The sequence below is a fragment of the Phyllobates terribilis genome, unplaced genomic scaffold (genome assembly GCF_046119375.1).
Source record: "Phyllobates terribilis strain yellow unplaced genomic scaffold, ASM4611937v1 Scaffold_3__8_contigs__length_932513732, whole genome shotgun sequence".
NCBI lineage: Eukaryota > Metazoa > Chordata > Amphibia > Anura > Dendrobatidae > Phyllobates > Phyllobates terribilis.
This window is the reverse complement of record NW_027362763.1, coordinates 432,639,217-432,705,985: the sequence shown is the minus strand read 5'-3', so window position 1 is coordinate 432,705,985 and position 66,769 is coordinate 432,639,217. Positions and strand designations below refer to the sequence as shown.

General features: G+C 42.7%; 1 protein-coding gene across 1 annotated transcript; it reads left to right on the top strand.

Annotated features, from left to right (window-relative positions):
* Positions 1-19,186: 19,186 nt before the first annotated feature.
* On the top strand, positions 19,187-65,679 carry UBE2J1 (ubiquitin conjugating enzyme E2 J1). The gene is made up of 8 exons (XM_073675698.1): positions 19,187-19,330; positions 28,746-28,819; positions 31,898-32,029; positions 32,134-32,218; positions 42,168-42,273; positions 44,437-44,560; positions 49,929-50,024; positions 64,076-65,679. Exons 1-8 carry the CDS (start codon positions 19,300-19,302, stop codon positions 64,343-64,345), a joined length of 918 nt encoding a protein of 305 aa, XP_073531799.1. The 5' UTR covers positions 19,187-19,299; the 3' UTR covers positions 64,346-65,679.
* The last annotated feature ends 1,090 nt before the right edge of the window (positions 65,680-66,769 follow it).

Below are 66,769 nucleotides of genomic sequence, written 5' to 3'. Positions count from 1 at the left end.
AACGTCTTACCGGGAGGGAGACGATTTAGACTCACGGGGGCCACCTGCATTACTCTGGCGGGATCGATGATGTGTTTAGGTTCCTCCTCAAGATCAGACACCAGGAAGGATCGGGACAAGGCGTCAGCTTTGATGTTTTTGTCAGCCGGGCGAAAATGAAGAACAAAATCAAAGCGAGCAAAAAACAAGGACCACCGGGCTTGGCGCGGGTTAAGTCTCTGGGCACTCTGGAGGTAAGCCAAGTTCTTGTGGTCCGTGTAAATTATTACCAGGTGAAGAGCCCCCTCGAGCAGGTAACGCCACTCCTCCAATGCCAGCTTAATGGCCAATAACTCTCGATCTCCTATAGAATAGTTGCGCTCGGAAGAGGAGAAGAGTTTGGAGAAGCCGCAAGTTACCATTCTCCCGGAAGACGATTTTTGGGTAAGTACCGCTCCGGTGTCACGGGTGTGTTGCCACGAAGATCGTCACGAGTACACAGCCTGACTTCTCGCAGCTGACTTGGTGCTTTGTGTTTCTCGGCAGTGAGGGAGTTAATTCTCTCTCTCTCTGGGCTAGATGAGGTCCAGCCTCGCCCAGCTGCAATCAATACTTCTGTAGTGAGACTCCTTCATATACCTGCTGGTCTGTTTGGGAGGTGTCGGTGAAAGCATTTCATTCAGACTGACAGAGCGGATCGTGGTGTTTGGAGTTGCTGAGATAAGTGTATTTGGAAGTGTTTTTTCCCTTTCCTCGCTTTATCATTTATCTCCTTTCCCGTTGGTTTTCCCTCTGTTGTAGTTGAGAAGTTGTTTGTATGCAAGGTGGTTTTGGTTTTTCCCTTGTACTGTCTCGTTCGTCTAAATACTGTGTTTGGGCATATTATTTCTTGTTCCCTTTGGTTGTGATCGGGGTCCTTCTCAGGACTAGATTACTGAGGTGCAGGGATCTTCAGGAGGTAGGGGTTACGCTGGCGGCCTGGACCTCTGTACCTTTAACAGTACCTCCAGGTTGAGGGATTAGTCAGGGCCCCAGCTTAGGGTCAGCTTAGGCCCCCTACCTCCAGTATTCAGAGACAGCGTGACATTTTCACCGACCCACTTAGTTTTTCTCCAGCTACTATGGATCCAGTAGCCGGTCTAGCTCGGCAATTGCAGAGTTTGTCCATGGAGCTGGCGGACGTTAGGTCCAAGGTTTGGCATCCTCAGGAGCAAGCCGGACCAGAACCTAAAGTAGCTCTCCCTGATAGGTTCACTGGGGGGCGGGACAAGTTTTTTGTTTTCCGGGAGGCATGTAAATTGTACTTTCGGCTGCGGCCTCGGTCATCGGGGAGTGAAGAACAAAGGGTGGGAATTGTCATCTCGCTCCTACAAGGGGACCCACAATCTTGGGCGTTCTCTCTTCCCCCGGGTTCCCCGGCTCTCCAGTCAGTGGATAGGTTTTTCGCTGCCCTGGGACTCGTATATGATGACCCAGATCGGATCTCCCTTGCTGAGTCTAAGTTACGTAGGATCCAGCAGGGAGATCGTCCGGCGGAGGAATTCTGTTCGGAGTTCCGTAGGTGGGCCACGGACACCCAGTGGAATGACCCGGCTCTTAGGAGCCAGTTTTGTCATGGTTTATCCGACAAATTACAGGATGTGTTGGCACAGTATGACTCTCCCGTGTCTCTGGAAGCCGCTATGGCCCTCGCTATTCGCGTGGACAGACGGCTTCGGGAGAGGTGCGGGATAACTCTACCCCCTGTGATGACTCCACCTCCTACAAGGTCCCCTCATATGGTGGTTCCCCTGGTCAGTCCAGAGGAGCCTATGCAATTAGGAGGGACATCATTTCGGGGGAGGGGACCGGTGGTGCGCCATAAGGCAGGAAGGTGTTTCTTCTGCGGCAGAAAGGGACATTTTATTGGGGGGTGTCCATCCCGTCCCTTGCAGAGTGAAGAGTCGTCGGAAAACTGTTGATCCCAGGTTGTGTGGTGGACGGCAATCTGGGAGTAGGTATTTCGTCCCTAGGTTCGTCTCAGTTTCTCGTACCGGCGGAGGTGGTGGTGGGTACAAGAACTGAGAGGATATCTGTTCTTCTGGATAGTGGGGCCGGGGCTAATCTGGTTGATGCTCGGTTTGCCCGGGTTCAAGGTATGCGGTTGAGTGAGTTGGCTAAACCCATCCCCATATTCTCGATCGATGCCAGGCCTCTCGGGCAGGGAAGTTTTTTGCAAGTTGTGCATGACGTAAAACTTCAAGTGGGGGCAATACATAAAGAACTGTTGTCTTGCTACGTGTTGGAGGGTCTTCCCACTCCTATTGTGTTGGGCCTTCCTTGGTTAGCTAAGCATAACCCGGTTATTAATTGGCAAACCAGGGAGATAAGCCAATGGAGTAAATTCTGTAATAAAAACTGCATGAACACGGTCATTGGTGCGGTTACTCCTTGGGTCTTACCTCCATTTCTGGCGGACTTTGAGGATGTATTCTCGGAGAAAGGGTGTCAGGAACTACCTCCTCATCGCGTGTATGACTGTTCTGTAAAACTGCTCCCTGAGGCCAAGTTACCTAAAGCTAGGTTGTATAACCTTTCTGGTCCTGAGAGGCAGGCCATGAAGGATTATATCTCAGAAAGTCTGGCTAAGGGGCATATTAGACCTTCATCTTCACCGGTGGCTGCGGGGTTCTTCTTTGTTAAGAAGAAAGATGGAGGCCTACGCCCTTGCCTGGATTTCCGTGAACTTAATCGGATTACGGTCCGAGATCCGTATCCGCTCCCACTTATTCCCGATCTCTTTAATCAGATCGTGGGCGCCAAATGGTTTTCTAAGTTGGATCTCAGGGGGGCGTACAATCTGATTAGGATGAAGGAGGGGGATGAGTGGAAGACGGCGTTTAACACTCCGGAGGGGCATTATGAGAACCTTGTCATGCCATTCGGTCTGACTAATGCCCCGGCGGTGTTCCAACACTTTGTTAATGACATTTTTCGCCGCTTGGTGGGACAGTTTGTTGTCATATATCTGGATGATATCCTAATTTACTCGCCGGATCTGGTGTCTCATCAGGAGCACGTTAGGCAGGTGTTACAGATCTTGCGGGATAATAAACTGTATGCCAAGTGGGAAAAGTGTGTGTTCGCCGTACAGGAACTCCAGTTTTTAGGCTTCCTGGTTTCAGCGTCCGGTTTTCGTATGGACCCTGGGAAAGTGCGGGCAGTTCTTGAGTGGGATCGGCCAGAGAATCTTAAGGCACTACAACGTTTCCTGGGGTTTGCTAATTATTACCGAAAGTTCATTCGTAATTTCTCGTCCATGGTTAAGCCTCTCACTGACATGACTAAAAAGGGGACGGATTTTTCTAGGTGGTCTGACAAGGCTTGTCAAGCATTCTCCTCTTTGAAAAAATGTTTTGCCTCGGCGCCCATACTCATTCAACCTGATGCGTCTCAGCCATTCATTGTAGAGGTAGACGCTTCCGAGGTAGGGGTGGGAGCAGTATTGTCACAGGGTTCGTCCCCTGGTAAGTGGCATCCGTGCGCCTTTTTCTCTAAAAAATTGTCGTCCGCTGAGAGGAATTACGATGTCGGCAATAGGGAACTCTTGGCCATTAAGTTAGCTTTTGAGGAGTGGCGCCATTTTCTGGAGGGGGCAGTTCATCCGGTCACCGTCATCACCGATCACAAGAACCTGCTATATCTGGAGTCCGCGAAACGTCTGAATCCCAGACAAGCTAGGTGGTCATTGTTTTTTACCAGGTTTAATTTTGTCGTTACATATCGTCCTGGGTCAAAAAATGTAAAGGCGGATGCCTTATCTCGTAGTTTCCCGGGGGCCGGGAATACGGACGACCCGATTCCTATCCTTCAGGAGGGGGTGGTGGTTTCGGCAGTATGCTCTGAGCTGGAGGAGGAGGTATTGGAGGCTCAGGGGGACGCCCCTGTTGGACCTCCAGGGAGATTGTTTGTTCCAGATCAGTTGCGACAAAAGGTGATCGAGGCACACCATAACTCAGTTTTTGCAGGACACCCGGGGAGTAAAGCAACTGTGGATCTCCTCTCGCGTCGGTTTTGGTGGCCTAATTTACATAAGGAGGTGGTAACTTTTGTCGCGTCCTGTGGGGTTTGTGCGCGCTCTAAGACCTCACATACCCGTCCGTCTGGGGCCCTCTTACCTTTGAAGATCCCGGAGCGTCCTTGGACTCATCTGTCTATGGACTTTATTACGGACCTCCCTCCGTCTTCGGGTAAAACGGTCATACTCGTTGTAGTGGACAGGTTCAGCAAGATGGCACATTTTATCGCTCTTCCGGCTCTCCCTAATGCTAAAACTCTTGCGCAGGTGTTCATTGGGGAGATTGTGAGGCTTCATGGGGTACCCTCCGAGGTGGTGTCTGATCGGGGGTCTCAGTTTGTGTCTAAGTTCTGGAAGGCGTTTTGTGCACGGCGGGGGATGCAGTTGTCATTCTCATCGGCTTTTCATCCTCAGACCAATGGTCAGACGGAACGTATGAACCAGAGCTTGGAGACATATCTCCGGTGTTTTGTGTCAGAGAACCAGGAGGACTGGGCTTCTTTCTTACCTCTGGCAGAGTTTGCTCTTAATAATAGGCGGAGCGAGTCCACTGGTAAGTCCCCGTTTTTTGGGGCATATGGTTTTCACCCCCAGTTTTGTACTTTCAGTGGGGGGGGCTCTTCGGGGGTTCCTGAGGAGGAACGATTTTCCTCATCACTCGCTTCAGTATGGAGAGGGGTGCTGAAGAATCTGAATACTATGGGGAACCGATACAAACGTATGGCTGATAGGAGGAGAGTGTCTGGTCCGGACCTAAGTGTGAACGATCGGGTATGGTTGTCTACCAGGAATATAAAACTTAAAGTTCCCTCCTGGAAACTGGGTCCCAGGTTCATCGGGCCGTACAGAATCAGTTCTATTATTAATCCGGTGGCATTCCGTCTTGACCTCCCCCCTACGTTTAAAATTGACAACGTGTTTCACAGATCATTGCTTAAGAGGTATGTGGCGCCGGTGGTACCGTCACCTTTACCTCCCCCTCCAGTGGTTGTCAGTGGTAACTTGGAGTTCCAGGTATCGAGGGTCATTGATTCACGCTTTAATCGCCGGTCCCTTCAGTACCTGGTTCATTGGAAGGGGTATGGTCCTGAGGAGAGGATGTGGGTTCCTGCGTCGGATATTAACGCAGACCGATTAGTTCGGGCCTTCCACACGACTCACCCGGATAAACCTGGCCCTGAGGGTCCGGAGGCCCCTCGTAGAAGGGGGGGTACTGTCACGGATGTGTTGCCACGAAGATCGTCACGAGTACACAGCCTGACTTCTCGCAGCTGACTTGTTGGTGCTTTGTGTTTCTCGGCAGTGAGGGAGTTAATTCTCTCTCTCTCTCTGGGCTAGATGAGGTCCAGCCTCGCCCAGCTGCAATCAATACTTCTGTAGTGAGACTCCTTCATATACCTGCTGGTCTGTTTGGGAGGTGTCGGTGAAAGCATTTCATTCAGACTGACAGAGCGGATCGTGGTGTTTGGAGTTGCTGAGATAAGTGTATTTGGAAGTGTTTTTTCCCTTTCCTCGCTTTATCATTTATCTCCTTTCCCGTTGGTTTTCCCTCTGTTGTAGTTGAGAAGTTGTTTGTATGCAAGGTGGTTTTGGTTTTTCCCTTGTACTGTCTCGTTCGTCTAAATACTGTGTTTGGGCATATTATTTCTTGTTCCCTTTGGTTGTGATCGGGGTCCTTCTCAGGACTAGATTACTGAGGTGCAGGGATCTTCAGGAGGTAGGGGTTACGCTGGCGGCCTGGACCTCTGTACCTTTAACAGTACCTCCAGGTTGAGGGATTAGTCAGGGCCCCAGCTTAGGGTCAGCTTAGGCCCCCTACCTCCAGTATTCAGAGACAGCGTGACATCCGGCTCCAGAGGAGGAGGCGTCAACTTCCAGGAAGAATTGCTTGTTGCCGCTCGGGCGATGCAGCACCGGGGCGGAAGAGAAAGCCTGTTTTAAGGAAAGAAAAGGCTTCCTCTGCTTCGGGCGGCCATTCTCTGGGATTAGTGCCCTTACGGGTGAGCGCAGAGATTGGGGCAGTCCGGGAAGAGAAGTGCGGTATGAAGAGGCGGTAGTAGTTGGCGAAGCCCAGAAACCGCTGAATAGCCTTCAACCCCTCTGGTCGAGGCCACTTCTCGATGGCAGACAGTTTCTCAGGATCCATTCGTAGGCCGGTCTGAGAAATTATGTAGCCCAAAAACGGAAGTGAGGTCTGCTCAAAGAGGCACTTCTCATATTTAGCGTAGAGGTGGTTCTGCCTGAGCCTGAGCAGAACCTGACGAACATCCCTCCGGTGTGTGGGGAGATCCGGAGAGAAGACCAAGATGTCGTCCAGGTACACCACTACGCAGGAGTAGAGAAGGTCCCGGAAGATGTCGTTGACCAACTCTTGAAAGACGTTACAGAGACCGAAGGGCATTACCAGGTATTCATAGTGGCCGTCCCGGGTGTTGAATGCCGTCTTCCATTCATCCCCCTGACGGATACGGACCAGGTTATACGCCCCACGGAGGTCCAGCTTGGTGAAGATTCTAGCCCCCCTCAGACGGTCAAATAATTCCGGAATGAGCGGAAGGGGGTATTTATTCTTCACCGTGATCTGGTTAAGGCCTCTATAGTCTATACAGGGACGTCCTTCTTTTTGACGAAGAAGAAGCCTGCTCCCGCCGGGGAAGTAGATTTCCGGATGAATCCCCGGACCAGATTCTCCTCAATATATTCTGACATGGATCGGGTCTCAGCAGCGGACAAAGGGTAAATGCGCCCACGGGGAGGAGTAGCGCCGGGCATCAGGTCGATTGGGCAGTCGTATGGTCTATGAGGGGGTAATGTCTCTGCCTCCTTTTTATTAAAGACGTCCGCATACGACCAATAAGGAGCCAGGAGACCAGGTAGATTGGCTGGAGTAGGAGAAGGACGGACGGGAACTAAACAAGTCTTATGGCAGTCCTGTCCCCAGCGAAGGACTTCTCCGGTCTGCCAATCAAGCACGGGTGCATGTCTCTGAAGCCAAGGTAGGCCTAGTAAGAGGGCGTGAGAGAGTCCAGGCAGAACATGAAAGAAGATGCTCTCAGAGTGCCGCATTCCCACCTGCAGGGTTATGGATTCGGTGATGAGTTGGATGGGATGTGGTAAGAGGCCCCCATCCACGGCAGCGACAGATAAGGGTACAGCTAGAGGTTTGGTGGGAATGCAGTATTTCTCTACCAGAGACTGAGAAATGAGATTTCCGGCAGCTCCAGAGTCAAGTTGGGCTAGTTCAAAATAACGGTTCTCCCCGCAGATGATAGAGACCGACAGCAACAGAGATGGAGAGGGTTTACTCTTGTCTAGGACGACCTCTCTGAGCGATCCTAGACACAGGCGTTTCCCAACCTCTCCGGACAGGAACGGATCCGGTGCTCCTTACTGCCACAGTAGAAGCAGCTCCCCTCGGCACGGCGTAACTCTTGACGGGTTTTGACCATCTTGGTCTGGTCGACCTGCATAGGCTCAGGTGAGTGCGCCTGGGTAGTAATGGGAGAAGTGACAGGTTTCTGGAAGGTAGGGGCTAGACGTGGAAACCTCCTCTCACGGGTGACCTCTTTGGCGTGCTCCTGGAACCGGATGTCAATCCGGGTGGCAAGTGTTATTAAGTCGTCGAGAGTGGTAGGAATGTCCCGACCGGCGAGTTCATCTTTAATACGGCCGGACAGACCCTCCCAAAAGACAGACACCAGGGCGTCGTTATCCCAGACCAGCTCCGAAGCAAGGGTACGGAACCGTATGGCATATTGGCCCACGGTAAGATTTCCTTGATGGAGGCGTAGCAGAGATGATGCGGATGAGGTCTTCCGTCCGGGTTCGTCGAAGACTTTCCGGAAAGCCGTGAGAAAGGCTGGCAGGTCGGACACTAGGGGGTCTCCTCTCTCCCATAGAGGATTTAGCCAAGCCAGTGCCTCCCCCGTGAGATGGGACATAATGAAGGCTATTTTGGCTCGGTCGGAGATAAACTGGTGGGACAGGAGTTCAAAGTGCAGGGTGCACTGGTTTATAAAGCCCCGGGCTTGAGCGGGATCGCCTCCGAAGAGAGGAGGTGCAGAAAGCCGGGGTCCGGGGCAGGATACCATGGTATTGGTGGGCAGCGGCGCTGCCGGGTTGCGAGTCATGACACTAGCGGTGGTTACTGGTGGAGCAGTCAGGGTGTCCAGGCGAGAGTTGACATTCCGCAGGTGACTCAGGATGGACTCCTGTTGGGACCTCTGCCGGGACAGTTTATGACATAGGTCCGAGAGCGGGGGAGCTTGGGTGCCACCGGGTTCCATGGCCCGAGCAAACTGTAACGGGTCTGGGAGGCGGAACCTCTGAGCAACTATACAAGGGGGCGGTCCTTGTAAGGAAGCGGGTGGCTCCCAAGGAAGATGGGCAGGTAGTCACGGCAAGTGACAGGGACAGTCTCTGGGTAGAAGGGCAGGTAGTCACGGCAAGTAACAGGGACAGTCTCTGGGTAGAAGGGCAGGTAGTCACGGCAAGTGACAGGGACAGTCTCTGGGTAGAAGGGCAGGTAGTCACGGCAAGTAACAGGGACAGTCTCTGGGTAGACTAGCAGACAGGTAGCAGGTGGACGCTCCCAGGTGAGCGGGCAAGAGTCTCTGGACGGGCAGGTGGTCACGGCAAGTGACGGCAGAGCCTCCAGGTAGGCTAGCAGGCAGGTAGCAGGTGAGCGCTCCCAGGTGAGCGGGCAAGAGTCTCTGGACGGGCAGGTGGTCACGGCAAGTGACGGCTAGCAGGCAGGTAGCAGGTGAGCGCTCCCAGGTGAGCGGGCAAGAGTCTCTGGACAGGCAGGTGGTCACGGCAAGTGACAGCAGAGCCTCCAGGTAGGCAAGCAGGCAGGTAGCAGGTGAGCGCTCCCAGGTGAGCGGGTAAGAGTCTCTGGACAGGCAGGTGGTCACGGAAGTGACGGCAGAGCCTCCAGGTAGGCTAGCAGGCAGGTAGCAGGTGAGCGCTCCCAGGTGAGCGGGCAGGCTGGTCCACAGACAGACTGACAGGTGTCGGAAGGCAGACCGTCGGACCGCAGGCTTGCAAGCAGGTAAGCGGATATCAGGCAGGTTTCAAGCAGGAATCTGGCTGGTGACTGGCAGGTAACAAGCAGGAATCTGGCAGGTAACTGGTAACGGGACCTGAGGGCTGAAGCAGAGTGAAGGCTTTGCAACAACATTGCTCGGGCACCTTCATTTTGGAGGAGGTGCCTTATATATGGTGAGGTCCTCCGGCCATTGGCCGGGGACTCCTTAGGACGGCGCGCGCGGCCCCTTTAAGAGAGGGGGAGCGCGCGCGCGCCCTAAGCACAGTGGCCGGGAAGCAGCGCGCGCTGCCAGCAGAGCGGGAGGAGGACGCCGGGCACGGAGCGGAGAGGTGAGGGGAACAGCGTCCCTGCCTAGCAGGAGGCAGGGACGCCGACGCTACATTTAAGTTCTGTGTTCATCCATCCTGGTTTCCTTAAATGCTTCCCATTCTTCCTACTTCTCGGGATTGTTAACGATTGTGCTTTGAGAATCTCATTTTTAAAAATTTCCCATCCTTCCTGGACATTTTTGTCCTTAAGGACATCCAGCCATTGGATCCCTCCTATTCTCTTTCTGAGTCGCTTAAAATCTGCCTTTCTGAAATCTAACCTTGAAGTTTGAGTCTTCACGTGTCTTCCTCCTCTAGTTATCCAAAATTCTATAATAGCATGATCGCTGCCTCCTACGGTTCCAGCCACTTTTACCTCCTCAACCATTTCCTCCCTGTTTATAAGGATTACATCCAAAGTAGCAGATCAACTTGTTTTCTCCCCTAACTTTTGGAAGATAAAGTTGTCAGCAAGAGAGGATAAGAATTTGCTTGAGCTGTTAGTTTTACTTGAGAGAGATTCCCAACAAATGTCTGGATAGTTGAAATCTCCCGTGACCACTACGTCATATTATTTGGAGAACTTGGTCATTTGATACATAAAGAGTTCATCCATATCTTCAGTTTGCCCAAGTGGCCTGTAGTAAATGCCTACAATGGTGTCCTTTCCGTTGTTCTCTCCTTGTGTTCTTACCCAAACAGTTTCCACAGAACTCCCAGTCTCTGAAGCTTCAATCTCTGTGCAGATATACGCTTTTCTAACATACAAAGCGACACCTCCTCCTCGTTTATCAAGTCTGTTTCTTGCAAATAAGTTGTATCCCTTTAGCCTTTTATTCCAATCATGTGTATCGTCCCACCAAGTTTCAGTGATTCCAATGACATCATATTTCTTTTCCTGCGTTAGTAGTTCCAATTCTCCTTGTTTGTTGCCCATGCTTTGTGCATTTGCATAAAAACATTTTAGTTTGTGATTGGTTTCTCTTCCTCCCATATTTTTATTATTTAGATTTTTTTGACTTTGTTCTTTCTTTCCACTTCCAATAGCAGAGATCTCAATAGTATTTGTCAACTGTATAGCTTTTTCTTGCCTTTTGCTTCCCTTCCCACATTGTTCTGGTGTAAAGCTCTCCTGATGAGTGTAGCAAGGCGACTTCCAAATGCACATTTTCTAGTCTTCGTAAGGTGCACCCCATCTGTAGCAAGTAGTCCATCATATAGGTAATTCATTCCGTGATCCAGAAATCCAAATCCTTGTTGACGGCACCATCGACGTATTCCACCTCATTGTTCCATGGCCATCCACTGGGAGGATGGATGAGAAGACCACCTGTGCTCCCAATTCTTTCACTTTCTTGCCTAAGTTTTCAAAGTCACTGCATATGGTTTCCAGGTCCTTTCATGTGGTGTCATTTGTCCCCACATGTATTAGCAGGAATGGGTAGTGATCTGTAGATCTGTAAATTATTACGCAAATGCAATTATTTCTCTGATTTTCCCAAATGGTTGATGCAAATGAGTCAGTAAAATGTTCAAATCCTCAACCGTTAGAGTATAAATCAAATTTTATTGGACAAACCCTCCCACTTTTCCAAACATTTTATAGGTTGTAAAGAACTGAAGATGGTCATTTGCTGAACTTGCAGCATTAAGAGGTCACATTTACTGAAATCAAAAGCATCTTAACAGGCTAAGTTATAGGTTAAAGGGAATCTTTCACCCCCCTGGGACCTATCAGACCTCTAATATGGGCATACAGGTGATAGCAATGTGAATCTATACTTATTGTATGGCCCATATTGGAGATCTACTTGCTTTGTAATAGCTTTTTATTAAATCAGTTTTGGCAAGCTTCGTGTCCGGGGGACACGAAGAAATCCGCGCCTATTAGCTTCATTTCCATACCCCCCCCCCTGCACGTCACAGGGCCCTGTGATGTGCAGTTCCCTGCTGGATCCCGTGCCTGCTCAGTTTCCCCGTACGGACGGCGCTGTTCTTCCTGCTGTCTGTGTAGCCTTGTGGAGCAGGAAACTTGTGCGCAGGCACCAGGAAGGCAGAGTGTCTCACTGGCGCCTGCGCACAAGTTTCCTGCTCCACAAGGCTACACAGACAGCAGGAAGAAGAACGCCTTCTGTACAAGGTAAGTTGCGCAGGCACGAGATCCGGCCGGGAACTGCACGTCACAGGGCCCTGTGACATGCAGGGGAGGGGGATATGGAAATTAAGCTAATAGGCAGGGAAAACTCTATATACACTGTCAGGGACCCTAAAGGTGCCTACCAGCTATCCACCAACCATCCATCTGGACCATCCAAGTTTGCATGGCACTCAGCAGTAAACAAAACTGTTTTAAAATTAGTCTTCATGTATGTCTGGGCCCACTGCAACTGTTTCTGGTTGTGAGCATTGTTTAGTCGTGGCTGAATAGTAGGTTCATGCACAACTGAAAGCCTCTGGAGGATCCCACACCTTGAGGTTCACAGGACTCCAGAGGCACCAGCAGCTTCAATCCCTGTTTGGTATTTTAGCCACTGCTCTCTTAATCAGATGAGTTTGTCCGGGAGAAACCTTCCTCATTATGCCTTTATCTGCACTAACCCATCTGTGCTCTGTATCAGCCACAAATCTCTTCAAAGTATGATTATTACATTTAAGTTTCCGTGAAATATCAAATGATTTCATATCTTGTCCAAGATATTGCACTGACGCTTTTCGGCAGCAGAGATCCATTTTCTTTCCCATATTGCTTGAAACCAGTGGCTTGCTTAATAATGTGGATCATCCTTCTTAGGCTATGTGTGCATGATCAGGATTTGAAGCAGAAATTTTCTGAGTGTTTCTGCATCTCCTTGGCAGGAAAAACGCTGCGGAAATTCAGTGCGTTTTTTTAAACGTTTTTGTACATCAATGAATGCTTTTTGGAGCTAAATAAAATTATTTGGTGGTACATTGCTTAAACCTTGGATTACCATCAGAACTGGGATGAGTATATTGGGTAATTTAAATGATTAAAGAATGTGTCTGTTGTATTTCAAATAAAGTGTTTACCCTGTGTCTGTGTTTATTTAACTCTTTACTTTAATTAGGTTTGGTCATGAAAAGGTCTGATTGACGCTTGTCATGACCAAACAAAAGAGCTAGATGTCAACTAATCCCATTCACCCAATCTTCATTAGCATTTCCATTTATGCAATTTATGCGACAGCTGTAAGCTGCTAATTTTAGCCTAGGAAGGTGCCATTTGCAAACATGGTCCCTGGCCATAATGAACAGCTCACAGCTGGTTCGTTAGCCACTATGTCCCCCCGATCAGCACTTTGGACGCAGCGTATTTTTGTTGCGTCCAAAACGTGGTGTTCTAAAGCCGCACTTTTGTTGTCTGTAAATGTGAATCCACCGCATATAATGACACTTCAATTGGTCAAAATCTGCAGCGGAGACTAGCGTGTCCACTACAAAAATTGACATGCTGCAGGTGAGTTTGGGTATGTGGCCACGGTCAGGAGCTGCTGCAGATTTGACGCTGCGTGTTTATACAGCGTCAAACCTGAAGCGTCCAGATGTTACAACATAGTGGATGGGATCTCTAGAAATCCCATATCCACTATGTGTGCATGAGAGGCTCCGAATCACCCGTTGACACTGACATGCAGTGCATCTTTCAGGATCGCAGCATGTCAAATTCTCTTGCAGTCGCTAGTCTCCGCAACAGAAATTTGACCACTAAAAAGTATAGAATGCGGTAAATACGCATGGTTCAGTGAACACATGCGGATTTACCTGCGTTCAATAGAATGCAATGTTCTGGACGCAGCAAAAAATATGCATCCAAAGCGCTGCTACGTCCGGATCGTGGGTACAGAGCCTAAAATTAAGAAAAAAAATGGCGTGGGCTCCCCCGTCATTTTTATAACCAGCAGAGGGAAAGCCGACCGATGGGGGCTGATATTAGTAGCCGGGGAAGGGGCCATTAGCCAACAATGTTCCCTGACTAATAATATGAACCCACAGCTGTTTGTTTAGTCTTTACTGGCTAGATTACAGGGGGGCCCCAGAAAAAAATTAATGTGGGGTCCCCCTATAAAATCTAACCAGCAAAGGCTAAACAGACAGCTGCGGGCTGATATTAATAGCCAGGGAAGGGGCCATGAATACTAGCCCCCTCCGCGGCTATTAATATCACCCCTCAGCAGTCCCAGAAGTGGCGCATCCATAAGATTTGGCGCTTAGCCTCCACTCTTCCCACTGCCCTGTAGCGGTGACGAGTGGGGTTGGGGTTCACGTCAGTCTTGTATTGGCGGTTGACGTGAAGCCCAGAATAGTAATGGAGGTCCCATTACTAACCGCGTAGTAAAATGGTCGCCGATTTTTTCAATAAAAGACACGGTCAGAATAAATTATTTTAATGAAATAAAAAGCACACGGTTCTACAATTTTTTTATTACCCTCTCAGTCCCCGAATCCCTCGATCTCCTGAAAAAATGTAAAATAAGAAACAACCATATTCCTCACCTGTCCGCCATCAACGACGTAGTCCACGGTCACCGTCAACGAGTGTCCCACGACGATTCGTGTCACTTCTACAGCAGTGACATCAGCAATCAGTGATGTCACTGCTGTAGAAGACAGTACTGTATACTGACAGGGGTGTAAAATCACTCCTGTCAGTATACATGCTGCAGGAGGTCACTGGGGTTCATCAGCTGAAGATCAGCTTATCAGCCCCGGTGAACTTACCACCATGTGAACGTTCTTGAGAATGTTCCCATGGTGAGGTCACGTGAGCAATCAGCTGATTTCTGACGTCACTGGGGGTCTTGGCAGCTCAGTACACTGCCGGGAGCAGTGCATCGCCGCCGGGGACCAGGAGGACACCGGGGGGCGCCGGCCAGGTGAATATGAGGTTTTTTTTTTGTATTACTTTTTATTTTTTTCACGGTGGGCATGCGGGCTGGGCAGAGCAGACTACTACTTCTCCCAGCCACGCCGCTCTCACTGTTATCAGCGGGAGCTGCGGTCGGATGAGAGGAGTTGTAGTCCTCCTCTCTTGAACAGGGTACCACCCGCACCGCGTTTCCGGAGCGTTTCCCGCTCATTGGCTTTAATTGAAATGCAGCAAATCTGCATATACCTGGGGATTTGCTATGTTTCAATTAAAGTCAATGGGCGGGAAACGCTGGGCATAATGGTCATGCTGTGGGTTTTTTCACAATGCTAATCCTGAGCGGAAATTTCCGCATCATGTGCACAGCACATCACGATTAGCATTGCTATAGCTGGCAGACCTATTAACAAGCGTTTTTGCAGTGTTTCCGCGGCAGAAAAACGCTGCGAAAACGCATCAAAAACGCATCGTATGCACTTAACCTTAAGTAGTTTTCTTTTAATTGGGCTCATCTGGCAAACTAATTATCACAGGTGTTTGAGACTGATTTCCGTGATTAAAAGATCCCTGAGACACAACATCATCCATAAGTTTACTTGAGAAACAAAAAATAACATCTTCATGACAAAAATGCAATTTGCATAATAATTTGGAACACGGTGTAGTTTTATATATATATATATATATATATATATATATATATATATATATATATATATATATATATTAGTAGCGGACACAGACAGAAGAGGGCCCCTGTGCAAGAACACCACATGGACAGTTTTCAAGGTAATAACTCGCCAAACTGCACAATTCAACAACCTAAGAGTGGCACCCTTATTGTCTGGGCCCCTGTGTATGTATGGTGTATATATATATATATATATATATATATATATATATATATATATATATATATATATAAATATATATTTTTTTATATATATATATATACAGTACAGGCCAAAAGTTTGGACACACCTTCTCATTTAAAGATTTTTCTGTATTTTCATGACTATGAAAATTGTACATTCACACTGAAGGCATCAAAACTATGCATTAACACATGTGGAGTTATATACTTAACTAAAAAGTGTGAAACAACTGAAAATATGTCTTATATTCTAGGTTCTTCACAGTAGCCACCTTTTGCTTTGATGACTGCTTTGCACACTCTTGGCATTCTCTTGATGAGCTTCAAGAAGTAGTCACCGGAAATGGTCTTCCAACAATCTTGAAGGATTTCCCAGAGATGCTTAGCACTTGTTGGCCCTTTGGCCTTCACTCTGCGGTCCAGCTCACCCCAAATCATCTCGATTGGGTTCAGGTCTGGTGACTGTGGAGGCCAGGTCACCTGGTGTAGCACCTCATTACTCTCCATCTTGGTCAAATAGTCCTTACACAGCCTGGAGGTGTGTTTGGGGTCATTGTCCTGTTGAAAAATAAATGATGGTCCAACTAAACGCAAACCGGATGGAATAGCATGCCGCTGCAAGATGCTGTGGTAGCCATGCTGGTTCAGTATGCCTTCAATTTTGAATAAGTCCTCAACAGTGTCACCAGCAAAGCACCCCCACACCATCACACCTCCTCCTCCATGCTTCACGGTGGGAACCAGGCATGTAGAGTCCATCCGTTCACCTTTTCTGCGTTGCATAGAGATACGGTGGTTGGAACCAAAGATCTCAAATTTGGACTCATCAGACCAAAGCACAGATTTCCACTAGTCTAATGTCCATTCCTTGTGTTCTTTAGCCCAAACAAGTCTCTTCTGCTTGTTGCCTGTCCTTAGCAGTGGTTTCCTAGCAGCTATTTTACCATGAAGGCCTGCTGCACAAAGTCTCCTCTTAACAGTTGTTGAAGAGATGTGTCTGCTGCTAGAACTCTGTGTGGCATTGACCTGGTCTCTAATCTGAGCTGCTGTTAACCTGCGATTTCTGAGGCTGGTGACTCGGATAAACTTTTCCTCAGAAGCAGAGGTGACTCTTGGTCTTCCTTTCCTGGGGAGGTCCTCATATGAGCCAGTTTCTTTGTAGCGCTTGATGGTTTTTGCAATTGCACTTGGGGACAAATTTAAAGTTTGCCCAATTTTTTTGGACTGACTGACCTTCATTTATTAAAGTAATGATGGGCACTCGTTTTTCTTTACTTAGCTGCTTTTTTCTTGCCATAATACAAATTCTAACAGTCTATTCAGTAGGACTATCAGCTGTGTATCCACCTGACTTCTGCACAACACAACTGATGGTCCAAACTCCATTGATAAGGCAAGAAATCCCACTTATTAAACCTGACAGGGCACACCTGTGAAGTGAAAACCATTTCCGGTGACTACCTCTTGAAGCTCATCAAGAGAATGCCAAGAGTGTGCAAAGCAGTCATCAAAGCAAAAGGTGGCTACTTTGAAGAACCTAGAATATAAGACATATTTTCAGTTGTTTCACACTTTTTTGTTAAGTATATAATTCCACATGTGTTAATTCATAGTTTTGATGCCTTCAGTGTGAATGTACAAGTTTCAAAGTCATGAAAATACAGAAAAATCTTTAAATGAGGTGTGTCCAAACTTTTGGTATGTACTGTATATATATATATATATATATATATATATATATATATATATATATATATATATATGTATGTATATAAATAAAGGGAACACTTAAACAACAGAATATAACTCCAAGTAAATCAAACTTCTGTGAAATCATACTGTCCACTTAGGAAGCAACACTGATTGACAATCAATTTCACATGCTGTTGTGCAAATGGAATAGACAATAGATGGAAATTATTGGCAATTATCAAGACACACTCAATAAAGGAGTGTTTCTGCAGGTGGGGACCACAGACCACATCTCAGTACCAATGCTTTCTGGCTGATGTTTTGGTCACTTTTAAATGTTGGTTGTGCTTTCACACTTGTGATAGCATGAGACGGACTCTACAACCCACAGAAGTTGCTCAGGTAGTGTAGCTCATCCAGGATGGCACATCAATGCGAGCTGTGGCTAGAAGGTTTGCCGTGTCTGTCAGCGTAGTATCCAGAGGCTGGAGGCGCTACCAGGAGACAGGCCAGTACACCAGGAGATGTGAAGGGGGCCGCAGGAGGGCAACAACAGCAGGACCACTACCTCCGCCTTTGTGCAAGGAGGAACAGGAGCACTGCCAGAGCCCTGCAAAATGACCTCCAGCAGGCCACAAATGTGCATGTGTCTGCACAAACGGTTAGAAACCGACTCCATGAGGGTGGTATGAGGACCCGATGTCCACAGATGGGGGTTGTGCTCACAGCCCAACACCGTGCAGGACGCTTGGCATTTGCCACAGAACACCAGGATTGGCAAAGTCGCCACTGGTGCCCTGTGCTCTTCACAGATGAAAGCAGGTTCACACTGAGCACATGTGACAGACGTGACAGAGTCTGGAGACAGACGTGACAGAGTCTGGAGACATCGTGGAGAGCGATCTGCTGCCTGCAACATCCTTTAGCATGACCAGTTTGGCAGTGGGTCAGTAATGGTCTGGGGTGGAATTTCTTTCGAGGGACGCACAGCCCTCCATGTGCTCGCCAGAGGTAGCCTGACTGCCATTAGGTACCGAGATGAGATCCTCAGAATCTTTGTGAGACCATATGCTGATGCGGTTGGCCCTGGGGGACAATGCCAGACCTCATGTGGCTGGAGTGAGTCAGCAGTTCCTTCAAGATGAAGGCACTGAAGCTATGGACTGGCCCATTCGTTCCCCAGACCTGAATCCGATTGAACACATCTGGGACGTCTTGTCTCGCTCCATCCACCGTCACGTTGCACCACAGACTGTCCAGGAGTTGGCGGATGCTTTAGTCCAGGTCTGAGAGGAGATCCCACAGGAGACCATCCGCAACCTCATCAGGAGCATGCCCAGGCGTTGTAGGGAGGTCATACAGGCACGTGGACGCCACACACAATACTGAGCCTCATTTTGACTTGTTTTAAGGACATTACATCAAAGTTGGATCAGCCTGTAGTGTGTTTTTCCACTTTAATTTTGGGGGTGACTCCAAATCCAGGCCTCCATTGGTTAATAAATTTGATTTCCATTGATGATTTTTGTGTGATTTTGTTGTCAGCACATTCAACTTTGTACAGAACAAAGTATTCAATGAGAATATTTCATTCATTCAGATCTAGGATGTGTTATTTGAGTGTTCCCTTTATTTTTTTTGAGCAGTGTATATACATAAAAATAGAAAAAGGTTCACTTGACCCGAAACGTTGCCACACCCCATGGGCTAAATAAAGTCCACTTGCTTTTGGTATATCTAGGAGTGCTGCCTACTTTTTCTATTTTTATAGTCATCACCTAGCCAAATCAGATCTCATACTTTGCACTGACGAGGGCCAACAGCCTGAAACACTGTGTCTGCAAACTGAGATTCTGATTTGGCTTTTATCCTAAGTCATATTGCACGACTTGTTAAAGGGTTGATTGTGACTTGTAGGATTGCTGCTACCAATAGGTGGCGCTATAGAGTTTGGGTCCTCTTTTTCTCTTGAGAGGCAATTTGCATTTCTATTTTTAAATACATTTTTGCGAAAGTCAGATGTTTTGCATAGGAGGCCCTGCACCCACTTACTCTTGGATAATGCGCTGTTCCAATTTCTCATATATAGCACACAGCACCACCTTTTGGTGCAACTATAATTAATAAAAAGAAACATGAGCATTTCCATTCTCGGACAGAAGTCTCTCCGGCCTCGGCCACATGATGCATGGCTGCAGTCCTCCTCCTTGTCACTGATAACAATACAGACAGGCGACTACAAGACCGCACTGCACGTCAGCCCCGCCTCCTGCTCCTGGCACAAGACGTAAATATTGCGCCATGACGTCATCCCACAGGACGCCGCCTGCTCTACTGAGGGCTTACGTGTAACTCCGCCCTCATCCCCAGCACGTGACGTGGTTCTAGTGATGTGCAGTCACATGAGTGGGCGTGTCCTATGGGTGTAGGCGGAGAGCAGGCCGCTGTCAGGCAGAAATGGAGACGCGCTACAACCTGAAGAGCCCAGGTAATGCGGGAGCGGGTGTTGTCACTGTCCTCTGTGCGGACTGAGGGCTGCCTTGTGCTCCGCTGCTCCTCCATTTACCGCTGTGCAGTCGGGGAGCTGCTTACTTTCGGTTTGGGCTGTGCGGGGTTTATGTGGAGCGGTCACCGGTGGAGCCTGGCGTTATATGAGGCTACATAGTGTCTGCCATTGTAACGTGAATCTAAGCGTTTACCTGCCGGTGACACAGGGGTGCCAGAACTGACCAATTATAGGAGCCCAGGAGGCAGCTAGTGTCTACAATGGAAAATTCTACTCCTTTGGTGCCAGGCGGTGAGGCCAAGCCTTCCTCCAGGGGGCGCCCGAGACATAAGCCTCCCAGTACATCATCGCCCCACTAATTGAAAGAATACAACCTCCCCTGCTGTCTACTGTAACTTTAATTTGGCGTCTCTTGATTGGCTGCTGTGGGCAGGTGATGTCAGCATGGATGACATCATGCTCAAATTAAAAATAACTTGTTAAAGGTTCCTGATAGTTAGGAGCAGATAAAGTCGTATGAAAAGTTTATAGCTTTTACACTTTTCATCATATATGGAAAACCTCCAACAGCTCAACGTTTAAAGTGGAATTTTAGTTTTAATTTCTGGCTTGTTGAATGCAGTAGCTGTATTAAAGGTGTTGTCCAGGGCTTCTCCCACTGATCTGACTTGGGGAATGGTTATGCTATTGCTTGCTGGGCTGTAAAATTGCTTACGGAATCACCCAACTGGTAATGTGTGGGGCTTGCAGTATTTATATTAAAGGGATCCGTGCAGCATGTACTGACTAGCATCTTCACACCAAATGTCAGATTGGACCTTAACAACCCCCTTTAAACTTCTGATTACAGTGCCCTTTAAAGGTATTTATATCCCGTTTACTTTTCCACTTTTTTTTCACGTTAACCCAACAAACTTAATGCGCAACTGTCAGCAGGATTGTGATTAGTAAACCACATACACTGTCAGGTTGGCGCCGTTATACTGAGTAAAATATTATACGTTTGATGAAATGCATCCTGTGGGTCTTTTATAATCTTTAGTTTCAGTTCTGCCATAATGATATGCATGTGCTCTGCTTCTGTATTCATGTATGCCTACTATTTTTAATATTGCCTGTGTAATTTCTCTGCCAATGTGAAACTTACATTTCTTAAAATAGACGCCCACGCAGTAGCATTTTTCGGTTGCTGAGAGATGCTACTGCACATGCGCGGGTGCCATTTTGCTTTTGCAAAAAGAATGGGGGTGCAGTAATATTGCGCCGCGCAGTAGCATCTCTGCAATCGAGAAATGCTACTGCGCAAGCACCGGCGGCAGGAGCCATGTTGCTGCAGGCAAGTTTTGTTTTCCTGTAGCAAAATGGCGCCCGCATGTGTGCGGTGGCATCTTTCAGCAACCGAAAGATGCTACTGCGTGGGTGTTTGGCGGCCATTTTAAGATATGTAAATTTCACATGGGTAGAGAAATTACACAGGCAATATTTAAAATAATAGGCCGGTCACTGAAAGAACAGTGACCGGTCAGAAGGCACAGATATGAATACATAATGAGAGCACGAGCATATCATTATGGCAGAACTGAAACTCAGGCTATGTGCCCATGATGCAGAAATGAAGCGGAAATTTGCCAGTGAAAACGCGTGCGGAATTGCCTTGCGTTTTTCTAATGCGTAAACGCACAAATAATGGACATGCTGCGGATTTTTCCGCACATAAAATCCGCTTTGGAAAATTCCACAGCATGGGCACAGAACATGCAGATTATGATTGGGGACCATGGGGCACGTATTGCCAAGTGTTTTTCAAGCGTTTCCGCAGCAGAAATTTCGCAACAAAAACGCTTGAAAAACGCATCGTGGGCACGCAGCCTTAAGATTATAAAATAACCACTGGATGGATTTCATCATCAAAGGCATCATTTTACTCAGTGTAACAGTGCCCATCTGACAGTGTATGTAGTTTACTGAGCACAATCCTGCTGACAGGTGTGCTTTAAATGTATTTTATGTTATTTACCAACACAAAGTAGCAAGTATATGTGGATTGTAAAGGAAATGATAAATGGCTTTTGAATTATTTTAAAAATATATAAATCTGAAAATTGTAACGTGCATTTGTATTCAGCCTCCTGTAGTGTGGTACCCCTAAATAAATTCCTGAGTACCAATTGTCTCGAAAAGTCACATAATTAGTAAATGGAGTCCACCTGTTTGAAATTTATTCTCAGTATAACTACAGCTATTCTGTGAAGGCCTCAGAGGTTTGTTTGAGAACATTAGGGATCAGGCAGCATCATGAAGACCAAAGAACATACCAGACAGGCAGGGCTGTGGAGATGGTAAGCCAAATCTCCGACTCCCCTCATACATTGCTCATGTTTAAGTGATACATTTACTATAGTAAAATGGCAATATCGGCTATTTCCTGTCCACTCTTGCAGTTTTGAGATGAGTGCAGGCATTCCTTCCCAGTGCCTTTTTCCTCTGATCTGTAGAGGGGGAGCTTCACTACTGAGCATGTGCATAAAGTGCTGCACAGATTCATCTCAGCTAAAAGCCGAGATCCTTAGATCAGGAATAGGACATTTCATAACTTTCCCAAATTCTTATGAAAACATTTACAGCACATCCTGCATTGTTCTACTGTACCCAATATATTATATAGTTTATTCAGACTCCACAAAAATAGATACTGATTCCACCGCACTGCAGACAGGTCAGGGATAAAGTTATAGAGAGGAGTAAAGTAGGGTTAGGTTATTAAAATAAATAAATAAATAGCCCAAGCTCTGAACATCTCATGGGGCATCATCCAAAAATGAAAGGAATATGGCTAGCTGCAAACCTACTAAGACATGGCCATCGACCTAAACTGACATCCCAAACAAGGAAAGCGCTAATAAGAGAAGCAGCCAAGAGTCCCATGGATACTCTGGAGGAGCAGCGAGATCCACAGCTCAGTTGGAGAATTTGTCCACAGGACACTATTAGTCATGTACTACACATCTGGCCTTTATAGAAGTGTCCAGAAGAAAGCAATTTTTGAAAGCATCTTCTGGTCAGATGAGACCAAAGTAGAACTTTTTCAGCTAAATGCAAAACGCTGTGCTTGGCAGAAAGCTAACCCTGCACATCACCCTGAAACACACCATCTTCACTGTCAAGCACAGTGGGAATGCTTTGTTTTGCAGGGGCAGGGAAGATGGATGGATCTAAATACAGGACAAACCTGTAGGAAAACCTGTTAGAGCCTGTAAAATGTTTGAGACTCTGGCATAGGTTCACCTTCCAGCAGGGGAATGACTCTAACATACTGCCAGAGGTAAAATGGAATGGCTTAGATCAAAGCATATTCATATCCAGTCACAGTCCAGATCTAAATCCCATTGAGAATCTGTGGTAAGACTTGAAAATTGCAGTTCACAGGCGCTCTCCATCCAATCTCACAAAGCTGGAGCTAGTTTGCAAAGAAGAATGGGTAAAAATTTCAGCCTTTAGATGTGCAAAACTGGTAAAGATATATACCACAAAAGCATTGCCGCAGTAATTACAGTGAAATGTGGTCCTACAAAAGTATTGACTCAGGATGGGGCTGATTACAAATGCGCGTTAAAATTTTCAGATTTTATATTTTTAAAATATTTACAAAACCATGTATCATTTCCTTTACGCTTCACAAATCTTTGCTACTTTGTGTTGGTATGTCACAAAATCACAATAAAACACATTTAAGTTTGTGGGTGTAATGTAAAAAAAAATTTTGGAAAAGTTCACGGGGTAGGAATGCTTTTTCAAGGCACTGTATATCCAGTCTTGAATAACTTATACGACAACACATAGGCTCTCTGCGGAGCTGGAGGCAGTCTGGGTGCTGCTATAAGACCTCATTATAGAGCTACCATTCCCAAGAAGGAAAGCTTCTAGGGTAGAATTACTCCATTATGCCACTTATGATGGAACACGACATTTTTTTCTTTTTCAGACTGAATGTGACTAAAAAAAAAATCTCATTCTTCCTCTGTATGAGAGGAGAGGCATAGTAAGGTGTTCACGCTTTAGAAGTGAACTTTATTATGGTGCTGTAGAGATTGCAGGGAGTTAAGCTTATACTCACCTCCCGTGCTGGTGCCGTTCCAGCGGTGTCAGCACACACAGTCCCAGGGCTCGCGTATGATTGTTGTGACGCTGGCGCCCACTCAGGAGGTGGGGACAGTGACACTAGTGCTGATTGGGCGCCGGCGTCATGTACCACAACAACAGCATGGGAGCCCTGGGGAGAGCGAGTGCCAACGCCGCTGGAACGGCGCCAGCACGGGAGGGGAGTATAAGCTTTTTTATTTTATCGGGACCAAGTGTGGGGGATGACAAGGAGTTGTCCAAGTAGTGCACAACGTCTTTAATTTATGCCCCCTTTTGGATGTAAATTTTGATGAATTTGTCATAATGTGGTTGAACATGTCCCCTCCCACTAAGGTTTGCCAATTTTCCAAAAAGTCGACGCAGCTGGTGTGAAAACGCTAAAAGTTGCACATTTTTCCTCACTTTTAAGTTGCGCAAAAGTGTTGTTGTGACATTTCAAACATTGCAAGATTTCTAGTGCAAACTGTTTATTGAATCAGGCCCAAAATATGGTGACAGGCATGGAAAGCGGTCCCTCCCCCCTTCACAGTATATGGTCTCGTTCAGACGTCAGCTTTTCATGTACGAGTTCTGTCCATGTTTTTCACGGATGGACCTTGTACACATTATAGTCTATAGGGCTGTTCACATGTCCATGTATTTTTGCAGACTGCGTGGTTGGCACAGAATCACAGAGACATGTCTCTTTTATCCTAGTGTCAGATCAAACTCGCCAATGCTAGTCTATGGATCCATGCAAAAAACTGAACAGCGGACGCCGCCTGTGCGCTTTCTGTGTTTCAGACTGATGGGAGAAGCTTGACAAACTTCCATCAGTTTTTTTTCATTTTAGAAAAACTGATGAAATTCTGACCAAACTAATAAAAAACACTCAGACCAAAAAAAATTAATGACGCCTGAATGAGGCCGAAGGCTACTGCTCCACTATCTGTATTTGGTCAGTATTCGGTCAGTATTTTTTCTCAGGAGTGGGAGACAAAACCAGGAGTGGGTGATAAATGCAGAATTGGTGACTTTTTTCTATTATACCTTTTCTCTGATTGTTCCTCACCTGGTTTTGGCTCCCACTCCGGAGAAAAAATACTGACCAAATACTGACTAAATACTGATAGTGGGTCCGTGGTGTAAGCCAGATTTCTGGTGCGTGTAGCTTGGTAAATCAGCCCCATTATTTGAGCATATTGTAATCGTCTGAGTCTTTCTCTGCTTCATAGAATGCTTGTTTTTAGGGAGAGTTTTTTTTTCTGATTTGACTGTTCATATTGAATAGGAAAATGGCAATAAAACAACTGCAGTGAGTAATGGAAGCGTTTGTGAAGGTCGTGTCCGGCACTGATGTGTGGGAAATAACAGCAGCTTTTCTAGATAAGTAACGTTTGCCGTTGATTACGTGCCTGGTGATCTCCTTTACACTAATTGTGCATATATAAGATTCCCTGGCTCACTTCTGGCATCTTTGGCATGTCCGTTAGAATAAGAATTGTCTGTCTGATTTTTCAGCTTTCTATGAGAAATATTTCTGACTTGTGTATCCTCATTAGAGATGAGCGGACCCGAACTGTAAAATTCAAGATTCGTACCGGACTAGGTGTCCGGTGCTGAACTTCGGCCACAGACTTCTACTGGAAGTCCATTTTACAGTTCGGGAGTCCGGGGAGGAGAGAGAGAGATTTTCCAGCTCTTAAATTCGGGTCCCCATTGATTTCAGGTGCAGTTTTCTCTCTTGTAGCATTGGGGCGCAGGTTTTGCCATTGCTTGGACATGAGGGCCGTTGGGTGACAACTGTTTCACTTTCAAACCTGAGCACCTCATTGTTATGACCACACTGATTCACAGGAGAAGCTGATGAAAATCCCGCACTCCGCCGCTGCTGCTTTTAACCACATCATGGCCACAGGGGGAACACCACATCTGGCCTTGCCATTATTCATGCTGGCTAATTAAAATCTCTTTGGGAATAAGCAAGTCATACGAATATTAGGTCCTCTTACACTGGTCAATCGCCTCTCCTGTCATGGGCACTTTAGTAAATACCTGTAATGCCCAGAAGATCTCAGTTCTGGAGTCTCTTTACTTCGATCTCTGCTTTGTGCTGTTCTTCTTATTCCTCTTAATAACAGGTGTTACTTGTGATAATTGCCCTTCATTCTGCTACTGTCCAGTCTGTGCTATGTCATATCGCGCTCTCTACTGATGTGGAAATGGGTAACACCCAGTTGTCAGTTTATTCATACATGTTAGAGAAATGTCACAATCAGACTTTGAGGAAAAGAGAGTATAGAAAAAGTGATATTTGCAATGATTCCAAAAGGGTGGAAATACTTGTATCCATCTTAGATTGTTCATGACTTTTTGCCAGCAGAGCACTGACTTTCAAGAAGCGGGGCACTGGTTGATTTTAGGTCAGTAACATATAGCAATGATTACTGTCTGCGGGGCTTGGAGTCATTCTTGAATCCAAATTCTTTACTAAGCATTTATACTCCCACCGTTACCGATTAGTACCAACCAACCCAGCATTTATCTTGGCGTTGCCAGTAGAATGGTGCCGTACAGCACATAGGTATTTACATATACTCATATTCAGCTTTTGTAAGACACTGCTGTGATAAAATGATTGGACGTGTTTCCCAGCTGCTAGTTTCAGTTTATACATTGTGAAACTGTACTTTTGGATTTTTCTTAGTAGCTCTGCCAAATGACCGGCTTATTATTTTTGCCTGCCTTTCCTGCCAGGGACTTTCCAAAGACTTTTGTGTTCTTCAGCAAATATGTAGAAAATTAACGAGCATAAATCTACTGTAAAAGGAACCTGACATTCGATTCATGCTACCCAAACAACAGGCAGTATTAATCAGAGCCAGGTATGTGTTACTGTGAAATGCTGCCTCGTTTCAGAGAAAAGGGAACCTGTCACCAGAAATAACACTGTTAACCTGCAGAAACAAGGGTTAATCTGCAGGTTAATAACGTTATTATGCTGCCTGGCTCTGAGAATACAGAGCTGCCGCTGTAACTGCGGCCCCCGGCCCTGACTGACAGCTGAATCCCAATGCAGAGGGAGTGTCAGTCGGGGGAGCAGTTACAGCGGCTGCTCTGTATTCTCGGAGCTATTACTGGACTGCCCCCATGACTGAAACTGAATGCTGGTGGGGAGAATAAAGTTCATTTTCTCCCCTCTGCATTCGGCTGTGTGCAGGCGCCGGGCAGCATAATAACGCTATTAACCTGCAGGTTAACAGTGTTATTTCTGGTGACAGGATCCCTTTAAAAGCCATCTGGGGACCAAATATTTCAGCTGGCTAATCCAATGTGGTCCCCTTCCAGCTTCTCTGCCCTCTCCAGTTAATTCACAGGCTCTCCCTATGTACTCACATAGAAGAGACTTTACAATCAACTGGAGCAGGGATGGGAGAAGCCAAACGGGGACCTCAAAGGGCTAGCCACAGTGTTTCAGAGAAAACATATCTGACTGTAGTCGTGCAGCCATGCTTTGATTTATGCTGTCTGTGGTTGTGTAGCATGAATCTAATGACATGTTTCCTTTAGCATTAAAGGGAATCTGTCAGCAGTTTTTTGTTACGTAATCTGAAGGCTGCATGAGGTAGGGGCTGAGACACTGATTTCAGCGATGTGTCACTTATTAGGTTGTGTGCTGTTGTTTCAATACAATGAGTGTTGTATCACGAGGAGAGCGGTGTTCGCTTTCTCAGCTCTGCTACTTCTAAAAACTGCTGCACCCAGTGAATTAAGTGATACATCGCTGGAATCAGGGTCTCTTTTCCTACATTATGTTGCTCTCAGATGAGGTAACAAAAACCTGGTGACAGATTCCCTTTAATCGATCTGACATGTTCTACTTCTAATGAAATCATTTTCTCCTATGAAGAGCATGATTATGGTAATACAAAATGTATATAGTTTTATCGATTTTGCATAACAAATTTTGTTTGAAAAACAAAAATGATTTGTTTTTGTGTCGCCATACTCTGAGATTAAGTGAAACATTTTTTTGCCAATGGAGAGATGCATGAGGGCTTTTTTTTTTTTTAATGGAACAAGCTGTTTCTCCGGTACCATTTTTGGATACGTACAACTTTTTGATCCCTTTTTTTTAAATCATATTTTTTTGTAGGAGGGATGAACAAAAAACAATAATTCTTGAAATGTTTTTTGTATTTTTTTTTCACGATGCAAGATAAATAATGATAGTGTTATTAGTACAGGTCGATATGATTAAAGTAATACCCAATTTATAACTTTTTATGTTTTACTTCTTTTGCACAAGAAAATCACTTTAAAATTTTAAACCCTATTATTAATCAAACACACAAAAAAACATTTCTCATACCACATACCAAGGAAAAAATGGGCCTAAATGAGTGCTAGCAACAATACCAGAGAATGGGCATTCAAGTGTCCATAAAGATGTTCACATATACGGACCGTACTTGGTTGAAGCCTATGGTCACATGCATTATCAATCCAAAAATACTATAAACAGCCTCCCTTTTTATCAAGAGGGTGTCTCAAGAAAAAAACATCCTCTGAGACAAATACTATAGACAGATATAGGAAAAACTCTGTTTCCCCTTTGTTGTTCATCAAAGGGAGTTGTGTATATGTATGTGACTGACAGCTGAGCCCCAATGCAGAGGGAGTGTCAGACGGGGGCGCAGTTACAGCGGCTGCTCTGTATTCTGTGAGCTATGACTGACACTATGACGCCCCCGTGACTGAAACCAAATGCTGGCAGGAAGAATAAAGTTCATTTTCTTCCCACAGCATGCAGGCGCCGGGCAGCGTAATAACGTTGTTAACCTGCAGATTAACTGCATATCTGCAGGTTAATAGCGTTATTTCTGGTGACCGGTTCCCTTTAAGACTCTGTGATTCTTTTTTGTTTTTTAAATTTAATTTTATATGAGGAGGGATAAACAAAAATGTTAATTCTGGTTCAGTTTTTCGTATTTAATTTTTTTGCAGCAGGTAGGGAGTGTCATCACAATGAGGGAGCCCTGGGATCACAGTCCCAGGGTGAATATGCTCTGCCTTTTACATACATGGAAGCTAGCACATTTTATTAGGATATGGAAAGCCAGGGCAGTGATGGGAGGTGGTTAAGCTGCCAGATGCTCATTATTCATTAATTCCTAACATTCTTTGTAACTTCTGCATGAAATGTGTGGGTAGTTTCCTTATTGTTTCTGCCGATTGTGAATTGTACTAAGTTCTGTTCACTTTGCTTGTGTTTTAGCTGTGAAGCGACTTATGAAAGAAGCGGCGGAACTGAAAGACGCAACAGATCATTATCATGCCCAGCCACTAGAGGTAAAAGATACCGTATTCCTGAAGTAACAGTGGTAAAATAAACTCCCATATGTTCTGGGGGACTGTGAGAAACACTTTTTAGCAAGAAAACAATACTGCTAAAATGCATGTGCGTCTTATGATCCTGAAGGAGCTTCCAGTACTCGAGAAGAACAGTGACACAGCACCCTTCCTGATCCTCTATCTCCTCCTGCCTGACACTGATCAGCCTGATTTATGCAGGGCAAGAGAGAAAGCTACCAGGACCTGCTCATCCTGAGTAGTTCACATAGTAGTTCCAGGTAATCACATGCCTGGAAGGAAAAATTGTCTGTGTATATTTTAATATTGTAGCTGAGCTGTGTTTTGATGCAGCCGAGCTGAGTGTGCATGTATGTGCATGCTGCAGTGTTGTGTGTACATAATCTGTGTGCTGTAAAAGTAGTAGTTGTCTTCGTAGTCTACATCAGTGTATTACAATTAGTGATAATGACCCTTCAACTTCTTTAGACTTACAGGGAAGTTTTAAGCAGTAAGAAATATTTGTTTCCTATTTTCTGCTGTCTAAACCTGGGTTGTGTCTTATAGCAAGGTGCGTCATATTGTGCAAAAAATACGGTAATACTTTAAGGGACTCTGTCAGCCCACGATGACTGTTGAAACCAAGTACAGATTCTCCGTGTATCAGGATGTGGCCAATAATTTAAATATATCTTCCCACCTGCTTATTTTTGAATTTCTCCACCCTTCTATGAAGCCTGAGCTATCAATCATAAAAGAGGGAGGAGGAAGGCAGATGGAGATTGAGGGAATCAAGCAGGTATGAAGATGTGAATAAATGATTGGCCCCGTCATGATGCACCGAGCGGTGGGACTTAGTCTGAACAGTCATTCTGGGCTGACAGTCTCTTTTAGTATGTCTAGAACTAAATGTCATAGTATTGCAGGCTGACTAATCAAATCACAATACAGCTTATAAAAGCCCTAGTATTGAATTAGTTTGTTTATGCACGGTGACTAATGGCTCAAAGCGACTGTTCAGTTATGACCACATAAATGATATGCAAGTCAGGATTTATAGGCGACGCTTGCTATTTAGGTTCCTCAGTGCTTACTCTTGTTTCCTCCTAGTACAGGCTCTTGCTGTATATGGACCAGGCTCAGCTCCTGAGCCCACTCCATGTGCTTGCTCTTGAAATATGATGTACCTGCATCACCTGTTATAGAGTGAGAACGGTTTAAAGGGAACTTGTCAGGTGATTCATGCCGCCAAAAACTACGGGCTGCATGAATCGCAACCTGGCTGCACAATTACAGCTGGGTCTCTTATTCTTTTAAACACTTTGGCGTTTCAGAGAAATTATATTTTGAAGATGCTGCTGAGAACTAGACTAGCCCAGCTCCGCCCCAGGCCATCTCTTACCATTGTCACTGCAGGTGATTGACAGGTCTCTCCCCTGCTTTCTATACTTAGAGACCTGTTAATCACCTTGAGCAGCACTACAAGGAGCCAGCGGGGGGCGGAATTGGACTAGTCTTCAAAGTATATTAGCAGACTAGTCTGACATTTCAGGGAATTACTGTATTTTTTCGGAGTATAAGACGCACCTTACTTTAAGACGCACCCCAGATTTAGACAGCAGGGAATGGGAAACAAAATGTGCCCTGTTAATTAAAACTTCTCTGGCAGTGAAAGTAGAGGGGTCATTATCATCATTTTAATGTACTAGGGTAGAATAGGGTGGTAGTAAATCTATTATTAGTCTCTCTGTAGTGTTAGACACACAACCCAGCTCTGCTACATGCATACACTCACACACACTATACAAAACCACCTCCTGCAGTTCTACATAGCACAGTACAGAGCAGGATGAGACAGCAGCTCTCTCTGTGATCAGGAGGGACAAAGTGTCCGTGTTCTCCTCCATCGCAGGAAGCTGTCTCCAGACTATAAGACGCACACACTTTTTAACAAAGAGTTTTTCTTGTTAAAAATTGTGTCTTATAGTCCGAAAAATACAGTATATACCTGGCAGCAAGAATGGTCTGACAGGTTGCCTTTGAAGGGTATTGCAGACTTAAACGTTTATGGCATATCTACTGAATAATGCAAAAAAAGCTGAGGAGAAAAAATAGCGCAAGGATAAGGTCTTATGTGGTTGATAAATATCAGAAATTATATTGATATATGCTGACCTGAGCCAGGGAAAGCTGCTGTGGATCCACGGGTGATTTCACCAGAAGAGCCAATATAACATGTAAAGTTTGTGGTCCATTATCCGCACTGCCAGCTTGTGAAGAAACGTCGGACGTCAGAAATATTATAAAATAATGGTTGCTTTTATTTTTCCATGCGTTTCAAAGTGTAACCCACTTCTTCAGGAAATAAAAAAACTTATGATGTGTTTTTTTATTTCCTGAAGAAGTAGTGGGATACACTTGGAAACATGTAGAAAAATAAAAGAAACCATTATTTTACAATACTTCTGACGTCCAACGTTTACTACTACTGGATGTCTGATTTATGCAGCGGTCGCATCTGGCACCCACCTCTTTATACAGGAAGGGGTGTCCCCTTGGATCCTGTTAAAATAGAGCAAGGCTGCCTTTTCCAATCGATCTTTGTGTAAGGTTGTCCATTATTTGTCCTGAAGCTAACTTATCCCATTCTTAGTGACCTGCAATCTACCACAGAGGAGCCCTATAACAGCTGTGAAAGTAGCTTTAGGCCCCAGTCAGATGGCAGTATTGTTCCTGCTTTTTTAGGAGCGTATTATTACCCCAACCCCCAGATAAGATCATCATTGCTTTGGTGATCTGGATTTGATTTAGTTGTACTGCAGGATCTCCTAGAATTACTGCTCCAATGTGGACACTAAGATGGGATGAATCCTGATCTGTAGTCAGCCGTAGATTGAGCACCATCAGTGAGTTTTGCACTTTTATATGAACACCAGAAGAAGAAATATATATATATAGTGCTAAAAAAAGGAGTTTTACCACATGTTTTTCCTGTGAAAATGAAGCCTTTAATATACAGAGATTTCCTGTATCTATCTATTACTCATTTTAACTTTTTTTTTTCTTTTTACTTTAAAGGATAATCTGTTTGAATGGCACTTTACAGTCAGAGGTCCACCAGATTCAGATTTTGATGGTGGCGTTTACCATGGCAGAATTGTTCTTCCACCAGAATATCCCATGAAACCTCCAAGTATCATTTTATTAACAGTAAGTCAATTCCTTTTCTGGATTATTGCACACGTTTTTTGAATGGTTTTGATCATATTTATGTATCATCCTTATAATATTATTTTTATGGTTCCATTTGCCAGGCTAATGGTCGATTTGAAGTTGGGAAGAAAATTTGCTTAAGTATTTCTGGGCATCATCCTGAAACATGGCAGCCATCTTGGAGTAGTAAGTGCCCGTTTGCCTACACACAATGCTAATAACTATTTAGTTTAGAATCAGAATTGAAATCTATTTTCTTGTGAAACTTCTGCCAAAAATTGCTGTGCCAGAAAACATTTTCACATTGATCTTTGATTTTCAGTGTCCATCCACTGGCTTATTTCATGAAGTTGCATTTTAATGTTATAAAGTAGTTGCTCATAAATACATTTAAAAAAAAAAACAGGTCCAGTTTTCATTTTTTTATAATATATATATTAATGTCAAGAAAAAAGTAATAGTTTGCAAGCACTCCAACTTCTTTCACGGTGTTTCATTCACCAGGCATGCAACATTTCAACCTCAATGGTATTTCATTTTTTTTTTTAATGTCCTTATTTTAGTGAATGATTGAAGTAATATCAATGATCATACAGTACGTACTTATATAAAATGTCATCACATGAGATGATAACACTTTAAAGTATTAACAGAAAATTACCTAATGTGTAAATCAGGCTTTTGTGTTAAATGTATTTTTTAACATTTTTGGCAATATATTTTCCATATAATTTAAAAAGCAAAAAACAAAATTAGAAATGTTACAATTTTCAATAGTGTTTTTTTTATTTAGACTTGTTCTTATTTCCTGTTCTGTACAGATCACTTTTTAGCACTTTTATTGTCATCATTGTCAGGATTGCAATGATGGGTCATACCTCTATACACCACTGATTAGAGAAGATCCAACATTCACAATGAGTGATAACTCCGCTCTCCCTTCACTACACAATGATTTTTTGCTAAGATACATGTGCATTTTCTGAAACAGGAAGGTAGAGACCAAAGAGGCATCAGTGTAAATGTGTACATTTTTTTTTCTTTATTTTTAATGAAGATTATGACCAGGAAAAAAATTCCCAGCATTTTTTTAATAATATGTTTAACAGGTCAAATGTGGCCAGTTATTTCTGTTATTTTATTCATGCTGCTCCCCTGAGTATTGTTTTTTTTTTTTAATTTACCATACGGTTCCAGAGATGAGATCCTTTCTATATGTTTGATGCCAATTTTTATTGTATGTAGAGCAGCCTGAAGACATACCCCAAGAGAATCCTGTAAACACCACCTCTTTATTAACCCCTTAAGGACCCTGGGATCTTCCGTTTTTGCATTTTCGTTTTTTGCTCCCCTTTTTCCCAGAGCCACAGCGTTTATTTTTTGGTCAATATAGCAGTGTGAGGGCTTATTTTTTGCGGGACGAGTTGTACTTTTGAACTACAGTACAACCCAAAAGTTTGGACACACCTTCTCATTTAAAGATTTTTCTGTATTTTCATGACTTTGAAAATTGTACATTCACACTGAAGGCATCAAAACTATGAATTAACACATGTGGAATTATATACTTAACAAAAAAGTGTGAAACAACTGAAAATATGTCTTATATTCTAGGTTCTTCAAAGTAGCCACCTTTTGCTTTGATGACTGCTTTGCATACTCTTGGCATTCTCTTGATGAAATTCAAGTGGCAGTCACCGGAAATGGTTTTCACTTCACAGGTGTGTCCTGTCACGTTTAATAAGTGGGATTTCTTGCCTTATAAATGGGGTTGGGACCATCAGTTGTGTTGTGCAGAAGTCAGGTGGATACACAGCTGATAGTCCTACTGAATAGACTGTTAGAATTTGCATTATGGCAAGAAAAAAGCAGCTAAGTAAAGAAAAACGAGTGGCCATCATTACTTTAAGAAATGAAGGTCAGTCAGTCCGAAAAATTGGGCAAACTTTGAAAGTGTCCCTAAGTGCAGTTGCAAAAACCATCAAGCGCTACAAAGAACCTGGCTCACATGAGGAACGCCCCAAGAAAGGAAGACCAAGAGTCACCTCTGCTTCTGATGATAAGTTTATCCGAGTCACCAGCCTCAGAAATCGCAGGTTAACAGCAGCTCATATTAGAGACCAGGTCAATGCCACACAGAGTTCTAGCAGCAGACACATCTCTTCAACAACTGTTAAGAGGAGACTTTGTTCAGCAGGCCTTCATGGTAAAATAGCTGCTAGGAAACCACTGCTAAGGACAGGCAACAAGCAGAAGAGACTTGTTTAGGCTAAAAAACACAAGGAATGGACATTAGACCAGTGGAAATCTGTGCTTTGGTCTGATGAGTCCAAATTTGAGATCTTTGGTTCCAACCACCGTGTCTTTGTGCGATGCAGAAAAGGTGAACGGATGGACTCTACATGCCTGGTTCCCACCGTGAAGCATGGAGGAGGAGGTGTGATGGTGTGGGGGTGCTTTGCTGGTGACACTGTTGGGGATTTATTCAAAATTGAAGGCATACTGAACCAGCATGGCTTCCACAGCATCTTGCAGCGGCATGCTATTCTATCCGGTTTGCGTTTAGTTGGACCATCATTTATTTTTCAACAGGACAATGACCTTAAACACACCTCCAGGCTGTGTAAGGGCTATTTGACCAAGAAGGAGAGTGATGGGGTGCTGCGCCAGATGACATGGCCTCCACAGTCACCAGACCTGATCCTAATCAAGATGGTTTGGGGTGAGCTGGACCGCAGAGTGAAGGCAAAGGGCCAACAAGTGCTAAGCATCTCTGGGAACTCCTTCAAGATTGTTGGAAGACCTTTTCCGGTGACTACCTCTTGAAGCTCATCAAGAGAATTCCAAGAGTGTGCAAAGCAGTCATCAAAGCAAAAGGTGGCTACTTTGAAGAACCTAGAATATAAGACATATTTTCAGTTGTTTCACACTTTTTTGTTAAGTATATAATTCCACATGTGTTAATTCATAGTTTTGATGCCTTCAGTGTGAATGTACAATTTTCATAGTCCTGAAAATGCAGAAAAATCTCTAAATTAGAATGTGTGTCCAAACTTTTGGTCTGTACTGTACATCACTGGTTTTACCATACTGTGTACGGGAAAACGGGAAAGAAATTACAAGCGCGGTGAAATTTAAAAAAAAGTGCAATACCACAGATGTTGTTTTTCTTTTTTTTTTTACCACTTTCACTGAATACTAAAACTGACCTGCCATTATTATTATTACAAGTTCGTAGACACCAAACATGTATAGGTTCTTTTTTATTTAAGTGGTGAAAAAAAAATCCAAAGTTTGCTTTAAAAGAAAAAAAAAAGTGGCCATTTTCCGAGACCCGTAGCGTCTCCATTTTTCGTGATCTGGGGCCGGGTGATGGCCTATTTTTTGCGCGCCGAGCTGACGTTTTAATTGATACCATTTTGGGGTAGATCCGATGTTTTGATCGCCCTTTATTGCATTTTATTGCAATGTTGCGGCGACCAAAAAACTTAATTTTGACGTTTACAATTTTTTTCTCGTTACGCCGTTTACAGATCGGACATTCTTTTTTTTATATTGGTAGATCAGGCGATTCTGAACGCGGCGATACCAAATATGTGTATGTGTTGTTTCTTTAAAATTTTATTCTGAATGGGGCGAAAGGGGGGTGATTTAAACTTTTATATTTTTTAATTTTTTTAAAAACTTTTTTTTTTCTTTTACACTTTTTGCCTGCCTCTATAGTCTCCATAGGAGACTAGAAGCAGCAACTGTCCAATCGCCTCTGCTACATAGAGGTGATGAGCAGATCACCTCTATGTAGCAGAAATGCGCCTGTGCTATGAGCGCCGACCACTTGGTGGCGCTCATAGTGATCATTACATGACAACCACTGGGGTCTGCTGCAGACCCAGGGTTGTCATACCCACCCATCAGTGACCCGGGGTCACCGATGGACGGGGTAAGTGACGCGCTTACGGTGCGGCACTGTTAAATGTCGCTGTCAGAGATTGACAGCGGCATTTAACAGCCGCGGGGGGATCGCAATTACACCTGCGGCTGTTGCGGGCACATGTCAGCTGTAAGAATCAGCTGACATGTGCTCGGTTCAGAGTGGGTTCACTGCCGGAGCTGTCACTGAACTGGGGGTGATGGCCTGGGGCGTACTAATACACCCCAGGCTTTAAAGGGATTAAAGACCATAAGAAATAAACAAATTAATAAATTACATTTTAATCAATAGATCTTGGAATAAAAATAAGTTTCATAATTGGATGTAAAAAAAAATGTTCCTGTGCTGAGATAACCTATGAATGTGCCCCTGCTGTGTGCTTTGTAATGTCTGTGTCTTATCGTACAGGAACATGGTCTGATCATACCACAGCTCCTGGCCAGGGGAGGAAGCAAAATCGAGTATACAGACAGAACAGTAGGGAATCACAGCTGATTCTTTGAATTAAAAACAGACACATAATTTTTTTCATCACAGAAAAGAATAAGCTATGACCCCCTGCTATAATGTCCGTTTACTCTTTTGCTTCCTCCCCTACCCAAGAAATGTGGTATTATCAGATCATGTTCCTGCGCGGTCAGACACAGGAACATTTTATTTAAACACATCCAATTGTGGAACTGATTATTATTCCAAGATCTATTGATTAAAATGTACTTGGTTTGTGGGAAAACCCCTTTAAGTGCTTAAATCTCTGGAATTACATGGCGGAAAAACAAAACAAAAACCTGAATACTCAGGGGCAGTGGTAATAAAATGAGAGCGAAAACTGTTCATTTTTGCTTTTAAAACAATTTTGTGACGACATATTACCTTTTTAAATACAGGTATCTGTGTAATGCCTTTGAACATTGTGAATACGTGGCTGCATCTGGGTGTGCCCAGCACCTTTCACAATGTCAGTGTAATTAAGAACAGTCAGCCTGTAGACCAGGATGCTTGGCTCAGAGGATTTTCTAGACTGGATACATTGACAAATCAAAACAATTGGTTTATTTTAAAATAAATAACTTTAATTAAAGTATTAAGTTTTCATATAGAAGAAAAATGAAAGTGCTTTAAGTGCCGTGCAAAGTGCTACATAATAGGGATCAAACAGTGAGGTTACTGGTACCATATGCACGAGAACTAGGACAATTCCTTATACAATATTAGACAGGGAAACCGAATAGCCTAATAAAGGATTACAGGAAATCCAGTTAGAGTTTGTGCAGATAGGAATAGTATATCCTCAATCCATTCAGAAATAGATATGACCTCTATAGAAAAGTCAGATATCCCTCATTGATATAATGATGTATGACCTGGATAATTCCAGCCCTGATTAACATCAGTTGTTGGTGACTATTCAATCTGAAGGCAAATTACACACATGCAAGTGATTTAAGATTTGTCTGACTAATACTTAATCAACAGTACAGGACATACCAGCAAAGAATGAGCACAGCATCCAAAGCATATGGGATAAAACCCAGTACATCACCTTAGCATATGCTTGAAGCTGTAAATACAGATTCCATCTTTAAACAAAATCCTTATAATAAGGTATGATCATGTTGGGGAAATTAAGACCCAATACACATGCAGCATAGAGATATACAGACATAGAACTGCTCTGGACAGTGGTGGTCATTCTAAGACACCAAACTCACTCTATAAATATCGAAAACCAAGTAGATACCATGAACTTAAAATAAATGGCTATCAATGTAGTTATTAAAAAAAGAACAATCTCACCCAATGGTCCAGAGACTTTATACCCATGAAAAGGTAATTTAGTTAGATTAATTTTTTTTTATTTTATAATTTTTATTTCTTTCATTCTTTGCGGTTAGGGTTTTTTCAAAAGTAATAAAAAAAGAAAAAAGATGACAATATGACAACTAGTGTTGAGTGCAAGTGCTCGCTACTCTGCGCCAAGTATCGTGGGAGCTCGAGTGACATGCTCAAGTGACATGCTCAAGTCCCCTTCCTGCATGTTTTGCGGCTGTTAGAAAGCCAAAAAAACATGTGAGGATTGCACATAATGTGGCAGGCAATCTTCTAACAGCCGCAAGACATGCATCTCATTCGAGCACCCGCGATACTCAGGCACATTTGAGCACCCGATGCTCTCAACACTAATGAAGACATATTCAATATGACGATTTAATGTTATCAAATTCTGTGTGGTACCTTTTGGGTTCAAAATCCTCACTATACCCCTGGACAAAATCCTTGAGGTGTGTAGTTTGCAAAATGAGGTCCGTTGTAATGTTTTTTTTGCAGTTTGGGCGCCTAAAAGGCCCTGTAAATGTGACATGTCGCCCGTAATCTATTTCTGCCAATTTGTGTTCCAAAATTCAAATATTGCTCCTGACGTTTGTCCAAACAGAACTTTTTGACTACATGTGTGGTATCGCTGCGCTCACAACAAAGTGAATAACAAACTGTCTGCTTTTTGGTGTTACCTCTTGCTAAGAAGAGAAATTTGGGGCTAAAGCAAGATTTTTGTGAAAAAAAAGATCTTTTTCAATATGAAAACCTAATGTTATCAAATTCTGCGTCGTACCTGTGGGCAGGGCTGTGGAGTTGGTAAGCCAAACCTCCGACTCCTCAATTTCCATGACACCGACTCCAACTCCGACTCCCTCATACATGGCTCATGTTTAAGTGATAAATTTACTGTAGCACAGATTAATCTCAGCTAAAAGTCTAGACCCTTAGATCAAGAGTAGGACAGACATTTATTGGACTTTTCATAACTTTCCCAAATTCTTATGTAAAAAATATTCCCCACAAACTGCACTGAACTACTGTACCCAATTTATTATATATTTTAGGAGTTGGAGTCGGTCCATTTTATACCGACTCTGATTCCGACTCCACCAAAATGGACTCCGACTCCACAGCCCTGCCTGTGGGCTCAAAATGCTCACTATACCCCTAGATAAAATCCTTGTGTAGTTTCCAAAATGGTGTCACTTGGGGGTTTCCACAGTTTAGGCACATCAGGGGCTTTCCAAACACGACATGGCATCTGCTCTTGATTCCAGCTATTTTTGCATTCAAAAATTCAAACAATGCTGCTACCCTTCCGAGCCCTGCTGTGTGGCCAAATAGTAGTTTTCCTCCACATATGGGGTATCGACTTACTCACGAGAAATTGCACAAGGTTTGGGGTTAATTTTCTCCTGTTACTCTTGTGAAAGTAAAAACTTGGAGACTAAAGTGAAAAAAAAAGTAATGTTCGTTTTTTCCATCCACATTCCAGTAATTTCTGTGAAGTACCTGAAGGGTTAATAAATTTCTTGAACGTGGTTTTGAGGACTTTGAGGGGTTCAGTTTTAAAAATAGTGTCACTTTTTGGTATTTTCTGTCATATAGCCTACCCTACTGCCAAAGTCACTTCAAATGTGATGTGGTTTCTAAAAAAAAAAAATGATTTTGTAAATTTTGTTGGAAAAATGAGAAATTCCTGGTCAACTTTGAACCTTCTAACTTCCTAACAAAAAAAAATTGTTTACAAAATGATGCAGATGTAAAGTAGACATGTGGGAAATGTTATTTATTTATTTTGTGCGGTATAACTATCTGATTTAAGTGCATAAAAAGTTTGTTTGAAAATTGCGAAATTTTTGATATTTTCATAAATATTCACAAATAATATCAACCAAATTTTACCACTAACATGAAGTACAATATGTCATGAGAAAACATTCTCAGAATCACTGGGATCCGTTGAAGTGTTCCAGAGTTATCTCCTAAAGTAACACTGGTCAGAATTGTAAAATTTGGCCTGGTCATTAAGGTCAAAATTAGCTCTGTCACTAAGAGTTTAATACCACAGTACACAAACTCCCATAATACTGCACCTCAAACACAGAGAGTAATTGAAATAAACACAAGAGCATCCATTAGGAGGACTTGTATAAAAATCAAAAGTGCTTAAAGGGGTTGTTACAAACAACAAACCATGCAATACTCACCTTCCCCGGGTCTTCTGGTGACTCTCTGCCGCTACTCCCTGTGTTTGGCGTTTGCTTTGGTGCTGGTGTCAATGCATTTTAAATGGGCTATAGTTGTAGGAGACTTAGTCCCCTATAGCAACCATTTTAGTACTGTACCTGTTACTGGTACAGTGCCTGAGAAAATACCTTGTAATTAATATGCAAATGAGGCATCTTCAATGCACCCTTGGTGTGGCCAAGAGCTTGGTGCACTGTTATGCTCCTCATTTGCATATTGGAGCCCTTTCCCAACTTGTGAATGACAGTGTTCCCTTCCCAGAGCAAGCATTGTCTGAATACTGCCAGTGTCTGTTCTTCTCCTTGCCTCTTTTCTTCTGATGCAGCTCTCTAAACCTCCAGGCGTATTACTGTAGCAAACGGCGGCAGAAGAAAGACAGGGAAGAGAATGCGCAGTCATACACGCCAGCAGCATTCAGACAGTGCTCGCTCTGGGAAGCGAGCATTGTCAATCAAAACCGGAGGAATATGCAAATGAGACAAAACAATGCACCAAATCTTGGCCACGCTAAGGGTGCACCAAAGCCTCTTAATTTGCATATAAATTATTTACTTAGGCATTGTAACAGCTAAAGTGCTAGTCCCATTTAAAATGCATTTTGAGGGTGACGGACTCCCTTAAAACCAGATAGTCATACCACACAACATGGCTACTAAGTAACATTTCCCATATGTCTATTTTACATCAGCATCATTTTTTTCAAACATGCTTTTATTTTGTTAGGAAGTTAGAAGGCTTAAAATTTAGCAGCAATTTTTCATTTTTTTTTTCACAGAAATCTACAAATCCTATTTTTTATGGACCTATTCAGTTTTGAAGTGATGGAGGGGCCTATATTTTGAAAATCTGCCCAGATGTGACAGCATCTTAAAAACTGTACCCCTGAAATTATTTTAATTGACTGTCAGGAAATTTAATGAGCCTTCCGGTGCTACACAGGAGTGAAGCTAAAGTGGAATGAAAAAAAAATAAATAAAAAAATTACTTTAAAATATTGCACAAGAATTACACTAAAATATTTTTTTAGCCACACATTTTTCATTTTCGCAAAGGGTGAAAGGATAAAGTGGACCCCAAAAATTATTACGCACTTTCTCCCAAACGTGATAAAATCTCATATGTGGTCAAAATGAGCTCTGAAGGGAAGAAGCTCTATTTGGAGCGTAAATTTGTCTGGAATAGATTGCTGGACACCACTTTGCATTTACAGAGTCCTTCAGTTACTAAAACAGCAGAAATCCCCCACAAGCTACCACTGTTTTGAAAATTAGACCCCTCAAGGAATTCCTTTATTGGTTTGTTGACTATTTTATACCCATAGGTGCTTCACAGAGCTTTATAACATTTGGACGTGAAATTGAAAAATTACATTTTTTTTCAAGTGAATTGTTGTTTTAGCCCCAAAATTTGTAATTTTTACAAGAAGTAATAAGAGATGGACCCCTGACTGCTCTGACTGTAAAGAACCCTTTCCTATTTAGCTGCCGGAATCGCCTTTCTTCCACCCTCAGAGTGCCCACTGGTCCTTTAGTATGGGCTTTGGAAGGAATAAGTCGCGTGCCAGTACTTTGTATTGACCGCACATGTATTTTATACATAGAAATTATATCTCCACTGAGATGTCTTTTTTTCTAAGCTAAACCTGAAAATGAAAAATTATTTTTTTTTTCATTAATATGTTGATTTAGCACCAAATTTGTAATTTTCATGAGGGGTAATAGGAGAAAAAAAGTGCAGTAATAATGGTCAAAAACTAATGTTTGGGCACATTCAGGGCTCGGTAAGAAAACGGAGCTATTTGATTTTTGGAGCACAAATTTGGACACAGTGTTGCATTTGCAGAGCTTTGGTCGTGTTAAAAATGTAGAAACACCCACAAGTGACCCCATTTGGAAACTAAAACCTAAAAGGAATGGCTCTAAGGGTGTGATGAGTATTTTTAACCCACAAACTACATCATTGAATGTTATAAAATTGGACCATGAAAACGAAAAAATTGAAGGTTTTTTCTTTCCGCTAAAATGTTACGCTAGATTAGTTGCACCATTTAGATTTAACAAACATTGCATGCATTGATGATGATCTGTATTATAGAGCATGTTGGCTATAAACTGACATTTATCTTGTTGTCTTAAGTACGAACTGCATTGCTGGCCATCATTGGATTCATGCCTACAAAAGGAGAAGGTGCCATAGGTTCCCTGGATTACACACCTGAAGAAAGAAAAGCACTTGCCAAAAAGTATGTACGCAGTATCTTCAGTTTCCATTATTTCAGGCTGGCCACACTTGCTGCACGATTGACAGTAGGCACGTAAGAGTATGTGCACGTGTTTTTGCTGCGTTTTTTCCCTGTGCATTTTGCGGAAAAATGCAGCTTTTTACTGTACCAGCAAACTTAATGAGATTTCTGAAATCTCATGCACATATTGAATATTTTTTCCTGGCAGATTTCAAGCAGTTTCACAGCTGCAAAATGTCAATTCTTTCAGCGTTTCTGCAGCGTTTTGCACCAATTCTAATGAATGGGGGAAAAATGCATAAAAAAAACCTCATGCAAAAACACGTATCATGCGCAGCGGTTTTCCTGCCAACATAACAATATTGAATGTGTGCACATACCCTAAAGGGGTATTTCTTCCCATTAAAAAATGGCATATTGCTAATATATGCTGTCTTGATAATAAAGGAGTCTCCGCAATGATTTAGTGCTCCAGCCTCTTTTTTTTTTTTTTTGTCTTTCCTTGCACAGCGACGCCTCAGCCACCTTCTGTGCTGGGGAACTGCATCTCGGCTCCAATAAGATAATTAGACCCGGCAGCAGTTTTCCTGTCCATCTTGCTCTTCAGCGAAATATAATGATGGAGATGTCACGTTACAACAGCCATTCACTGAAAAGTGCAGCAAATTGACAATATTACTCAAAACAGGCCAAGATTACTGATACAAAATTCCACACCAGTTAACTGGGAGATGCAATAAGGCCCCAATGTGATTTGATAGAGGCACAATAAGTACAAACTAATGACAAACACACACTCACATTCGTGAAGGGGAGGGGGTGGATGTTTAGTATCGTGGATGCACCCTAATAAGATGCCAGTTACAGGATTACATGTAGTGAGATCTAATAATATGGGAGTGATCAATAGGCTGTGAGCCGGCCTGGCGCACTACATGTAACCGTGTGCTTGGCACCTTATAGAGGTCTTATTAGTGGGCATTCAGAATACTAAATGTCCACCTTCCTCACGGATGATGGGTGTGTGAGTGCATGCTCATCAGTATTTTGCATTTGTGCAGCTTTCATCATGTACAAAATAGTGTTTTTTGTTCATTCCAACACCCAAACAATGAAATAAAAGCTAAAAATAAATGTATATGTACACCAATATGGTAATATTGAAAATTACAAGTTGTCCAGCAAAAGAAAAAAAAATAACCCTATAATACAGCTCTGTTGACAGGAAATTAAAAATTATAAGGGATTTTGAATGTGGTAACTTTCCGGGAATGGAATTTGTTGGATTTTTTGCCCATTCCTCCCAAAAAAATAGCTTCAACTCCAGTATGTCGGTGGGTTTTCTCCCATAAACTGTTCACTAGAGGTCTTTCTATAACATTTCTACAGGATTAAAGGGCATGTCCAGACTTGTGGATAAAGTTTGCAGTCACTCATGTGCATTGCGCACTGTCGGAATTCTCCAGAAGGGAAGGTCATGTGACAGCATGTGATCTCCATACTTCTGGCCACATTCCGACTAGAGTTGTCCAGCCTCGCTCAATTGTTGTGTATTGAGCAAGGCTATGCACATCTAGTTGGCATGTAACAGCATGTATGCAAATCACCTACTTGCTGTCATGCGACTACCCACTGCCAGCGCCGGTACTGCAAAATCCTGACAGCACGATGTTTTGGAGGACTCTACAAGGTTTTAAATGACTACTACATTTGAAAACGTCTGTAACGTTTATGTTCAGTTAGCTTAGTATGTCTATATTATGTGTACTTACATATGGCTATGTATGTGTGTGCAGTTAGACAGTTGTGCTAATGAATGCTTGAAGGTATATATATATATTTCTTAACAAATGTTTAACCCCACAGTTAACTTTCCATCCATGATCTGAATTGCATTTGTAGTTCTTAGTACTGAGGCAACATAAGGGACTTATACTCTCCTATTACCAACTCTTCTGTGTCTTGAAGTGATTGTCACTGTGTTCTTTCCACTCTGCAGACATATTGCATATAGCCACTCCACCCATGAAGTAATAACCTGTTGCTGACAAAATCATATTTTTTCACTTTTTTGTGCAAGACTTTGTGTTATACGCATCTAATACAGGGAACACATATTCCTGGACTTTTGCTGATCTTCTTCATTCTTGTCTCTGTATGCAGGTCTCAGGAATACTTCTGTGAAGCATGTGGGATAAGTATGAAATCTGCCTTGCTGCCACTTAACTCAGAGTCTAGCAGAGACGACAAAGAAGACCGAGAGCTGGCTAGACAAATCAGTTTTACGGTATTAAGCGGATATGTATTTTGTATAGTATATTTTACCTTTGGTTGGGTCATAGGGTAATAGATGCCGCATCCATATTTGAGGAATCCATCTAACATTGTGATACTTTACCACTAAAGGTAAAGGACCAGTAAAACCTTTTCATAGTGGACTTCCACTAAGATTTTCTGGAGCACGTCTATGGGGCATAGAGAAACATTTATACATGCATTGGATTCTGTTTGGATTTAGGCCTGGAATCCACTCGTAAATCTGGACAGAATACACAGCCTATCAAGAACTCTGAAGGTATCATGACACGTCCCTTGAACATACCAGAAAATGTCACAAAAGAATGCCACAGTCCAAAATTCACTGTTTAAAAGTTACTTGCTTGTGGCTCCAACATTACCAATTCCAGAAATTCACAGACTTATGCTATTAGGGTATGTGCACACGATGCAGAAATGAAGCAGAAAATTTCTGCATCATTTCTGCATCTCCCTGGCAGAAAAAACGCATGCAGATTGTGCATGCGTTTTTCCTGCAGAATACATGCGGATCCACATGCAGATTGACATGCGTTTCCGCATGCAGATTGACAAGAGCTTTCCAGGCGATTTTAGCATCACCTGGAAAGTGCTTGACAACTAGGTCACACTATATAAATCCATGCAACCGGCATGGATTTATATAGTGTGACCCGAGAGAGTGTATATACTTACCTCCGATGGCCCGCGCTGTCCTGCTTTACAAAGTTCCCGGCTGCCGGCAACTTTGAATTGAAAGACCTGCCGACGTCAGCGTCACGTGACCCGTCACATGACTCTGACGTCACCGCAGGTCCTACAACTCACTGCAAGTGCCGGGAACCAAGCGGGAGCGCTGCGCGGGCCGACAGAAGGTAAGAATACATTTATTTTTTATTTTATTCTTTTTTTACAGCTTTTTTAATGGTACCTGGGTGTGGATGAGACTCTCCTCTCCTCCACACCCGGGTACCATCCGCATATTAGAACGCGCCAATAACGCAAGTACAAATGCTGTCTTGCGGAATTGGCGCGTTCTAATGCAAGTCAATGGCGGCGAAATCGCCGCGTTTCCGCAAAATTAATTGACATGCTGCGGATTTTTGACCGCAGCGTTAACGCTGCGGAAAAATCCGCATCATGGGCACAGCACATGCGGATTTCCATTGGGGAACATTGCTTCCCTTCTACCATGCGTTTTTCATACGTTTCCGCGGCGTTTACGCAACTGCAAAAACGCCGCGGAAACGCATGAAATACGCATCGTGTGAACTCAGCCTTAGAGTAGAAAAAACTAAAATGTAACTTTTATTAAATAAATTACATTTTTTTGCAATACATTAGTTATGATAAATAGAATAATAAACAGACTAAAGACCCTTATATCCCTGGACTAGAGTCTTCGTGTAATTAGGCACAAATACAGTATGAAGTTATATCAATACTCTTAAACACCATGCATAGATTTGATAATTCCACACTGGTTACACATGGTATCTGATTTAGGTATTCTGTGTAGTAGATACTTCACAAGAGTACAGCACCCAGATTGAGCGGGATAAACTACAAATATACTGAGCAGCTACAGATGTTTATTTTAGCTGCTGCGGTCTGTTATCACAGCCTAGGTACTGACCCTATGTGCCCTAAACTACACCATTAATCAGCCCTCAGAGGTCTGAGGATAACCCAAAATGCCGGGTGAGGCACACTTTAGCTCCTCTAATAGATTGCAGCTGCGCTGAGACACTATGATTGTGTGTCTCCGCTGCTGCGGTGTACCTTATCCAGCCTGAATAAATCACCTTACATGTATAACACTTGTAATTTACAGCCCTACGCGTTTCATCATCTAGCTTTTTAACTGCTATGATCATCAGGGGCTAGCAGTCTTTCTAAGGTATTCAATAGTCAGGTAACATGTTTTAACTGATAAACGTATTGGCAGGGTTGCCGGCCGTGTTTGGCAGCCAAACTAGCACATCTTTGTAGAAGGAAAGATCCCCCCTCATTCACTCCCTCAATTCTTTCTTAACCAATCAGTATGCCGGGGAGTGTGCTCTAATTTGCGTTATACCAAACAACATAAGACACGTAACCTGGAGGCTCGTTTGTTACCTCCAATAGGAATGTGTCCGTGGAGCAGGAACCTTCCATTAGGAAGCACCTCCTCTCGATCATCCTTTGTATAGAGGAGGTTAATAATACACCCATATCTATCCTTGCTGCATTGCTTCATATAATAGACACTTCCTTTCACCGATGTATGTTGAAGGTTTATTCATTCTAAATCAGTTTCTAAAACTGTCATTGGCACTAATAACATCTCATATCCATACAAAGATATTCTCAACGTATATTTTTCTCCATATTCTTTACCATATGTTGAATTAATATCATATGTTAATATTGCCAGCATAGTCATGTTCATGATGGAACATCTTATAAAGAATGAATCATGAAAGTGATGACAACTATCTCCTCAATTAATGAAGCAATATCTATTATCTGATCTTTCATCAATATACAAACTTAATCATATCATGTCAACTGACCATAATAGGAACGTTATTTAGATAAAAATTAATATAGATATTATTTGATATAATTATCACCATATCCAAATACAATTTTTAGTGTCTGCTGGAGAGTTATTACAGATGAATAAATACATATGGAGAAAAAAATACCAAAAAATGGTAATCAACGGTGAACGGGAAATGAAAAAATCCAATTTTTCTCAAACTGATGTGCCTGTGTAATACTAATCTGAAGTAATGTTCATTATGGAGGACATGGCTAGGCTCTAAAAAATAATAGTAATGACTTGCGTAGACTACGGATTTTCTTCAAAATCAACACGATTTCTATTGGGTATATTAAGAGTCAATGAAACAGGAGAAGGACAAAGTTTCATTTAATCATTGTGGACTACAAGATCTCATTTTGTAGATCCACCGACACTCTTTTTGAAACCATAACTGATCCCAGTTGCCTCCTCTCAATGGGGTACGTACTACGTCTATTGTTTGAAAACGTAAATCATAAGGGTTTCCAGTGTGTTTCCCAAGGATATGTCTGGATAACGCGGTGTCTTCCTTGCGCCTGATGTATCCAATATGCTCCAGAATCCTCCTCCTTAGCTCTCTTTTGGTCTTGCCAATATAGTTTTTCGGACATTGGCAAGTTGCCATATAGATCACTCCTTGCGTTTTGCAATTTGCAAATTCGCGACTGTGAAAGACTTGGTTCATAGAGGCGCTTGAGAAGGTCTTTTGTTGATACACTTACATGCCTTGCAACTTCCACACTGATAGGTACATACAATTTCTCTATTCAGCCCGGTATTAGCTCTAGCATTCCACAGTCCACTACAATCTTTATTGTGCACATCAATTTAAACCACAGAAATAAGTGGTTTTTCAAATACATTCTTTTTTTATATTTGCTTGTCAGCAGCGCTATCTCTGCTCGCTCAGTGCCAATCACATGACCCCGGCTGCAGCTGCTGCTGATATCCTCGGATGTCACTTCAACTTCCGGACTCTGGCAGTTGAGGTTGCGTCACGGAGACGTCACCCAGTCTCGCGCAGACTGCGGCCACTCACCCTAATTGACCGGGCTGTGTTGGCGGATTCACCGCACATCACAGGCCATGATCGAGCTCGCGCTGTAGAAGATTTTCCTCTCTCTTTCTGCTTTCATTGGTACATACTTGCAGGGCACATGTACTAGACCAACTCTGTTATGTTCACCTAGGGCTCAATCCGTTTAAGCTTTTTCACGAGTATTCTGGCTTTGAAAAGTCACATAATTTTGGCGCAACAGGTGGCTGCACTAAAATGATTTGACTTTTGTCATTCTCATCAGTTTTGCCCAGCTCCTACAAAGTGGGGGAAGCTGGGACAAGATTGGCGTGGGGACTGTGACTCGTCAAATTCATGATGAGCTATAGCATTCGCTAAGCCACAAATCTTACTTCAGCACACAGAGGTGTACACTTCATGAAGAGGCCTACACCTCTTCATGAATCAGGCGTGTCTGACTCCAGTCTTGATTTATTGATCCAATAGTATCTACCGTATTTTTCGGACTATAAGATGCAACGGACCATAAGACGCACCTAGGTTTTAAAGGAGGAAAATAGGAAAAAAAAATTAAGCAAAAAATGTGGTCATGATGCCCTGTTATGGGGGAGGGGGTCTGCTGCTGACACTGGTATTGGGGTAATGTCCCCCAATTCTGTTAATATCCTCCATCTTGGTATGTATGGCCCCTCCTTCCTGGTATAAGTGGCCCCCATCCCATCCTGGTATGCATAACACCCCTTGATCCCCCATCCCGGTATGCATGGCACCCCTTGATCCCCCATCCCGGTGTGCATGGCACCCCTTGATCCCCCATCCCGGTGTGCATGGCACCCCTTGATCCCCCATCCCGGTGTGCATGGCACCCCTTGATCCCCCATCCCGGCGTGCACGGCACCCCTTGATCCCCCATCCCGGCGTGCACGGCACCCCTTGAGCCCCCATCCCGGCGTGCACGGCACCCCTTGAGCCCCCATCCCGGCGTGCACGGCACCCCTTGAGCCCCCATCCCGGCGTGCACGGCACCCCTTGAGCCCCCATCCCGGCGTGCACGGCACCCCTTGAGCCCCCATGCCGGCGTGCACGGCACCCCTTGAGCCCCCATCACGCTGCCTACAAAAAAAATAAACAATCATACTTACCTCCTCTCTCCTCCAGCGCTGTCCCCCTCTGCTGCCGACACTCACTGTGTGAGCCGCGCATGGCAGGGCGCGCATGGTGTCCTTGCCATGCGCCCTCACACAGTGTGAGACGCTGTGCTGGAATAATCACTGCTCCCCACGCCGGGACTCTGTGCGTGGGGAGCAGTGACCATTCAGTCTGTTCAATAGCCGCCACACTGTACTGCAGCGCTGCTCCGGCTGGGAGTGGGTTGTAGGGAATATTCATGAGCTTTAATAGCGGGCACACGGACCGCAGAGCAGCAGCAGGAGCTGCTGCGGCTCCAGTGTGACGGCTATTAAGAAAAATGAATATTCATTGCTCTCCACGCCCATGGGCGTGGGGAGCAGGGAATATTCATTTTCTTTAGTAGCGGGCACAGCATAAGCTGCAGCAGGCAGCTGCTGCCTCCTGTGCCCGCTGATCCCCTGCTGCCGCTCCCCCACACCCACCACCACTCACAGCCATGTATATAGTATTCGGACTATAAGACACACCCCACACTTTCCTCCAAATTTTGGAGGAAAAAAGTGCGTCTTGTAGTCCGAAAAATACAATATTTACTCTTGTACGTGGAAGTTTGAAAGTTTGACATGTTGGTTTTACTATCAGGCTCAAGTAAATCCTCCTGGAAGTTCTCAAAAAGTAGAAGACAAGCATCTGCAGAAGTCACCAGAACCCGACCAAACTACTTCCACAACTCCTCAGGTAAGTTTAGTTTTCTTCTTATGTACAGATTTTAAGATATTCAAGGTTAACGTGTGGATTCTTTTTTTTTTTTACGCTGTGTAAGGCTCTGTTCTCGTCTGCATTTTTCAAACCTGTTTCTCAGTACCGCTGTATGATAGGGAAAGAGACTTCATGCAGAGAATGACACTATAACGGAAATAAAAAGGACCCCAAGATGGTCACTATGGTCGTTCTTGTGTCATTTTCATCTGTTACCTCACAGATCTGTCCTCTCTATGGTTTCTGTTTATATTTTCCTAGAGAGTAACAGAGAAACAAATTTGCAGACGTACGTGTGGATAGTCTGAGTAAAAAAAATAAATTGCACTATGATATTTATGAATCTGTATGAAACCAGAATATTTTATACTCTTAGGCTATGTACCCACGATGCAGAAATCCTCTGGATTTTTCCTGAGTGTTTCTGCATCTCCCTGGCAGAAAAAACGCATGCGGATTGTACATGCGGATTGTACATGCGGATTGTACATGCGCTTTTCCTGCCAGGGACAAGCTGATGTGAAGCGTTCTTCACATGCATTTCCGCATGCCTGTTGTCAAGCGCTTTCCAAGAGATTTTAGCATCACTTGGAAAGTGCTTGACAACTTGGTCACACTATATAAATCCATGCAAACGGCATGGATTTATATAGTGTGACCGTAAAGAATTAAAAAAAATAAATATTATACTTACCTTCAGATGGGCCCCGGTGTCCTTCTTCCATCCGTCCTGGCTTGCCGGCAGCTCGCGGTGGACTAAAGGGACCTGCCATTACGTCATTTAGTCATGTAATGGGTCACACGACCGCCGACGTCAGCGGTCGCGTGACCTGTCACATGACTAAATGACGTCGCCGCAGGTCCCTTTAGTCCACCGCGAGCTGCCGGCAAGCCAGGACGGATCAGAGAAGGACACCGGGGCCCATCTGAAGGTAAGTATAATATTTATTTTTTATTTTATTCTTTTTTTTACAGGTACTATGGTATCCGCACATTGAACCACATGATATCCGCATGTGCAGATGCAGTGATGCGGATGTCATGCGGTCCAATGCAAGTCAATGGCAGCGAAAACGCAGCGCTTCTGCAAAATAATTGGTAGTGCTGCGGATTTTTCCGTAATGATAATCCGCAGCGGAAATTTCCGCAGCATGTGCACAGCACATGCGGATTATCATTGGGGAACATAGCAGACCTTCTACCAAGCGTTTTTTAAGCGTTTCTGCAGCGGAATTGCCACTGCGGAAACACTTAAATAACGCATAGTGGGCGCACAGCCTCAGTTTCACTTAAGTTTTTTTTTTTTTTTAAATTACTGTAAATCTGGTTATATACAATTAAAGCGGAGAAGCCAGCTTTCACAACATGTTTTTTTTAGTATACTCTTGTATTGTCCAGCAGATGGTCCAAACCTCTGTTGTTCTCTCAGGAAATGTATCAATATACAAATGTGTCAGGGGGCCATGTAAAACCTGTCATTTTAGGGCTGACAGTTAACTTGCACTTTTGCAACCATTTTTTTTACACTGCATCCACTATCGTCGAAAGGAGTGAAATTAAGTATTCACAGCATCCACGATCGCTCTGTCAATATTTAGGACATAAAGTGCAATATTTCGACCCCTTGTTATAGATGGGTTTAAAAAAAATATATATATATATATATATTTTTTTTTTTTTTTCTATAACCCCTTAACGACCGCTGTAACGCATTTTTACGGCGGTCATTAAGGGTACTTATTCCACAGCGCAGTTAAAATGCGGTGGCGGCGATTCCTGCGGCTGTTAGCTGTGTGCGACTGCTGACACCCTTCGGCATCAGCCCCGGCCGATCTCGGTGCCGATCGGGGCCAATTAACCCCTTAAATGCCGCTGTCAATTGTGACAACGGTATTTAAGTGCTTACCAGGGGGTTTTGCGACCCCCTTAGTAACCATCGGACCCCCCGCAATGAGAATTGCGGGTCCCGATGGTTACCATGGTACCCTGAGATCATGTGATGTCAGTGAGTCAAACATGACTCACTGACAGGTCTCATGCACTGCAGTACAGAGGTACTGCAGTGTATGAGACCAGCTATAAAAGTGAAAATTATGCATGTCCCACAGTGGGACTTAATAAAAAAGTTAAAATGTGTAGAAGAAAATAAAAAAAATAAATAAAAAAAAACACACCCAGAAAGCTCACAGAAATCACTAAAATCCGTTTCACCGCTCAAAACGCAGCGTTTGTGATAAAACAAAAATAAACGAAAAATTGTACGCAAAATTGTTATTGCCGTGTCCGGAAAAACCCGCTCTATAAAACTGTCTCGTTATTTAGTCCGTTTGGCGAATGCCGTAAAAAAAAAACGCCCAAAATGACACTTTCATCATACTGACTCACAAAAAAGTGAATAAAAAGCGATCAAAAAGTCTTACATAAAGAAAAATTACATAAATAAAAATGCCAAACCGTTCCGCAAAAAACGAGCCTTAATATGGCTCATTCGGCAAAAAAATAAAAAGTTACAGCTCTCAGGATGCGACGATGCAAAATCAAATTCTTTTTTGAAAAATACTATTTTTAGTCTGTAAAAATAGCAAAGCATAAAAAAAATATATAAATCTAGTATCGCTGTAATCGCACCGACATGCCGAACAAATCTGTCATATCACTTTTACCGAACGGCGCAAAAAATAAAAACAATAACTGAATTGCTAGTTTTTGTTCATTCTGTGTAGAAAAATCTGAATAAAAAGCGATCAAAAATTACTATGGTACACAAAAAATCTGCAACTTGTCCTGCAAAATATAAGCCCTCATACAGCTCTGTTCACCAAAAAATAAAAAAGTTACAGCTCTCAGAATATGGCGACGAAAATAACTACTTTTTGTAAAAGAAAGCATTTTTACTGTGTGATCGCAACAAAACCTAAAAAAAGCCCATATAAATCTGGGGGCTGAAAAACATTTTTGTGGGAAAAATGTGAAAATTTTATTTTTACGGCTCAATGTTATAAACTTCTGTGAAGCAACTGGCTGTTCAGGGTGCTCACCACACATCTAGATAAGTTCCATGAGGGGTCTAGTTTCCAAAATGGTGTCACTTGTGGGGGGTTTCCACTGTTTAGGCACATCAGGGTATTTTCCAAACGCGACATGGCGTCCGCTAATTATTCAAGCAAATTTTACATTCAAAAAGTCAAATGGCACTCCTTGCCTTCCGAGCCCTGCCGTGTGCTCAAACAGTGTTTTTTTTCCACATATGGGATATCGGCGTGCTCAGAAATTTTGGGGTCCATTTTCTCTCGTTACCCTTGTGAAAATAAAAAAATTGGGTCTGAAGTGAACATTTTGTGAAAAAAAAGTTAAATGTTCACTTTTTCCTTCCACGTTGCTTCAGTTCCTGCGAAGCATTTGAAGGGTTAATAAACTTCTTGCATTTGGTTTTAAACACCTTGAGGGGTGCGGTCTTTTAGAATGGTGTCACTTTTGGGTATTTTCTGTCATATAGACCCCAAAGTCATTTCAAATGTGATGTGGTCTCTAAAAAAATGGTTTTGTAAATTTTGGTGGAAAAATGAGAAATCACTGGTCAACTTTTAACCCTTCTAACTTCCGAACAAAAAGAATTTTTGGTTCCAAAATTGTGCTGATGTAAAATAGACATGTGGGAAATGTTATTTATTAACTATTTTGTATGACATATCTCTCTGATTTAAGGGCATGAAAATTCAAAGTTTGAAAATTGCGATATTTTCTCCAAATTTTCATTTTTTTTCATAAGTAAACGCAAGTCTTATCGAAGAAATGTTACCACAATCATGAAGTACAAAATGTCTCGAAAAAACAATATCAGAATCAGGGGGATCCGTCTAAGTGTTCCAGAGTTATCTCATAAAGTGACACTGGTCAGAATTGTAACATTTGTCCCGGTCATTAAGGACATAATTGGCCCCATCCTTAAGGGGTTAAAGATCATTTCTGGTGTGCTCTACCGAGTAATGTCAGTAAATTATAAGGCCCAGTGATCACAGTGAAAACTGCAAGATTTCAGGACTTTAAAAAAATAAATGTTAATAATAATTGGGTATTATGGCCAAACATCTCCACTTTTGGTGTTTTTTTTTTAAATTCCTTCACCCCCCAGGCAATTTTCCATTTTTTTTTGTTTTTTCCTTCCCTTATTCAAAGAGCCATAACTTTTTTATTTTTGCGTCAATGTGGCCGTATGAGGGCTTGTTTTTTGTGAGTCAAGTTTTACTTTTGAATGACACTATTGATTTTTATCATATAGTCTACTGGAAAACAAAACAAAAAATTCCTAGTACAGTTAAATTGCAAAAAAAATTGCAATAACGCAATTTTTTTTTTTTTTTAACATGTTCACTAAATGCTAAAACTGACCTGGTATTATGATTTCCTAGGTCAGTACGAGTATGCCGATACCAAACATGTATAGTTTATTTTTGATTTAACCCCTTTACAGCTTGGGACGAATTAGTACGCACCAGGCTGTAACCCCCAGTTCAGCGCGGGCTCCGGCGCTGAGCCCACACTGAACCGGGCACATGTCAGCTGATTATTACAGCTGACATGTGCCCCCACCAGCCGCGGGTGGAATCGCGATCCACCCACGGCTGTTAACATGTTAAATGCCGCTGTCAATCTCTGACAGCGGCATTTAACATCGCTGCGCCGAAAGCGCGTCACTTACCCCGCCCATCGATGACCCCGTCACGTGATCGTGGGTCACCGATGGGTGGTCATGACAACCCTGGGTCTGCAGCAGACCCCAGTGGTTGTCATGAGCTGATCGCAATGAGCACCACCTAGTGGTCGGCGCTCAAAGCACAGGAGCATTTTTGTTACATAGAGGTGATCTGCTGATCACCTCTATGTAACAGAGGCGATCAGACAAGTGCTGCTTCTAGTCTCCTATGGAGACTATAGAAGCAAGCAAAAAGTGAAAAAAAAATGGTATTAAAAAAATATAAAGGTTTAAATCACCCCCCTTTCGCCCCATTCAAAATAAAATAATAAAAAACTCACATACACATATTTGGTGTCGTCGTGCTCAGAATCGCCCGATCTATCAATATAAAAAAAGAATTAATCTGATCGGTAAACGGCGTAACGAGAAAAAAATTTTAAACGCTAGAATTACGTTTTTTAGTTGCCGCAAAATTGCAATAAAATGCAATAACGGGCGATCAAAACATCGAATCTACCCCAAAATGGTATCAATAAAAACTTCAGCTCGGCGTGCAAAAAATAAGCCCTCACCCGGCCCCAGATCGCGAAAAATGGAGACCCTACCGGTCTTGGAAAGTGGCACCATTTTTTTAAGCAAACTTTGGAATTTGTTTTCACCACTTAAATAAAAAAGAACCTATACATGTTTGGTGTCTACAAACTCGTAATGACCTGGAGAATAAGAATGGCAGGTCAGTTTTAGCATTCAGTGAACGTGGTAAAAAAAAAATCTGTGGTATTGCATTGTTTTTGCAATTTCACCGCACTTGGATTTTTTTTCCCTTTTTCCCGTACACGATATGGTAAAACCAGTAATGTCGTTCAAAAGTACAACTCATCCCGCAAAAAATAAGCCCTCACACGGCCATATTGTCCGAAAAAATAAAAACGCTATCGCTCTGGGAACAAGGGGAGCAAAAAACGAAAGTGCAAAAACGGAAAATCCCAGGGTTGTGAAACATTACACTGATTAAAATAATGCCTTGGTTGATGAAATCCGTCCTGTGGTTCTTGTGTAATCTTTTCTTTCAGTTTTGAGATAATGCTTACATATTCATCTGTATGCTCTTATGACCCCTCAGTGATTGTTCACTGACCTGCCTCCTGTTTTACATAATGCATCTACTGTAGTAGTGCTGGGCTAGGTAAAATAGGAGGCAGGTCAGGGAAGGCACAGTGAGCTGTCATTAGAGCATACAGATGAATATGTAAGCAGAGCACCAGATAGAGCGCTCCCCCACAGGCCGCCCCGGAGCACAAGCATATCATTATCCCCAAACTGAAAGTAAAGATTACACAAGAATCACAGGACGGATTTCATCATCCAAGGTATCATATTAATCAGTGTAATGTCGCCCACCTGACAGTGTATGTGGTTTGCTGAGCACAATCCTGCTGACAGGTGCGCTTTAAGTGGTGAAAAAAAGTTTTTGCGCTTGTCGCCATTCTCCGAGACCTGTAACGTTCTTATTTTTTCTGATCTGGGGCTGGGTGAGGGCTTATGTTTTGCGCCCCGAGCTGACGTTTTTATTGATACCATTTTTGGGTAGATATAATGTTTTGATTGCCTCTTATTGCAATGTTGTGGCGACCAAAAAAAACATAATTCTGGCATTTTTTATTTTTCTCGTTACCGATCAGATTAATTTGCTGCTATGTATAGCAAAAATCATGATCTCCTATGAACGCAGGCCATGAGACCCCTGGCTGTCATGATGGGCGGAACTTGTGACGCTTGTTAAATGCCGTTGTCGGTGATTGAGGCATTTAACTTGTTAACTGCCACGGGTGCATCTCGGATCCACCCGCAGCTGTTAGAGACACTTGATGGCTGATTAAATCAGCCATCAAATGCGGAGAAAGATGCAGGCTCAGCGCCGGAAACCGAATCAAAGGCAAGGACACGGCCGATGACTAAATATACGTCATCGATTGTGAAGGGATTAAATAACAGTCACAGAAGCTTTATGGTTTGTTGAGATGCCACTTTGCAAACTTTAGCTATACAGCCTCATTGTTTTTAGAAGAGGAGGTTTTCTCCTGAAAATCCTCGTAAACAGGCCATGCTTGTTCAGATTTTTTTTTCTAATTGTACCTCTGTGAACTTGAACATTTAGCATGCTAACTGAGGCCTGTAGAGTCCGAGTTCTAGCTCTTAGGTTTTTAGTAATTTCTCTGAGCATTGCATGGTTTGACCTTGGGTAAGCTTCTTGGGAAGATTTTCAACTGTATTGAATATTTTCCCTTATTTATGTTTTTTTTACTATAGAATAATGGCCTCCAAATTGAATGGAAATGGCCTTTATAACAATTCCCAGATAGGTGGGCAGCAACAATTGCTTCTCTCAGCTCATTGATGATGTTTTTCTCCTGTTTGAAGTTGTATTTACCTAATTTTAAGACCTTGTAAGGACAATATTTTTATTTTATTATGTCCTCCCTCATAAAATCATAGAATTCAAACAGGGTGTACTTATTTTTTCTCATAACCATTTCTAAATATATACAGTATAATTAACCCATGTGCCCCTTTAAATATAATTAACCACTGTTCCCAACCCCTAAGTACCCCCTTCCCTCTCAAAAATACAACTTTCTATTGGACCCCACCAATCAAAAATAAATCACTTGCCTCCCATTTGACGTCCCATGAAGTGCTGTCTATTAGCTTCCTTTACCTCTGCTGCCCAGAGTCCAGCCGAATTGGAAGTGGTACAATGACCCCATTGCGCCAACTTAACGTAGGTGAGTTACCTTAGGTGGGGTTACTTTCCTGCCATTAGATCTCTGTAGTCGCACTAGGCAGGGATGTCCCCAATCTTCCTTAGTGTTGTCCATCTCTGTGGACAATTCCTTTTTTTTCTCTTTATAACTTAAATGCATGTATTTGGCACTAAAAATAATCTTTGCAAATCGCTTTCTTAATTTTTTTTGACCATTTGGCTTTTACAAGTTTACCTGCACATTCATCTTGTATGTGGTTCTTGCTTATAAATCTGCTAAGAGAAGATCAGAAAAAGACCGATAACTCTCATATTGGACCATCAGAATGAGCTCAATGACTGATTCAGTTAACCCATTCTGCAGCCAGCAATAGATGGCGCAACACAAAGGGAGGATATAGATGGCAAATGGTGCAATATTTTTGATACCCAATTCAAAAATAAATTTTATCCAAAAATACATGTATGTAAATAAGGAAAAAAGTGCCTTCAAAATATACAGCCATCATACAAGCAATAATATCTACCTTTATCTAATGTTTAATAAAATGTAAAATATTTCTTTAAGTTCATGCAACTAAAAATGCTATTAACATGCTAAAAAAAGGAATCTTTGTGAAAAAAATGGAAAGTGCCAAAGCCACTCACAGAGAAGAGTGGAAACAGGCTGTTCGATATCAGTTCTATAAATGTGATTGATTAACACTATTACTTTATTAACTCGATTGACGTTTCACACACTACTAGCACGGAGGTAAATACAGGCTTTCATTTATTTTTTCCGAAATCTGAAATTTGTTGAAAGCCTCCGGTTTATATAATACTGCTTTTATAATTGAAAGTATTAATTTGTCATTTGCCTAATTCTCTTAGGCTGTGGTACTTATATAACACATCCATTATGGGAGTGCATGGAGTCTGGTCCTGAGCCAAGGCAGCTGCTACCAGACTTTTATAAATGCAATCTAAATTCAGTGACAAATTGTGCTGAAATCCTAGATAAGCCGCACTTTATTTATTTATTTGTTTATTTTAGCGGTGGTGGGCCCGGGGATTGGTATAGACAAAAACACGTCTAATAACGTCAGACCATCTGTTGTGGCAGGCTTCGCATTTTACAGGCTTGGTAAATTGGGGAATACCCTCCAACTGCACCTTCACACAATGAGTGCAATGATTAAAGCTCCCGGCTTTGTCTTTTGTAGTGTTCTTAGAAGCTTGCAGAAAGCACAAGCAGAGTCCTCTTGGCACAAGGGACGTAGCAGATGAACAATAGAAGTGTACTGCTGCTTTCCTACAGTGCACAGAGTACCATGATCCCCTGCCATTAAGACTAGTGATGAGTGAGCGTGTTCTGTTAACCCTTTCAGTGAACGTGCTCGCCCAGTATCTTCAGCGTGCTCGGGTGTTATGTTTGAGTCACTCCATGCGCATGATTTGCGACTGTTTGACAGTTTTACTACATGGGAGGAATGTCTATTTCTTAGGCATTCCTCACATGTATTAACACTAGGACTACTGGACTCGTGACCCCGCCTAGAACTACTGAAAGGAGTCATTTTGACTCCTTGCTTGTTTTCGTTTATTTTTAGAGTTTCATTTGTGGTTATTTATTAATAATTATATTTTTTGTAATGTATTATTATTGTGAGATCCAACAGTAATGCTTTTGATTGTTTTTTTTTCTGCTTTTCTTATTTTTCTACAGAAAATAACAATAATTATAATAGACGTTTTTCAAACATTTTTTTTTATTCAAGTGCACACATATAAACAACAACTGAAGAACAAAAAGCAGAGAAAATGTAGGTGAAGGAGCATAAAAATGAAAATATGGCGCAGAATTCACCTTCTAAACATTTGGTGTTTCGCATTTTAGGCATTGCCTTTGATTTATGGCAGTACATTGCCCACACAAAGACTTACCACAAGTCTTACAATTTCCGACAGATCTATTTTTCTTGCACTTTTCTTTGATCTGGCAAAATTTTGTTTGAACCATCACTTCTGAGCATGTAGAAACTTGGGACGTGGAACCCTTTTCCCTATCTGTGACATAAGGACCACTCAACTCTCTCACAAGCGTTTGCAAAAATGCCTTGCGTGACATTTTTTGGTGGGTAATCTCCTTGAATATTATCCATGCATTTATACCCGCAAAGTCTAAGGCATTTTCAAATGCATGAACAGGCCATCTCCTTGTGCATGTTCGTGTGGTATATTTTCGTGCCATCTGATCCACTACATCTACTCCATATTTTGTTTCATTGTAAAACTTTACCTTTTCTGGAGTTTTTTTAGCGGAATCAGACGCAACAACAACATCTGGATGGACGGAACTCAAAATGACAACATTTTTGTTGGGCTTTCCTTGATATACTGTAAGTGTAAAATTGTCTTCATTTCTAAACACTTTAGTGTTGTACAATTCCTCTTTCATGGATTTTATTTCTTTAGGCACTTCTCGCCTTATCTTGTTCAGTGTTCCCACGATGGTTGTTCCTTTGCTTTTTAGCTGTTTAGCTAATTTTACTGAAGTAAAATAATTATCGGTTGTAACATTGCGACCTTTTTTCAAAAACGGGTCCAATAACTTCATTACCACATGGTCAGCTAAACGGTCCTCAGCACGGCGTGTGTCATGTTTGCCTAGATAAGGGAAGCCATTTGCCAGATATTTGCTCCTCTTATCAACAGCTAGCCAATATTTGTGGCCATATTTATCTGGTTTGGAAGGCATGTACTGCGTGAATGGACACCTAGTTTTGCTTGGGAAAAGTTGCTCATCCACCGTTATGTATGGGCCAGGTTTGTAACACGCAATACAATTTTCAATAAACCTGTCCCACACAGTAGAAAATAGAGCAAACTTGTCCGTTTGCAGTCTCTCCGATCGAGTAGATTTCTCATCAAATCTGAGAAACCTCATAATTTCAACAAAGCGGTCCCTAGACATTGTCGCTTTGCAAAACGGTATTCCCCAGTCATTACACCAAATACTGCTAATCGAGTGACGGTTCGTGCCAGATATTCCACGAGCATAGAATATCGCAATGAATGCATCTAGCTCCTCATCAGATAGAGTAAACTGTAAATTATTGTTCCTGCATGCTTCTGCAAGCGTACAGTTCTTTATATGTGTCAATATATATGAATCAAAAAATAAACGCCATGCGCTCAAAGGACTATCGATAATGATATTTCTTCTGGCGTATCCTGTAGGGCCAGGTGCTTCTCGAAGAATATTTTGGCTGTCACGCCTACCAGGCAAGTGTTCTCCAATTTCAACAGGTTTCCATTGAATACCATCCGCTGAAACTAGTATTCCTTCAGATTCGCCTTCTCTGGTGTTTGTTGTTGCATTACCTTCGCCGCCATCGTTATCTGTTGTTCTTTCATTTCTGGGACGTTTTGCTGATTTTTTCTGTCCACGACCAGGAGGATGGTCACGAGGCAACATAACTGCATGAGCCCGATCCCCAGTTGATGTGCTTGGAATATCTGTAAAAAAGTTGATGAATATTTAGAATTTTTGTTTTGTAAGGGTCCGTGCACACTGGCTGGATTAGCGGCGGAATATCCGACCGGATATTCTCACCACAATCCGGCCCGTACCTGCCCGCTCAGGTACAGAGCGGAGTTTCATACCTGAAGCTCCGCTCCGAACCCCGGGCTGGAGCCGCTGTCTGGGACGGAGCCGTGCTCGCGCGTAAGCAAGCGCTGCTCTGTCCCTGACAGCGGCTCCAGCCCGGGGTTCGGAGCGGAGCTTCAGGCATGAGCGGGCAGGTACGGCCTGTATTGCGGCAAGTATATCCAGATGGCTATTCAGCCAGAATTCTGCTAGTGTACACAGGCCCTAACTCAGTGTGTGGAAGAACAAATAAATACACATAACTACTTACCTTCTGGATTTGTTCCTTCTGAGTCTTCAGATTCACTTGATATGTTCTGAGGAATGAAATCTTCATCACTGTCAGAATCAAATACATGTTCCTGCAATTCGGATTCCGATTCATCCTCCGGTATGGATTGCAAAGTAGCCAGAATATCCTGAGGCTTTATCAAACGTCTTCTCTCCATATTCCTCACAAATTCCATAATTCTATATAGTTCCCTGCTGAAAAATAGAAATGAAATGAAAACTAAAAGAAATAATAACTGTTCTGCCACCTTCAAAAGTAGGTGGGCTGAATCAGTTGACAGACAGCTAAACTATTTCATAACAATTCATACCTGTATGAGTCTTCAGAGCTCGTATGTCTGCGTCTGTTCTCTTTGTCTCTTCAGCTGAACTGAAAGTAAAGTTACTATCCAGAATACTGTCTCCTGCTAGGACCTTAGAAAAACACCACCCTTCATTAGCATAAGATAAGAGCCTAGAGTAAACAAGCTATTTTGTTCAGCATTACACAGTAATACAAGCAGGTAAAACACAAGGAAAATGTGAAAAGTTGACATGTAAATTGAACTACATCTATATGAACATCAGGGTAAATAAGACAGAGTGAAAAAATTATGCACAAAACTTTATAGCAACATTTAGTGACAAAAGGACCTCAAAATATAGTAGGGAGTCAAAATGACTCCCTTCAGTAGTTCTTGGTAAATTTTGAAAAAAACGCGCAAATTTTTCACCAAAATTATTTATTCTCACAAAATCTTTTTTCACATCATATTTGAGGAAAAGTCACCGAGTTTCAAGCCGGAATTCTGAAAAATGTAGTCACAGAAGAGAAATAAAAAACGAAAGGAGTCAAAATGACTCCATCAGTAGTTCTAGTGTTAAAGGTGTCAAACAGTCGCAAATCATGCGCATGGAGTGACTCAAACATAACACCCGAGCATGCTGAAGATACTCGGTGTGCACCCGAGCATGTTCGTAAATCTCGAGTAACGAGCATGCTCGCTCATCACTAATTAAGACCCATATGTGTAGCGATTTATAGATAAAATCTCAGCATTTGTAATAAAAAAGAAATATATATTGTTATCCCTTTACTCATGGATTTTTTTTTTATTTTTCCATTGACCTAGCCATATGAAACCTGTTTAAGTTGTAGGTTTTTATACCATGATTTCAGTTATCATATATTGTATTGGAAATGAGGTCAAAAAATACAGGCAGAATAAACATGATTTAAAAAAAAAATTGTTTTTCTCCACCATGTTCTGAGACCTAAAGATTCTTTATTTTTCTGTTGATGGTGTCTTGCTTTTTTAGGGGGTGGCCATAGTTTCTATTGGTACCATTTTTGTGTATGTTCAAAATTTTGTTTGCTTTATATTCCATTTTTTGGAGAAGGGAAGGTTATTAAAAAAAAAAGGCTTTATATATTTGTTTATGTGATATTTTAAAAGTTTGTTTTATTTAAAGAGGTGGTCCACTACTTTAGCATTGATGACCTATCCTTAGGATAGCAATATACTAGAGGGATATACAACACTCCAGGTTGAGAGATGAGGTGCCCAAGTTGGGTTCCAATCCATACTCAAAGTAAATGAGGAACTTGACACTCAAAAAATTGCAGTGAATTAATCTAAGTTTATTGGCAATCCTTATATTTGTTAACGTTTCGGTCCTGAATATGGACCTTCATCAGAACTGATTGCCTTTATGGTGTATGCTCGTATATCACGTTATGCAGCGCTATAGGAACGGCGCCAATCCATAATGATGCATGTCGCCTTTCCTATAGCGCTGCATAACACGATAAACAAGCGTACAGCATAATGTTAATCATTTCTGATGCAGGTCCATATTCAGGGCCGAAACATTAACAACTATAAGGATTACCAATAAACTTTGATTAATAAAACTTGTTTCATTCACTGCAATTTTTTGAGTGCCAAGTTCCTAATTTACTATCTTTAAGATAGGTCATCAATGTCTGATCGGTGGGGGTCCAACTCCCGCCGATCAGAAGCTATTGGTGGCTGCTGCCTCCGGCCCGAGGCACTCACTTTTGGAGCTGGCCGTCTTCTGATAGTGGTCACTGCAGAATACTGCAAATCCTCCTATTGATTTGAATAGGAGGCGAATGGGGTGCTGGGAGGTGGACTCCAACCGATCAGACATTGATGACCTATCCTAACGATAAGTCATCAATGCTAAAGTAGTGGACAATTTCTTTAACAAAAGGAAAAAGGAGATGATGTAAACTTTTGTCCTTTTTTAACATATTTTTCTTTTATTTTCAAACTATTTTTCAAGGAAAAAATGTAGTCCTTCAAGGGCACTTGTATTGCGGTTTATTGTCCGCCTATGGCAGAGCTAAATAGGATGTGCGACCTGCAGGCTCCTGGATGCCATGGCAAATCTTCATCACTGAGTGATTGCTCGCTTGTGCGTTAGCGACTTCGAGGCGCAATGGACTGGAAAGGAGAGGAACAGGGGTTTCATAATAAAAGAATATCTTTGCAATGTAAAACATGTATTGTAGTTTCCGTATGTTTAATAGGGACTGAGTGCATTATCATATGTTTATATTATGCCATAGCTGTAATAAGGTTTATATAAATTGTATCGTATATAAATCTATTGTATTGTATATAAATCTTTTACATCTACAGGCCGAGGCTAATGATGGTGAACCCAACTCTGGTGAAGAGGTTACGCAGTCAACATCCACTGTGAACACCTCAAGGAGCCCTCGGCAGAGACGGGCACATCAAAGGAGGAACCCAGCTTCTCCAGGTCTAATTGAAGTTCAACATCATGCCGTCAATGGAAGCAACACAGGATCAGCAATTCTCATAGTTCTGCTGACGTTTGCATTGGCAGCCCTTCTTTTCCGTAGACTGTATTTAGCCAATGAATACATTTTTGACTATGATCTATAATATTTGTTTTCTCCTGAACAATATGAGAGGAATGTCTCATTAAACATATGTATCAGGTATGTTAAGAAAACAGTCTACGATGGCTGTTCAATGACTGTTTATGGTATACTGTGGCATTTTTGCAGGGATTTAATTGGCCAGACATCTACCGAAAGTGTTGATGCTAAATATATATATATATACATATACTCTAGGGAACTGGTCAGCAATGCAGTCAGATGCATGTCTGTTTTATATGGAGCACTGCAGCACATATATTATTTTTCAATTGGTTTTATAATGTAGCTTGAGATGGGGGAATGACTTGGTGTAATGAGGTTTTACATTTTTATAAATTGATAGCCTATCCTTGTAATTAAGCTACATTTTCACTGAAAGATAATTCTGAACAAGCTTTGTTAAAAATGCTCATTTTATGATAATCTTTCAGTGTAAACAGACGGCTGATCACCTGATGAACAAGCAAGACACTTGTTCATTGAATGAAATGATCTTTTGCGCAGTGCAAAAAGATTGTTCTCGGCTGTGCATTATCCTGTGTAAAGAAGACTCGCACTGCCAAGAACCATGGCAGCCTAGACGCACTGAGCAATCTATTACAGATCGCTCAGTGTCCATCAGTTATTTTGGTCTTCCTGTGCAAAGTGGCTATTAAACTATTATTGATCATTAAAAGTTTAGCGATCATAAGTTATTTAGTGCCAGCACCAGTCAGTCCCTCAAGGACCAGACAATAGTATGAAGGAACTCCGGTATTTGCAGTGTCAGGTCTCGGCCCAAGGGCCCCATATACGCTTAGAAGGAAGAAAACCATGCAGCCTGCAATCCTTGGCAGTGGATGCTATAAAGTCTTTATTCTTCCAATGTCCGCAGACATTTGGTGAATAAAACCATCAGAGCTTTCACTGTTCTGGATTGTATGCTGAGTTTTTATTTTTTTTTTACCTGTATATACTATTAAATGCCCCTTCAAACAGCTGACCGGCAATGTGCCCAAAGTAGGAGCCCAACCGATATAATAGATAATACATTTTAACCCCTTAGTGACCAGGCCAATTTTTAAATTCTGCCATGTTACTTTAAGTGGCAAAAACTCTGGAATGTTTCAACATATCCCAGTGATTGAAATTTTTTTTTCGTGACACATTGTACTTCATTTTAGAAGTAAATTAAGGTTGAAATGTTTGGCGTTTATTTATAAAAATATCAGACATTTGACAAAAATTTTGAAAAATTAGCCATTTTTAAACTTTGAACATTTATACCTTTTATTCCAGAGAATCAGACCACACAAAATAGTTAATAAATAATTTGTTATGTCTAACTTGCATAAGTATCATTGTCAATTGTCCGCTTATTTTGTTAAAATGTTAGAAGGTTGAAAAGTTTAGCAGCGATATTTAATTTTTTCAAGGAAATTACAAAACTTATTTTTTTAGGGACCTATTCAGTTTTGAGGAGACTTTGAGAGACCTATAGATTGGAAAACCCACCAAAAGTGGTACCATTTTAAAGATGGCACCCTTCAGCATGTTAAAAACTGCTGTCTGGTAGTTTTCAAGCATTAACACAAAATGGAATTACAGGAATGAAAAATTATATTTTCACCTATAAAATGTAGCTATTAATAGTGATGAGCAAGCACTAAAATGCTGGGGTACTCGTTGCTCGGGTCAAGCAAATCGTTAGGCCTAAAAATTGCCCTAATCGATGAGAACAGTGCTCAAATGACATGGGAACAGCATGGGGAAGACTCCTGGAATCATCTCTGACTCCCAGGTCACTGCTGTGAACAATGTTGTCAGAGTATTACGCCACTTTTACGGACTCACAATAAAACATACAAAAACAAAACCAAAATGGATTTTTCTGAAAAAAACGTTAAGGAACATTCTTTCCAGGGTAATGACTTGTATATAAGGCAAAAAAACACACACACAATAAAAAAATGATCCTCCACACCTTGAGCAATGTTCACACATAGTGTTTTTGATGAGTTTTTGCACTTTTGTATTTCTCTCAACTGTGAAAAATACATTCACCTGTACTGTAAATGTAATTTTAACATTTTATTACCTTATCGGGTCATGTGGTGTGTGAGACATGATCAGACACATCCATACAGTGCTGAAAAGACATGGGAACAGCATGGGGAAGACCCCTGGAAGCATCTCTGCATCACAGGTCACTGCCTAAAACCATGGTCATCAGACGTGATCCTATATTACTGCGGTAATAATACAGACATTTTTGGCAATGTGACAAAAATATTAAACTCTATTTAAAATGGACAAGGTGTGTGTCAAGGGACAGGGAAGTGGATGTTGTGGTGATGGTGCACGTAGAGGCCGAGGCCGTGGGCAAGATGAAACTGTGCCTGCTGAGGGAGCACAACAAGCACCCACATCATGTCGACCTAGCTTC

Bases quoted from the DNA above. Each gene is read 5' to 3' on its own strand.
- UBE2J1 (XM_073675698.1), top strand. From the start codon at position 19,300: ATGGAGACGCGCTACAACCTGAAGAGCCCAG. The intron at 32,219-42,167 runs GTAAGTGCCCGT...TGTTGTCTTAAG, and splicing joins ATGGCAGCCATCTTGGAGTA to TACGAACTGCATTGCTGGCC. The intron at 50,025-64,075 runs GTAAGTTTAGTT...TTACATCTACAG, and splicing joins CTACTTCCACAACTCCTCAG to GCCGAGGCTAATGATGGTGA.